At 53.1% G+C, this 64,099-nt stretch overlaps 1 protein-coding gene across 1 annotated transcript; it reads right to left on the bottom strand.

The window, feature by feature from the left end:
- Positions 1-3,853: 3,853 nt before the first annotated feature.
- espl1 (extra spindle pole bodies like 1, separase) lies at positions 3,854-63,014 on the bottom strand (the record flags this gene model as incomplete). The annotated part of the gene is made up of 27 exons (XM_067976849.1): positions 3,854-4,229; positions 4,572-4,736; positions 4,836-4,919; positions 10,005-10,120; positions 10,299-10,403; positions 14,232-14,411; positions 14,510-14,665; positions 14,859-14,981; positions 15,587-15,714; positions 21,379-21,572; positions 22,370-22,583; positions 22,788-22,949; positions 34,535-35,941; positions 36,142-36,251; positions 36,511-36,667; positions 37,239-37,367; positions 38,422-38,593; positions 39,032-39,151; positions 41,124-41,258; positions 49,795-49,934; positions 50,152-50,302; positions 50,404-50,548; positions 51,968-52,210; positions 53,716-53,909; positions 54,281-54,417; positions 55,280-55,400; positions 62,913-63,014. Coding segments are annotated over 27 exons (5,292 nt in total), but the record flags the coding sequence as incomplete, so codon positions are not given.
- Positions 63,015-64,099: the final 1,085 nt, after the last annotated feature.

The following is a 64,099-nucleotide window of genomic DNA, read 5'->3' as shown; positions in this document are numbered from 1 at the left end:
TCCTGGCGGAGGGCCCGGGAACTGCGGGGGAATGGGGGTAAATCCCCGGGAACTGGGGAATGGGGGTAAATCCCCGGGAACTGGGGAATGGGGGTAAATCCTCGGGAATAGGGGGAGGGGAATGGGGGTAAATCCCCGGGAACTGGGGGGGGAATGGGGGTAAATCCCCGGGAACTGGGGGGGGGAATGGGGGTAAATCCCCAGGAACTGCAGCCCAGGGGGACGGGGAAAATCCCAGGAACCGCAGCCCGGGGGGAGGGGGAATGGGGGTAAATCCCCGGGAACTGCAGCCCGGGGTGGGGGGGAATGGGGGTAAATCCCCGGAAAGTGTAGCCCGCGGGGGGGAATGGGGGTAAATCCCTGGGAACTGCAGCCTGGGGGGGAATGGGGGTAAATCCCTGGGAACTGTAGCCCGCCGGGTGGCGGAATGGGGTAAATCCCCAGGAACTGCAGCCCAGGGGGACGGGGGAAAATCCCCAGGAACCGCAGCCCGGGGGGAGGGGAATGGGGGTAAATCCCGGGAACTGCAGCCCGGGGGAGGGGGAATGGGGGTAAATCCCCGAAACTGTAGCCCACGGAGGGGGGAATGGGGGTAAATCCCCGGGAACTGTAGCCCACGGAGGGGGGAATGGGGGTAAATCCCCGGGAACTGCAGCCTGGGGGGGGGGGAATGGGGTAAATCCCGGGAACTGTAGCTCACGGAGGGGGGAATGGGGGTAAATCCCCGGGAACTCGGGTAAGACCGACTTCAATGGGATGAGACAGAGACTGTCCGCACTAAACTGGGCAAATCTGTTAATGGGTAAAAGGACTGATGATCAGTGGGAAATGTTTAAAGAAACATTTAACATGATACAGAATCGGTTTATACCCGAGGGGCAAGAACTCTACTTGCCAAAAAAAGCAGCCATGGACAACTAAAGAGGTGAGGGACAGTGTAAGACAGAAGGAAAGGGCATACAAAAAGGCAAAAAATGGCACAGATCCTGGCGAATGGGAAAGATACAAAGATCAACAAAGGGTCACAAAACAGATAGTAAGAGCTACAAAAAGAGAGTATGAAAAGAAACTCGCAAGGGATATCAAAACCAATACGAAGAACTTTTATAGTTATATTAGGAAAAAGAGGGTGGTCAGGAGCAGTGTTGGCCCCTTAAAAACTGAAAGTGGGGATATTGTCATTGACAATGGGGAAATGGCGGACATGTTGAACAATTACTTTGCGTCAGTATTTACAGTAGAAAAAGAGGATAGCATGCCGGAAATCCCAAGAAAACTAATATTGAATCGGGGACAGGGACTCGATAAAATTAACATAAGTAAAGCAACAGTAATGAAGAAAATAATAGCACCAAAGAGTGACAAATCCCAGGACCAGATGGTTTCCATCCCAGGGTTTCAAAGGAAGTAGGTGAGCACATTGCAGATGCCCTAACTATAATCTTTCAAAGTTCTCTAGATTCAGGAACTGTCTCTCTAGATTGGAAAATTGCACATGTCACTCCGTTTTTTAAGAAAGGAGAGAGAGGGAAACCAGGGAATTATAGACCAGTTAGCCTAACATCTGTTGTGGGGAAAATGCTGGAGTCTATAATTAAGGATAGGGTGACTGAACACCTCGAGAATTTTCGGTTAATCAGAGAGAGCCAGCATGGATTTGTGAAAGGTAGGTCGTGCCTGACAAACCTGATTGAATTTTTTGAAGAGGTGACTAAAGTAGTGGACAGGGAATGTCAATGGATGTTATTTATATGGACTTCCAGAAGGCATTTGATAAGGTCCCACATAAGAGACTGTTAGCTAAGTTAGAAGCCCATGGAATCGAGGGAAAAGTACGGACTTGGTTAGGAAGTTGGCTGAGCGAAAGGCGACAGAGAGTAGGGATAATGGGTAGGTACTCACATTGGCAGGATGTGACTAGTGGAGTCCCGCAGGATCTGTCTTGGGGCCTCAATTATTCACAATATTTATTAACGACTTAGATGAAGGCAAAGAAAGTCTCATATCTAAGTTTGCCGATGACACAAAGATTGGTGGCATTGTAAGCAGTGTAGATGAAAACATAAAATTACAAAGCGATATTGATAGATTAGGTGAATGGGCAAAACTGTGGCAAATGGAATTCAATGTAGACAAATGTGAGGTCACCCACTTTGGACCAAAAAAGGACAGAACAGGGTACTTTCTAAATGGTAAAAAGTTAAAAACAGTGGATGTCCAAAGGGACCGAGGGGTTCAGGTACATAGATCATTGAAGTGTCATGAACAGGTGCAGAAAATAATCAATAAGGCTAATGGAATGCTGGCCTTTATATCGAGAGGACTGGAGTACAAGGGGGCAGAAGTTATGCTGCAGCTATACAAAACCCTGGTTAGACCGCACCTGGAGTACTGTGAGCAGTTCTGGGCACCGCACCTTCGGAAGGACATATCGGCCTTGGAGGGAGTGCAGCGTAGGTTTACTAGAATGATACCCGGACTTCAAGGGTTAAGTTACGAGGAGAGATTACACAAATTGGGGTTGTATTCTCTGGAGTTTCGAAGGTTAAGGGGTGATCTGATTGAAGTTTATAAGATATTAAGGGGAACGGATAGGGTGGATAGAGAGAAACTATTTCCGTTGGTTGGGGATTCTAGGAGTAGGGGGCACAGTCTAAAAATTAGAGCCAGACCTTTCAGGAGTGAGATTAGAAAACATTTCTACACACAAAGGGTGGTAGAAGTTTGGAACTCTCTTCCACAAACGGCAATTGATACTAGCTCAATTGCTAAATTTAAATCTGAGATAGATAGCTTTTTGGCAACCAAAGGTATTAAGGGATATGGGCCAAAGGCAGGTATATGGAGTTAGATCACAGATCAGCCATGATCTTATCAAATGGCGGAGCAGGCACGAGGGGCTGAATGGCCTCCTCCTGTTCCTAACTGCAGCCTGGGGGGATGGGGGTAAATCCCCGGGAACTGCACTCGGGGGAGGAAAATGGGGCTAAAACCCCAGCAATTGCTGCACAAGGCAGGGACAGGGGGGAATGGGAGTCGATCCCTGGGTCTGCAACCGAGGGGGAAGGGTATCCCAGGGGGGGCTCACTGTTCCGGGAATGGGGGTAAACCCCTGGGTCTGCAACCGAGGGGGAAGGGTATCCCAGGGGGGGGCTCACTGTTCCGGGAATGGGGGTAAACCCCTGGGTCTGTAACCGAGGGGAAGGGTATCCCGGGGGGGGCTCACTGTTCCGGGAATGGGGGTAAACCCCTGGGTCTGTAACCGAGGGGGAAGGGTATCCCGGGGGGGGGCTCACTGTTCCGGGAATGGGGGTAAACCCCTGGGTCTGGTGACGGGGGTTCACCTGCTGTATGTTTAAAAACTGATTACCAATTGCAACCTGAACCTCACACCATGAATGCAGGTACCGGGACTACAAGAGTCACTATCGATATTATCCAGTCAACACCAATATAATGTTACTCGAGAATCGACATTGATGGTGTCGGTATTCTAGAGAAACTATTCCCTCTGTCCGGGGAGTTATAACCTTGAGGGGTTCAGGGGAGATGTCAGGAAGCACTGCCTCACACAGGGAGTGGAAATCGAGAACTCCCCCCCCTCCACAGAAAGCTGAGGGGCTGGGGGTTAATTGGAAATTCCACAGTGGAGTGATGATTGTTGTTGGGCCAGGATAATAAGGGTCACGGAACCCGGACGGGTAAGGTAGAGTTAAGATACAGCTCAGCCACGATCGAATGGAGGGGGGCCCCCCCGAATAGCCCTGCCGCACTCGTGTTACACCAATGGACTCGTGCGGAGATTGGCCCAAGTCTTAAAAAAAAACACACCGTACTCGCCCTGAGGGAAACATTTATTAAAGAGAATCTTTATTTACAGTTTACAAATATCAGACATGGAGAAATATTTAAAACCACGAGTTTAAGAGAACGGTTCCCGTCGCCTGCTCCGAGCGACATCCAGACTCTCGTGCCGCTCGACCAGACCCGACCCGTTCCTGGTGCCAGCCCTCCCCTCCCCTCTCCGTCACTGCAGGGAAACGCTCAGGCCGTAGACCACGGGAGACGCCCCGATCAGGTACTTTAACTTGGGCGCCTGTCGAGCGCGGGAGATGTAGTCGAGGATTGAGGCCTGTGAGCCAGCCTGCAGCCACCCCCTCAGGAGATGCTCCATGTAGCGGTCGATGTCCTTGTCAGTCACGTCCCACAGGTTCCCCAGGAACAGGGGGCTGGGGGAGGAAAGGAGAGGGCAGCGGTTACAAGAGTCACTGACACAGGACCCCCTCCCGGGAGGCGGGGGCGCTCGGACCCCCTCCCATCGTCTGATTAATCCCACTCCCCCCTGCTCTTTTCCCCCCCCCCCAGAGTCCTGCAATTTTTCCTCTTCCAGTGTTTATCCAATTCCCTTTTTGAGAGTTATTATTGAATCTGCTCCCACCGCCCTCAGGCAGTGAATTCCAGATCAGAACTCACTGCGTAAAAAGACAAACATTCTCCCCTCCCCTCGAGACTCTGGCTCTACAGACAAGTGGAGACAGTGTCCCGAGGGGGAGGGTCAGTCGGTCACTCACCAGCCGGCCATCATGTACTTGAGGACGATTCCAGCTCCTTCCAGGTTCCCGCGCAGGGCGAGAGTGGCACTGCTGCACCCGACCAGGAGTGAGGCAGCTCGGCAGTTCAGCTTCTGAATCTCCTGCCCCTCCAGGAAACGGACACCAGCTCCGTGACCCGCGTACCTGCGAGACCCCCGCAGACGGGTTAGAGAGACACAGAAAGAGCGAGACCACCCCCCCCCCACTGCCTGTCCAACCCGAGGTATTAGAGTCACTACTTACACATAGAGGTCCCGGTTACTCAGCACTGAGCGCAGCTTCTCCTCACTGGGCCCACTCCCCACCACTCCTTCCCATCCGTCCTTCCTACAGGTCAAAGAACAAGAGAGTCAGACAGGGAACGGTCAGTGCCTGGGGGGGGGGGCGGGCAGGGGGATTACAGGGAGACACACCAACACAGGAGGGGGGGGGGGGAAGACGGGACAACAGGGGGATTACAGAGAGACACACCAACACAGGGTAACACTGGGGGGAGATTACAGAGAGACACAAACACAGGGTAACACTGGGGGGAGATTACAGAGAGACACACCAACACAGGGTAACACTGGGGGGAGATTACAGAGAGACACACCAACACAGGGTAACACTGGGGGGAGATTACAGAGAGACACAAACACAGGGTAACACTGGGGGGAGATTACAGAGAGACACACCAACACAGGCCAACACTGGGGGGAGATTACAGAGAGACACACCAACACAGGCCAACACTGGGGGGAGATTACAGAGAGACACACCAACACAGGCCAACACTGGGGGGAGATTACAGAGAGACACCAACACAGGGTAACACTGGGGGGAGATTACAGAGAGACACACCAACACAGGCCAACACTGGGGGGAGATTACAGAGAGACACACCAACACAGGCCAACACTGGGGGGAGATTACAGAGAGACACACCAACACAGGCCAACACTGGGGGGAGATTACAGAGAGACACACCAACACAGGCCAACACTGGGGGGAGATTACAGAGAGACACAAACACAGGCCAACACTGGGGGGAGATTACAGAGAGACACACCAACACAGGGTAACACAGGGAGGAGATTACAGAGAGACACACCAACACAGGGTAACACTGGGGGGAGATTACAGAGAGACACACCAACACAGGCCAACACTGGGGGGAGATTACAGAGAGACACACCAACACAGGCCAACACTGGGGGGAGATTACAGAGAGACACACCAACACAGGCCAACACTGGGGGGAGATTACAGAGAGACACACCAACACAGGGTAACACTGGGGGGAGATTACAGAGAGACACACCAACACAGGCCAACACTGGGGGGAGATTACAGGGAGACACACCAACACAGGCCAACACTGGGGGGAGATTACAGAGAGACACACCAACACAGGGTAACACTGGGGGGAGATTACAGAGAGACACACCAACACAGGGTAACACTGGGGGGAGATTACAGAGAGACACACCAACACAGGGTAACACTGGGGGGAGATTACAGAGAGACACACCAACACAGGGTAACACTGGGGGGAGATTACAGAGAGACACACCAACACAGGGTAACACTGGGGGGAGATTACAGAGAGACACACCAACACAGGCCAACACTGGGGGGAGATTACAGAGAGAGACACCAACACAGGGTAACACTGGGGGGAGATTACAGAGAGACACACCAACACAGGCCAACACTGGGGGGAGATTACAGAGAGACACCAACACAGGCCAACACTGGGGGGAGATTACAGAGAGACACACCAACACAGGCCAACACTGGGGGGAGATTACAGAGAGACACACCAACACAGGGTAACACTGGGGGAGATTACAGAGAGACACACCAACACAGGCCAACACTGGGGGGAGATTACAGAGAGACACCAACACAGGCCAACACTGGGGGGAGATTACAGAGAGACACACCAACACAGGCCAACACTGGGGGGAGATTACAGAGAGACACACCAACACAGGGTAACACTGGGGGGAGATTACAGAGAGACACACCAACACAGGGTAACACTGGGGGGAGATTACAGAGAGACACACCAACACAGGCCAACACTGGGGGGAGATTACAGAGAGACACACCAACACAGGGTAACACTGGGGGGAGATTACAGAGACACACACCAACACAGGCCAACACTGGGGGGAGATTACAGAGAGACACCAACACAGGCCAACACTGGGGGGAGATTACAGAGAGACACACCAACACAGGCCAACACTGGGGGGAGATTACAGAGAGACACACCAACACAGGGTAACACTGGGGGGAGATTACAGAGAGACACACCAACACAGGGTAACACTGGGGGGAGATTACAGAGAGACACACCAACACAGGCCAACACTGGGGGGAGATTACAGAGAGACACACCAACACAGGGTAACACTGGGGGAGATTACAGAGAGACACACCAACACAGGCCAACACTGGGGGGAGATTACAGAGAGACACACCAACACAGGGTAACACTGGGGGAAGATTACAGAGAGACACACCAACACAGGCCAACACTGGGGGAAGATTACAGAGAGACACACCAACACAGGCCAACACTGGGGGGAGATTACAGAGAGACACACCAACACAGGCCAACACTGGGGGGAGATTACAGAGAGACACACCAACACAGGCCAACACTGGGGGGGGGGGGGGGGGGAAGACGGGACAACAGGGGGATTACAGGGAGACACACCAACACAGGCCAACACTGGTGGGGGGAGAGATAACAGAGACTTTTAAAAAAGGGAGAGAAAATCAGGGAATTACAGACCGGTTGGCCTAACATCAGTAGTGGGGAAAATGTTAGAGTCTATTCTGAAGGATGTGATAACAGAACACTTGGAGGGCATTAATGGGATTGGACAAAGTCAGCATGGGTTTATGAAAGGGAAATCATGCTTAACAAATCGACTGGAGATTTGCGAGGGTGTAACTAGTAGAATAGATAGGGGAGAACCAGTGGATGTGGTGTATTTGGATTTTCAGAAGGCTTTTGATAAGGTCCCACACAAGAGGTTAGTGTGTAAAATTAAAGCACATGGGATTGGGGGAATATCCTGGCATGGATTGAGAATTGGTTGACAGACAGGAAACAGAGAGTGGGAATAAACGGGTCTTTTTCCGGGTGGCAGGCAGTGACTAGTGGGGTACCGCAGGGATCAGTGCTTGGGCCCCAGCTATTCACAATATATATCAATGATTTGGATGAGGGAACTGAATGTAACATTTCCAAGTTTGCAGACGACACAAAGCTGGGGTGGAATGTGAGCTGTGAGGAGGATGCAAAGAGGCTCCAATGTGATTTAGACAACTTGGGTGAGTGGGCAAGAACATGGCAGATGCAGTATAACGTGGATAAATGTGAGGTTATCCACTTTGGTTGTAAAAACAGAAAGACAGATTATCTGAATGGTGATAGATTGGGAAAAGGGGAGGTGCAACGAGACCTGGGTGTCCTTGTACACCAGTCGCTGAAAGCAAGCATTCAGGTGCAGCAAGCGGTTAGGAAGGTGAATGGTCTGTTGGCCTTCATTGCAAGAGGATTTGAGTACAGGAGCAGGGATGTCTTACTGCAGTTATACAGGGCCTTGGTGAGACCACATCTGGAGTATTGTGTGCAGTTTTGGTCTCCTTATCTGAGGAAGGATGTCCTTGCCACGGAGGGAGTGCAATGAAGGTTTACCAGACTGATTCCTGGGATGGCAGGACTGACGTATGAGGAGAGATTGGGTCGATTAGGCCTATATTCACTGGAGTTTAGAAGAATGAGAGGTGATCTCATCAAAACATATAAAATTCTAACAGGACTAGACAGACTAGATGCAGGGAGGATGTTCCCGATGTCTGGGGAGTCCAGAACCAGGAGTCACAGTCTCAGGATACGGGGTATGCCATTTAGAACCGAGATGAGGAGAAATGTCTTCACTCAGAGGGTGGTGAACCTGTGGAATTCTCTACCACAGAAGGCAGTGGAGGCCAAGTCATTAGATGTATTCAAGAAGGAGATAGATATATTTCTTAATGCTAAAGGGATCAAGGGATATGGGGAAAAAGCCGGAACAGGGTACTGAGTTAGACAATCAGCCATGATCATTTTGAATGGCGGAGTAGGCCCGAAGGGCCGAATGGCCAACTCTTGCTCCTATTTTCTATATTTTCTACGAGACACATCAAGGGCCAACACTGAGGGGGGAATTACAGAGACACAACACAGGCAAACACTACACCTGAGGGGGGTTTAACAGAAACTTAACTGGACCAGTCATATAAATACTGTGGCTACAAGAGCAGGTCAGAGGCTGGGTATTCTGCAGCGAGTGACTCACCTCCTGACTCCCCAAAGCCTTTCCACCATCGACAAGGCACAAGTCAGGAGTGTGATGGAATACTCTCCACTTGCCTGGATGAGTGCAGCTCCAACAACACTCAAGGAGCTCGACACCATCCAGGACAAAGCAGCCCGCTTGATTGGCACCCCATCCACCACCCTAAACATTCACTCCCTTCACCACCGGCACACTGTGGCTGCAGTGTGTACCATCCACAGGATGCACTGCAGCCACTCGCCAAGGCTTCTTCGACAGCACCTCCCAAACCCGCGACCTCTACCACCTAGAAGGACAAGGGCAGCAGGCACATGGGAACAACACCACCTGCACGTTCCCCTCCAAGTCACACACCATCCTGACTTGGAAATATATCGCCGTTCCTTCATCGTCGCTGGGTCAAAATCCTGGAACTCCCTTCCTAACAGCACTGTGGGAGAACCGTCACCACACGGACTGCAGCGGTTCAAGAAGGCGGCTCACCACCACCTTCTCAAGGGGCAATCAGGGATGGGCAATAAATGCCGGCCTCGCCAGCGACGCCCACATCCCGTGAACGAATAAAAAAAACAGGCCAACACTGAGAGGGGGGGGGGTTTACAGAGACACAACACAGGCCAACACTGCAGGGCTGCTACACTCTGAACCCCCACCCTAGATACAGACAGACCAGCCCTGGGATTAACCCTACTCCCCAGCCTAAACTGGTGCCTCAGGAGTGCCAGCCATTCAGCATGTGTAAAACCAGGCCGTTACTTGACCTCCTAGTGTGCTCAGAGTAAAGGATTCATTCGCCCTCCCCTCCCCTCGGAACTAACCTTGACGAGGGTCACCAGCCCCTCACCCAGGAAGTAACAGCCCAGACCGCGCGAGCAGACTGGGCACCGCCCACTCCAGCAGAGGTTGGGGTTCGGAGATGGTGGGGTGTGATATCAGGAGCTGCTGGGCCTTTCTGGGTGTCCCTCTGAATCCACCAAGGGGATCGAGGATTTGCCTCAGTTACACAGACAAGGTCACAGCCCAGGGCTGCCCCACACAACGATTTAACAGCTGGCAGTGGGGCACAAACCTTTGAAACCAGTCCTTGAAAGTCTTCTCCGTGTTGGGGAGGTTTCCCTGAGGGTTTAAGACGTAGAACACGCTGTCAGGATTCACCCCCTCTGTCAGTACTGACTTCAGCTGGTTCTGTAAGGGAAAGAGCACCTGTGGTTACAGATAGCAGGAGAGAACATTCGGTGTAGCGGGAGCAAGTGTTTGAGTCGAGAGGACACCAAATGCAGAGGGAGCTTTAGCAGGTGGAACCCTGCAAGTGAAGGGATGCAGTACCAGACAGCCCAGAGATCCCCAGCCCACCGTCACTCACCTTTCTGGCCACCATGTAGCCGAGGAGGAATCGAAGAGATGGTAATCGGGAGACACGGTGAGCTCGCAGAATGGGCACACTCTCCCAGGGCAGTCTCTGCAGATGCTGCAAACACAACAGGTTAATTCAGAGACAGACAGACTGACTGACCGACCCCTCGGGGACAGGGACAGAAACTGCCTGCAAAAATACCACATCCTCCCAATCCAGAACTGTCACAGGCCCAGTCTCCCTCCAGCACCCAGTTCTCTCCTCCCCAAATACACCCCTCACTATCAGAGGGAACTGGGGGGGGGTTAATACACAGACCGCCCGTCACTATCAGAGGGAACTGGGGGGGGGGGTTAATACACAGACCGCCCGTCACTATCAGTAGGAACTCGGGGGGGGGGTTTAATACACAGACCGCCCGTCTATCAGAGGGAACTGGGGGGGGGGGTTAATACACAGACCGCCCGTCACTATCAGTAGGAACTCGGGGGGGGGGTTTAATACACAGACCGCCCGTCACTATCAGGGGGAACTGGGGGGGGGGTTTAATACACAGACCGCCCGTCACTATCAGGGGGAACTGGGGGGGGGGGGGGGTTAATACACAGACCGCCCGTCACTATCAGGGGGAACTGGGGGGGGGGGTTAATACACAGACCGCCCGTCACTATCAGTAGGAACTCGGGGGGGGGGTTTAATACACAGACCGCCCGTCTATCAGAGGGAACTGGGGGGGGGGGGTTAATACACAGACCGCCCGTCACTATCAGAGGGAACTGGGGGGTTAATACACAGACCGCCCGTCACTATCAGGGGGAACTGGGGGGGGGGGGGGGGGGGGTTAATACACAGACCGCCCGTCACTATCAGGGGGAACTGGGTGGGGGGGGGGGGGGGTTAATACACAGACCGCCCGTCACTATCAGGGGGAACTGGGGGGGGGGGGGGGGGGGGTTAATACACAGACCGCCCGTCACTATCAGGGGGAACTGGGGGGGGGGGGGGGGGGGTTAATACACAGACCGCCCGTCACTATCAGGGGGAACTGGGGGGGGGGGGGGGGGTTAATACACAGACCGCCCGTCACTATCAGGGGGAACTGGGGGGGGGGTTAATACACAGACCGCCCGTCACTATCAGTAGGAACTCGGGGGGGGGGGTTTAATACACAGACCGCCCGTCACTATCAGGGGGAACTGGGGGGGGGGGTTAATACACAGACCGCCCGTCACTATCAGTAGGAACTCGGGGGGGGGGGGTTTAATACACAGACCGCCCGTCACTATCAGGGGGAACTGGGGGGGGGTTTAATACACAGACCGCCCGTCACTATCAGAGGGAACTGGGGGGTTAATACACAGACCGCCCGTCACTATCAGGGGGAACTGGGGGGTTAATACACAGACCGCCCGTCACTATCAGGGGGAACTGGGGGGGGGGGGGGGGGTTAATACACAGACCGCCCGTCACTATCAGGGGGAACTCGGGGGTTAATACACAGACCGCCCGTCACTATCAGGGGGAACTGGGGGGGGGGTTAATACACAGACCGCCCGTCACTATCAGTAGGAACTCGGGGGGGGGGGGTTTAATACACAGACCGCCCGTCACTATCAGGGGGAACTGGGGGGGGGTTTAATACACAGACCGCCCGTCACTATCAGAGGGAACTGGGGGGTTAATACACAGACCGCCCGTCACTATCAGGGGGAACTGGGGGGGGGGGGGGGGGGTTAATACACAGACCGCCCGTCACTATCAGAGGGAACTGGGGGGTTAATACACAGACCGCCCGTCACTATCAGGGGGAACTCGGGGGTTAATACACAGACCGCCCGTCACTATCAGGGGGAACTCGGGGGTTAATACACAGACCGCCCGTCACTATCAGAGGGAACTGGGGGGGGGGGGGGGGGGGGTTAATACACAGACCGCCCGTCACTATCAGGGGGAACTCGGGGGTTAATACACAGACCGCCCGTCACTATCAGGGGGAACTCGGGGGTTAATACACAGACCGCCCGTCACTATCAGGGGGAACTCGGGGGTTAATACACAGACCGCCCGTCACTATCAGTAGGATCTCGGAGGGGGGGGGTTAATACACAGACCGCCCGTCACTATCAGGGGGAACTCGGGGGTTAATACACAGACCGCCCGTCACTATCAGTAGGATCTCGGAGGGGGGGGGTTAATACACAGACCGCCCGTCACTATCAGGGGGAACTCGGGGGTTAATACACAGACCGCCCGTCACTATCAGGGGGAACTCGGGGGTTAATACACAGACCGCCCGTCACTATCAGGGGGAACTCGGGGGTTAATACACAGACCGCCCGTCACTATCAGGGGGAACTCGGGGGTTAATACACAGACCGCCCGTCACTACACATACTTGATGTTCAGGTACGGACAGGCGGAGTGCAGATGCAGCGAAAACAGCGACTCCCCTCCCATTCTCCATTCTCTCCTCCCCATCATGGGCACTGACTGCCCGGTCTTGTGGGAGCCCTGCCAGCCTGACATTCACACTGCCCCCCTCCCTGACCCAAAGGCAGGGCAGACTCTGCTCTTCCCCACACCTCTCTCGGGACAGTAACCCACTGATTCACACTGACCCCCCCCTCCCTGACCCAAAGGCAGGGCAGACTCTGCTCTTCCCCACACCTCTCTCGGGACAGTAACCCTCTGATTCACACTGACCCCCCCCTGACCCAAAGGCAGGGCAGACTCTGCTCTTCCCCACACCTCTCTCGGGACAGTAACCCTCTGATTTACACTGACCCCCCTCCCTGACCCAAAGGCAGGGCAGACTCTGCTCTTTCCCACACCTCTCTCGGGACAGTAACCCACTGATTCACACTGCCCCCCTCCCTGACCCAAAGGCAGGGCTCTGCTCTTCCCCACACCTCTCTCGGGACAGTAACCCTCTGATTTACACTGACCCCCCCCTGACCCAAAGGCAGGGCAGACTCTGCTCTTTCCCACACCTCTCTCGGGACAGTAACCCACTGATTCACACTGCCCCCCTCCCTGACCCAAAGGCAGGGCTCTGCTCTTCCCCACACCTCTCTCGGGACAGTAACCCTCTGATTTACACTGACCCCCCTCCCTGACCCAAAGGCAGGGCAGGGCTCTGCTCTTCCCCACACCTCTCTCAGGACAGTAACCCTCTGATTCACACTGCCCCCCTCCCTGACCCAAAGGCAGGGCAGACTCTGCTCTTCCCCACACCTCTCTCGGGACAGTAACCCTCTGATTTACACTGACCCCCCTCCCTGACCCAAAGGCAGGGCAGACTCTGCTCTTTCCCACACCTCTCTCGGGACAGTAACCCACTGATTCACACTGCCCCCCTCCCTGACCCAAAGGCAGGGCAGACTCTGCTCTTCCCCACACCTCTCTCGGGACAGTAACCCTCTGATTCACACTGACCCCCTCCCTGACCCAAAGGCAGGGCAGACTCTGCTCTTCCCCACACCTCTCTCGGGACAGTAACCCTCTGATTTACACTGACCCCCCTCCCTGACCCAAAGGCAGGGCAGACTCTGCTCTTCCCCACACCTCTCTCGGGACAGTAACCCTCTGATTCACACTGCCCCCCTCCCTGACCCAAAGGCAGGGCTCTGCTCTTCCCCACACCTCTCTCGGGACAGTAACCCTCTGATTCACACTGCCCCCCTCCCTGACCCAAAGGCAGGGCTCTGCTCTTCCCCACACCTCTCTCGGGACAGTAACCCTCTGATTCACACTGCCCCCCTCCCTGACCCAAAGGCAGGGCTCTGCTCTTCCCCACACCTCTCTCGGGACAGTAACCCACTGATTCACACTGCCCCCCTCCCTGACCCAAAGGCAGGGCTCTGCTCTTCCCCACACCTCTCTCGGGACAGTAACCCTCTGATTTACAAAGCCTCCTTTCACTTCAGGATTTTTTTTTTTTACCTTGTCCAGTATGAGAACGAGCTGGGAGGACTGGCCGGAGGACGGGCCAGAGAGTGTCTTCAGCCTGTCCACAGCCTCCTGCAAACGGATTCTCACCTCAGCAGCACTCTCCCCACACAATCCTTCAGCAAGAGACTGGATATTCGGCGCAGTCAGGAGCTGCGGGGCTCTTAGAACGGCCTGAAAATGGAAACATTCAGGAGGTGAGAACCAGTCGGAATCCAGCCCGATCCTCCGGGAGGAGACACAAACGTCTGAGGTGAACCCTGGATCCGTACCTGCAACAGCTGCTCATCCACGTTGGTGTAGCCCCTCTCCCCCAGGAATCTGCTGACAGCAGCAGCCTCCACTTTGAGCCGGGGGTCCTCGGAGACGGGCAGGAGGAGCCCCTTCCAGCAGCCCAGGATACCAGTCTCCAGTGATTCCAACAATTCCTGCAGAGCACACGAGGCCAGTGAGACACAGAGCCGAGATCCTGGGGTCGCCGCTGCAGGTCACCCACTCTCCGGGAGGGCCGACTCGCGCCACTGACCAGCCCGCAACAGGAGAATGCACAATGGCCGGCCCCACACTTGCTCCTGGGTCACCCCGATGCCCAGTCCCCCCCACGTTAGTTTACCGCCCTACCTTCATGCGTTGGTCCAGTGACGTCCGCCCGTCCCACCAGGCTTTCAGCTCAGTCACCTTGCTGATTTCTTTCTGCTCTCTGAGAATTGCATCAAACTCTCCCAGCAGTGAGCTCACAGAGACCTGCGACAAAGTGGGAACATTACTGGGTGCAGAGGACAAAATCACACCTTTCAAATAAAGAACCAACTTCATTGATACAGTCACTTTCCCCACCCCAGGAGGCCTCAAACCGCCCCACAGCCAATGAAGCACAGTCACTGTGGTGATGGAGGGAAACAGCAGGCAAGTTGTGCACAGCAAGATCCCACACACAGCAGAGATAACGCCCAGGCAATCTGTTTTACTGATGTTGGTTGGAGGATAAATATTGGCCCCTGGACACCGGGGAGAACTCCCCCTGCTCTTCTTCCAATGGTGCCCATTACGTCCCTCGGCCCCGCCCCTCCTCTCCTCTCCCGCGCGGCGCCCTCCCTCGGCCCCGCCCCTCCTCTCCCTCGGCCCCGCCCCTCCTCTCCCTCGCGGCTGCACTGGGAGTGTCGGCTTGGATTATGGGCTCGAACCAGAACCTGGGGTCAGAGAGTTAGGCACGAGGTCCGACACTGCTGAGTATTTTGGCTCCAGGGATTATGGGTTAATAAAACCAACCACTTGTGCAGCACCAGCTGGTTCCCTGGGGCAGAGACCCCCCCAGGGCAGAGACCCCCCCCCCCCGCCTTCCCACTTACCGATCCCTGTTCCGCAGGTATCTGGACAGTCACCGGAATCTTCCCCTTCTCCAACCTCGACAGCAGCAACAGGTCTCCAGTATCTTTCAGAGACACTCCGGCCAGAGTCAACAAGCAGACGACCACACCTACACAGGACAGGTCATAGACGTTACAACATGGAAACAGGCCCTTCGGCCCAACATGTCCATGTTGCCCAGTTTATACCACTAAGCTAGTCCCAATTGCCTGCACTTGGCCCATATCCCTCTATACCCATCTTACCCATGTAACTGTCCAAATGCTTTTTAAAAGACAAAATTGTACCCGCCTCTACTACTGCCTCTGGCAGCTCGTTCCAGACACTCACCACCCTTTGAGTGAACAAATTGCCCCTCTGGACCCTTTTGTATATCTCCCCTCTCACCTTAAATCTGTGTCCCCTCGTTATAGACTCCCCTACCTTTGGGAAAAGATTTTGACTATCGACCTTATCTATGCCCCTCATTATTTTATAGACTTCGAAAAGATCACCCCTAAACCTCCGACTCTCCAGGGAAAAAAGTCCCAGTCTGTCTAACCTCTCCCTATAAGTCAAACCATCAAGTCCCGGTAGCATCCTAGTAAATCTTTTCTGCACTCTTTCTAGTTTAATAATATCCTTTCTATAATAGGGTGACCAGAACTGTACACAGTATTCCAAGTGTGGCCTCACCAATGCCCTGTACAACTTCAACAAGACATCCCAACTCCTGCATTCAATGTTCCGACCAATGAAACCAAGCATGCTGAATGCCTTCTTCACCACCCTATCCACCTGTGACTCCACTTTCAAGGAGCTATGAACCTGTACTCCTAGATCTCTTTGTTCGAAAACTCTCCCCAACGCCCTACCATTAACGGAGTAGGTCCTGGCCCGATTCGATCTACCAAAATGCATCACATCACATTTATCTAAATTAAACTCCATCTGCCATTCATCGGCCCACTGGCCCAATTTATCAAGATCCCGTTGCAATCCTAGATAACCTTCTTCACTGTCCACAATGCCACCAATCTTGGTGTCATCTGCAAACTTACTAACCATGCCTCCTAAATTCTCATCCAAATCATTAATATAAATAACAAACAACAGCGGACCCAGCACCGATCCCTGAGGCACACCACTGGACACAGGCATCCAGTTTGAAAAACAACCCTCTACAACCACCCTCTGTCTTCTGTCGTCAAGCCAATTTTGTATCCAATTGGCTATCTCACCTTGGATCCCGTGAGATTTAACCTTATGCAACAACCTACCATGCGGTACCTTGTCAAAGGCTTTGCTAAAGTCCATGTAGACCACGTCTACTGCACAGCCCTCATCTATCTTCTTGGTTACCCCTTCAAAAAACTCAATCAAATTCGTGAGACATGATTTTCCTCTCAAAACCATGCTGACTGTTCCTAATCAGTCCCTGCCTCTCCAAATGCCTGTAGATCCTGTCCCTCAGAATACCCTCTAACAACTTACCCACTACAGATGTCAGGCTCACCGGTCTGTAGTTCCCAGGCTTTTCCCTGCCGCCCTTCTTAAACAAAGGCACAACATTTGCTACCCTCCAATCTTCAGGCACCTCACCTGCAGCGGTGGATGATTCAAATATCTCTGCTAGGGGACCCGCAATTTCCTCCCTAACCTCCCATAACGTCCTGGGATACATTTCATCAGGTCCCGGAGATTTATCTACCTTGATGCGCGTTAAGACTTCCAGCACCTCCCTCTCTGTAATATGTACACTCCTCAAGAAATCACTATTTATTTCCCCAAGTTCCCTAACATCCATCTCAACCGTAAATACCGATGTGAAATATTCATTCAGGATCTCACCCATCTCTTGTGGTTCCGCACATAGATGACCTTGTTGATCCTTAAGAGGCCCTACTCTCTCCCTACTTACTCTTTTGCCCTTTATGTATTTGTAGAAGCTCTTTGGATTCTCCTTTGCCTTATCTGCCAAAGCAATCTCATGTCCTCTTTTTGCCCTCCTGATTTCTCTCTTAACTCTATTCCGGCAATCACTATACTCTTCAAGGGATCCACTTGATCCCAGCTGCCTATGCATGTCATATGCCTCCTTCTTCTTTTTGACTAGTGCCTCAATCTCCCGAGTCATCCAAGGTTCCCTACTTCTACCAGCCTTGCCCTTCACTTTATAAGGAATGTGCTTACCCTGAACCCTGCTTAACACACTTTTGAAAGCCTCCCACTTACCAGACGTCCCTTTGCCTGCCAACAGACTCTCCCAATCAACTTCTGAAAGTTCCTGTCTAATACCATCAAAATTGGCCTTTCCCCAATTTAGAATTTTAACTTTTGGGCCAGACCTATCATTCTCCATAGCTATCTTAAAACTAATGGAATTATGATCACTGGTCCCAAAGTGATCTCTCACTAACACTTCTGTCACCTGCCCTTCCTTATTTCCCAAGAGGAGGTCAAGTTTTGCCCCCGCTCGAGTCGGGCCATCCACATACTGAATGAGAAATTCCTCCTGAATACACTCCACAAATTTCTCTCCATCCAAGCCCCTAATGCTATGGCTGTCCCAGTCAATGTTGGGAAAGTTAAAGTCCCCTACTATTACCACCCTATTTTTCTTGCAGCTGTCTGTAATCTCCTTACATATTTGCTCCTCAATTTCCCGTTGACTATTTGGGGGTCTGTAGTACAATCCTATCAAAGTGATCTCTCCCTTCTTATTTTTCAGTTCTACCCATATAGACTCAGTGGGCAAACCCTCGGATATATCCCCTCTCACTACTGCCGTGATGTTCTCCCTAATCAAGAACGCAACTCCCCCTCCTCTCTTACCTCCTGCTCTATCTTTCCTATAGCATCTGTACCCTGGAACATTGAGCTGCCAGTCCTGCCCCAGGTCAGTTAATACAGTATAGTACCACCTATACAGGACAGGTCAGTTAATACAGTATAGTACCACCTACACAGGACAGGTCAGTTAACACAGTATAGTACCACCTACACAGGACAGGTCAGTTAACACAGTATAGTACCACCTACACAGGACAGGACAGTTAACACAGTATAGTACCACCTACACAGGACAGGTCAATTAACACAGTATAGTACCACCTACACAGGACAGGACAGTTAACACAGTATAGTACCACCTGCACAGGACAGGACAGTTAACACAGTATAGTACCACCAGGACAAGACAGGTCAGTTAACACAGTATAGTACCACCTACACAGGACAGGTCAGTTAACACAGTATAGTACCACCTACACAGGACAGTTAACACAGTATAGTACCACCAGGACAGGTCAGTTAATACAGTATAGTACCACCTACACAGGACAGGTCAGTTAACACAGTATAGTACCACCCCTACACAGGACAGGTCAGTTAACACAGTATAGTACCACCTACACAGGACAGGTCAGTTAACACAGTATAGTACCACCCCTACACAGGACAGGACAGTTAACACAGTATAGTACCACCTACACAGGACAGGTCAGTTAACACAGTATAGTACCACCCCTACACAGGACAGGTCAGTTAACACAGTATAGTACCACCAGGACAGGTCAGGTCAGTTAACACAGTATAGTACCACCAGCACAGGACAGGTCAGTTAACACAGTATAGTACCACCAGGACAAGACAGGACAGTTAATACAGTATAGTACCACCAGGACAAGACAGGACAGTTAATACAGTATAGTACCACCTACACAGGACAGGTCAGTTAACACAGTATAGTACCACCAGGACAAGACAGGACAGTTAATACAGTATAGTACCACCAGGACAAGACAGGTCAGTTAATACAGTATAGTACCACCTACACAGGACAGGTCAGTTAACACAGTATAGTACCACCAGGACAAGACAGGTCAGTTAACACAGTATAGTACCACCAGGACAAGACAGGTCAGTTAACACAGTATAGTACCACCAGGACAAGACAGGTCAGTTAACACAGTATAGTACCACCAGGACAGGTCAGTTAACACAGTATAGTACCACCTACACAGGACAGGTCAGTTAACACAGTATAGTACCACCAGGACAAGACAGGACAGTTAACACAGTATAGTACCACCAGGACAAGACAGGTCAGTTAACACAGTATAGTACCACCAGGACAAGACAGGTCAGTTAACACAGTATAGTACCACCAGGACAGGTCAGTTAACACAGTATAGTACCACCTACACAAGACAGGTCAGTTAACACAGTATAGTACCACCTACACAGGACAGGACAGTTAACACAGTATAGTACCACCTACACAGGACAGGACAGTTAATACAGTATAGTACCACCCTTACACAGGACAGGTCAGTTAACACAGTATAGTACCACCTACACAGGACAGGTCAGTTAACACAGTATAGTACCACCAGGACAAGACAGGACAGTTAACACAGTATAGTACCACCTACACAGGACAGGTCAGTTAACACAGTATAGTACCACCAGGACAAGACAGGACAGTTAACACAGTATAGTACCACCAGGACAAGACAGGACAGTTAACACAGTATAGTACCACCTACACAGGACAGGTCAGTTAACACAGTATAGTACCACCAGGACAAGACAGGACAGTTAACACAGTATAGTACCACCTACACAGGACAGGTCAGTTAACACAGTATAGTACCACCTACACAGGACAGGTCAGTTAACACAGTATAGTACCACCTACACAGGACAGGTCAGTTAACACAGTATAGTACCACCTACACAGGACAGGTCAGTTAATACAGTATAGTACCACCTACACAGGACAGGTCAGTTAACACAGTATAGTACCACCTACACAGGACAGGTCAGTTAACACAGTATAGTACCACCTACACAGGACAGGACAGTTAACACAGTATAGTACCACCTACACAGGACAGGTCAGTTAACACAGTATAGTACCACCAGGACAAGACAGGACAGTTAACACAGTATAGTACCACCAGCACAGGACAGGTCAGTTAACACAGTATAGTACCACCTACACAGGACAGGTCAGTTAATACAGTATAGTACCACCTACACAGGACAGGTCAGTTAACACAGTATAGTACCACCTACACAGGACAGGTCAGTTAACACAGTATAGTACCACCTACACAGGACAGGTCAGTTAACACAGTATAGTACCACCAGGACAAGACAGGACAGTTAACACAGTATAGTACCACCAGCACAGGACAGGTCAGTTAACACAGTATAGTACCACCTACACAGGACAGGACAGTTAACACAGTATCGTACCACCTACACAGGACAGGACAGTTAACAGTATAGTACCACCTACACAGGACAGGACAGTTAACACAGTATAGTACCACCTACACAGGACAGTTAATACAGTATAGTACCACCTACACAGGACAGTTAATACAGTATAGTACCACCTACACAGGACAGTTAATACAGTATAGTACCACCTACACAGGACAGTTAATACAGTATAGTACCACCTACACAGGACAGTTAATACAGTATAGTACCACCTACACAGGACAGGATGATACTGGACAGGACTGGAGTTAAACAGTATAACACCACAGGACTGGAGTTAACAAACAGTACAATACCACACAGGGCAGGGCATGCAGTGAAGACCAGTATCTTCCCAACAGCTGATTGTGATGGGAAAACAGGGCCCAAGGTGCAGAACAGGAAATCTCCACCCATCTGTGACGGGTCCCCGCTCCTCCCACCCACCCTCCCGCTGCTTGTCCATTTGTCCTAACCCCTCCCTCCAGCCAAACAAGGGTAGGTGGGTGCTGGCTCCTACCGTCTGGGATTTGCTGCAACTGGTCCTTGAAAGTGTCCCTGTTGTCCTGGGGCCACTTTGCAGGGTCAGCGAGGCTGAATTTAAACACCGAGTCCAGCTCATCGAGGTACTGGGACTGGGGGTCAGTGTCGTCACACAGGGTCAGGCCCTGCAGCCTCTCCGTCACCTCCAGGGCACGTGCCTTCTTATTCTTCCTGCAGGAAACAAAGCAGAAACCTTGCTGGTACCCAACGCCCAGCCCCGCGGCACCCAACACCCCCCCCGTGGTACCCAACACCACGCCCCCCCCCCCCCGCGGCACCCAACACCACGCCCAGCCCCGCGGCACCCAACGCCCCGGTCAGAGCTCGGCCTTGCTTTGTTACCCGATCACAACTGGGGCTGCGGTAACACAGGAACAGGAGTAGGCCATTCAGCCCCTCGTGCCTGCTCCACCATTTGATAAGATCATGGCTGATCTGTGATCTAACTCCATATACCTGCCTTTGGCCCATACCCCTTAATACCTTTGGTTGCCAAAAAGCTATCTATCTCAGATTTAAATTTAGCAATTGAGCTAGTATCAATTGCCGTTTGCGGAAGAGAGTTCCAAACTTCTACCACCCTTTGTGTGTAGAAATGTTTTCTAATCTCACTCCTGAAAGGTCTGGCTCTAATTTTTAGACTGTGCCCCTACTCCTAGAATCCCCAACCAGCGGAAATAGTTTCTCTCTATCCACCCTATCCGTTCCCCTTAATATCTTATAAACTTCGATCAGATCGCCCCTTAACCTTCGAAACTCCAGAGAATACAACCCCAATTTGTGTAATCTCTCCTCGTAACTTAACTCTTGAAGTCCGGGTATCATTCTAGTAAACCCTTAATATCTTATAAACTTATTAAAGGTAAAGAAAAATGCAATGAGTCAGTGAGTCGCAAACCCCTCCCTCAACATATCCTTCTATTTCTTTCTCCCTCGTTTATTTATTTAGGATGAGTTGAAAATCTTACTGGGCCTTTCTGTGAAGATTGTGGATCATTTGGTGCCGTGTGGTGATTGCCATCGACTCGCTCAGGAGGTACGCTGTGGTGTAGGGATCGCGGGGTCCCAGGCACAGGGCCATCAGCTGGCAGGCCTGGGAGTACAAGGTGCTGGGTGGGCAGTGACTGATGGCACAGCAGGCCTGGGACAAACAGCTGTATACAGCATCCAGGGCAGCAACATCTGGAGAGAGAGAAAGAGAGATGAAAATCCACCCACTTTATTTACAATGGGAAACCCCCCAACCACCTTCTCCAGATGATTATCCCAAAGGTTGGGGAATAGAAACAGGGAAACTAGCCCGTTCCCCCCCTCCCACCGCAGGGCCCGTTCCCACCCCCCGTACACCCCACCGGGCCCAGGTCCCCCTCTGACTCAGACACCAACCTGTGGAGGATGCCAACACAATGGGTTGGCGTTGTAGGTGGCAGCGAGACTGAGTGTCTTTCCATTCGACAGGAGGTATCCCACATTCAGGGTGTAGCGATGAGTCGCAGCGTCTCAGAACCTCACACTCAGGGACATCTCTCACCCCCACTGCACTGGAGCCTGTAGGGTTCAGGACAGAGGTGGAGGGAATTAGCAAACAGGAGGCCGGTTCTGACAGGCTCACATTCTGTTCCTCGTCCTCACAGCTTTCACCCTTCCTCAATGTGTTGCCAGTGAGAGATACATTAACCTAACAGCACCATCATCCCACACAGTGAGTGATCGATTAATCTAACACAGCACCATCATCATCCCACACAGTGAGTGATAGATTAATCTAACACAGCACCATCATCATCATCCCACACAGTGAGTGATAGATTAATCTAACACAGCACCATCATCATCATCCCACAGTGAGTGATAGATTAATCTAACACAGCATCATCATCCCACACAGTGAGTGATAGATTAATCTAACACAGCACCATCATCATCCCACACAGTGAGTGATAGATTAATCTAACACAGCACCATCATCATCCCACACAGTGAGTGATAGATTAATCTAACACAGCATCATCATCATCCCACACAGTGAGTGATAGATTAATCTAACACAGCATCATCATCATCCCACACAGTGAGTGATAGATTAATCTAACACAGCACCATCATCATCATCCCACACAGTGAGTGATAGATTAATCTAACACAGCACCATCATCATCATCCCACACAGTGAGTGATAGATTAATCTAACACAGCACCATCATCATCATCCCACACAGTGAGTGATAGATTAATCTAACACAGCACCATCATCATCCCACACAGTGAGTGATAGATTAATCTAACACAGCACCATCATCATCATCATCCCACACAGTGAGTGATAGATTAATCTAACACAGCACCATCATCATCCCACACAGTGAGTGATAGATTAATCTAACACAGCACCATCATCATCCCACACAGTGAGTGATAGATTAATCTAACACAGCACCATCATCATCATCATCCCACACAGTGAGTGATAGATTAATCTAACACAGCACCATCATCATCATCCCACACAGTGAGTGATAGATTAATCTAACACAGCACCATCATCATCATCCCACACAGTGAGTGATAGATTAATCTAACACAGCACCCCCATCATCATCATCCCACACAGTGAGTGATAGATTAATCTAACACAGCACCCCCATCACCATCATCCCACACAGTGAGTGATAGATTAATCTAACACAGCACCATCATCATCATCCCACACAGTGAGTGATAGATTAATCTAACACAGCACCATCATCATCATCCCACACAGTGAGTGATAGATTAATCTAACACAGCACCATCATCATCATCCCACACAGTGAGTGATAGATTAATCTAACACAGCACCATCATCATCCCACACAGTGAGTGATAGATTAATCTAACACAGCACCATCATCATCATCCCACACAGTGAGTGATAGATTAATCTAACACAGCACCATCATCATCCCACACAGTGAGTGATAGATTAATCTAACACAGCACCATCATCATCCCACACAGTGAGTGATAGATTAATCTAACACAGCACCATCATCATCATCCCACACAGTGAGTGATAGATTAATCTAACACAGCACCATCATCATCATCCCACACAGTGAGTGATAGATTAATCTAACACAGCACCATCATCATCATCCCACACAGTGAGTGATAGATTAATCTAACACAGCATCATCATCCCACACAGTGAGTGATAGATTAATCTAACACAGCACCATCATCATCCCACACAGTGAGTGATAGATTAATCTAACACAGCACCATCATCATCCCACACAGTGAGTGATAGATTAATCTAACACAGCATCATCATCATCCCACACAGTGAGTGATAGATTAATCTAACACAGCATCATCATCCCACACAGTGAGTGATAGATTAATCTAACACAGCACCATCATCATCATCCCACACAGTGAGTGATAGATTAATCTAACACAGCACCCCCATCATCATCATCCCACACAGTGAGTGATAGATTAATCTAACACAGCACCATCATCATCATCCCACACAGTGAGTGATAGATTAATCTAACACAGCACCATCATCATCATCCCACACAGTGAGTGATAGATTAATCTAACACAGCACCATCATCCCACACAGTGAGTGATAGATTAATCTAACACAGCACCATCATCATCATCCCACAGTGAGTGATAGATTAATCTAACACAGCACCCCCATCATCATCATCATCCCACACAGTGAGTGATAGATTAATCTAACACAGCACCATCATCATCATCCCACACAGTGAGTGATAGATTAATCTAACACAGCATCATCATCCCACACAGTGAGTGATAGATTAATCTAACACAGCATCATCATCATCCCACACAGTGAGTGATAGATTAATCTAACACAGCACCATCATCATCATCCCACACAGTGAGTGATAGATTAATCTAACACAGCACCATCATCATCATCCCACACAGTGAGTGATAGATTAATCTAACACAGCACCATCATCATCATCCCACACAGTGAGTGATAGATTAATCTAACACAGCACCATCATCATCATCATCCCACACAGTGAGTGATAGATTAATCTAACACAGCACCATCATCATCATCCCACAGTGAGTGATAGATTAATCTAACACAGCACCATCATCATCCCACACAGTGAGTGATAGATTAATCTAACACAGCACCATCATCATCCCACACAGTGAGTGATAGATTAATCTAACACAGCACCATCATCATCCCACACAGTGAGTGATAGATTAATCTAACACAGCACCATCATCATCCCACACAGTGAGTGATAGATTAATCTAACACAGCACCATCATCATCATCATCCCACACAGTGAGTGATAGATTAATCTAACACAGCACCATCATCATCCCACACAGTGAGTGATAGATTAATCTAACACAGCATCATCATCATCCCACACAGTGAGTGATAGATTAATCTAACACAGCATCATCATCATCATCCCACACAGTGAGTGATAGATTAATCTAACACAGCACCATCATCATCATCCCACACAGTGAGTGATAGATTAATCTAACACAGCACCATCATCATCATCATCCCACACAGTGAGTGATAGATTAATCTAACACAGCACCATCATCATCCCACACAGTGAGTGATAGATTAATCTAACACAGCATCATCATCCCACACAGTGAGTGATAGATTAATCGAACACAGCACCATCATCATCATCATCCCACACAGTGAGTGATAGATTAATCTAACACAGCACCATCATCATCCCACACAGTGAGTGATAGATTAATCTAACACAGCATCATCATCCCACACAGTGAGTGATAGATTAATCTAACACAGCACCATCATCATCCCACACAGTGAGTGATAGATTAATCTAACACAGCACCATCATCATCCCACACAGTGAGTGATAGATTAATCTAACACAGCATCATCATCATCCCACACAGTGAGTGATAGATTAATCTAACACAGCACCATCATCATCCCACACAGTGAGTGATAGATTAATCTAACACAGCACCACCATCATCATCCCACACAGTGAGTGATAGATTAATCTAACACAGCACCATCATCATCATCATCCCACACAGTGAGTGATAGATTAATCTAACACAGCACCATCATCATCATCATCCCACACAGTGAGTGATAGATTAATCTAACACAGCACCATCATCATCATCCCACACAGTGAGTGATAGATTAATCTAACACAGCACCCCCATCATCATCCCACACAGTGAGTGATAGATTAATCTAACACAGCATCATCATCCCACACAGTGAGTGATAGATTAATCTAACACAGCACCATCATCATCCCACACAGTGAGTGATAGATTAATCTAACACAGCACCATCATCATCATCCCACACAGTGAGTGATAGATTAATCTAACACAGCACCATCATCATCATCCCACACAGTGAGTGATAGATTAATCTAACACAGCATCATCATCATCATCCCACACAGTGAGTGATAGATTAATCGAACACAGCACCATCATCATCATCCCACACAGTGAGTGATAGATTAATCTAACACAGCATCATCATCATCATCCCACACAGTGAGTGATAGATTAATCTAACACAGCATCATCATCATCATCCCACACAGTGAGTGATAGATTAATCTAACACAGCATCATCATCATCATCCCACACAGTGAGTGATAGATTAATCTAACACAGCATCATCATCATCATCCCACACAGTGAGTGATAGATTAATCTAACACAGCACCATCATCATCATCCCACACAGTGAGTGATAGATTAATCTAACACAGCACCCCCATCATCATCCCACACAGTGAGTGATAGATTAATCTAACACAGCATCATCATCCCACACAGTGAGTGATAGATTAATCTAACACAGCACCATCATCATCCCACACAGTGAGTGATAGATTAATCTAACACAGCACCATCATCATCATCCCACACAGTGAGTGATAGATTAATCTAACACAGCACCATCATCATCATCCCACACAGTGAGTGATAGATTAATCTAACACAGCACCATCATCATCATCCCACACAGTGAGTGATAGATTAATCTAACACAGCACCATCATCATCATCATCCCACACAGTGAGTGATAGATTAATCTAACACAGCATCATCATCATCATCCCACACAGTGAGTGATAGATTAATCTAACACAGCACCACCATCATCATCCCACAGTGAGTGATAGATTAATCTAACACAGCACCCCCATCATCCCACACAGTGAGTGATAGATTAATCTAACACAGCACCATCATCATCATCCCACACAGTGAGTGATAGATTAATCTAACACAGCATCATCATCCCACACAGTGAGTGATAGATTAATCTAACACAGCATCATCATCATCCCACACAGTGAGTGATAGATTAATCTAACACACCATCATCATCATCCCACACAGTGAGTGATAGATTAATCTAACACAGCACCATCATCATCATTCCACACAGTGAGTGATAGATTAATCTAACACAGCACCCCCATCATCATCCCACACAGTGAGTGATAGATTAATCTAACACAGCACCATCATCATCATCCCACACAGTGAGTGATAGATTAATCTAACACAGCACCATCATCATCCCACACAGTGAGTGATAGATTAATCTAACACAGCATCATCATCATCATCCCACACAGTGAGTGATAGATTAATCTAACACAGCATCATCATCATCATCCCACACAGTGAGTGATAGATTAATCTAACACAGCATCATCATCATCATCCCACACAGTGAGTGATAGATTAATCTAACACAGCATCATCATCATCATCATCCCACACAGTGAGTGATAGATTAATCTAACACAGCACCATCATCATCATCATCCCACACAGTGAGTGATAGATTAATCTAACACAGCACCATCATCATCCCACACAGTGAGTGATAGATTAATCTAACACAGCACCATCATCATCATCCCACACAGTGAGTGATAGATTAATCTAACACAGCATCATCATCCCACACAGTGAGTGATAGATTAATCTAACACAGCACCATCATCATCCCACACAGTGAGTGATAGATTAATCTAACACAGCACCATCATCATCATCCCACACAGTGAGTGATAGATTAATCTAACACAGCACCCCCATCATCATCATCCCACACAGTGAGTGATAGATTAATCTAACACAGCATCATCATCATCATCCCACACAGTGAGTGATAGATTAATCTAACACAGCACCCCCATCATCATCATCCCACACAGTGAGTGATAGATTAATCTAACACAGCACCATCATCATCATCCCACACAGTGAGTGATAGATTAATCTAACACAGCACCATCATCATCATCATCCCACACAGTGAGTGATAGATTAATCTAACACAGCATCATCATCATCATCCCACACAGTGAGTGATAGATTAATCTAACACAGCACCCCCATCATCATCATCCCACACAGTGAGTGATAGATTAATCTAACACAGCATCATCATCATCATCCCACACAGTGAGTGATAGATTAATCTAACACAGCACCATCATCATCATCCCACACAGTGAGTGATAGATTAATCTAACACAGCACCATCATCATCATCATCCCACACAGTGAGTGATAGATTAATCTAACACAGCATCATCATCATCATCCCACACAGTGAGTGATAGATTAATCTAACACAGCACCCCCATCATCATCATCCCACACAGTGAGTGATAGATTAATCTAATACAGCACCCCCATCATCATCCCACACAGTGAGTGATAGATTAATCTAACACAGCATCATCATCATCATCCCACACAGTGAGTGATAGATTAATCTAACACAGCACCATCATCATCATCCCACACAGTGAGTGATAGATTAATCTAACACAGCATCATCATCATCATCCCACACAGTGAGTGATAGATTAATCTAACACAGCACCATCATCATCATCATCCCACACAGTGAGTGATAGATTAATCTAACACAGCACCATCATCATCATCATCCCACACAGTGAGTGATAGATTAATCTAACACAGCACCATCATCATCCCACACAGTGAGTGATAGATTAATCTAACACAGCATCATCATCATCATCCCACACAGTGAGTGATAGATTAATCTAACACAGCATCATCATCATCCCACACAGTGAGTGATAGATTAATCTAACACAGCACCATCATCATCATCCCACACAGTGAGTGATAGATTAATCTAACACAGCATCACCATCATCCCACACAGTGAGTGATAGATTAATCTAACACAGCACCATCATCATCATCCCACACAGTGAGTGATAGATTAATCTAACACAGCACCATCATCATCATCATCCCACACAGTGAGTGATAGATTAATCTAACACAGCATCATCATCATCCCACACAGTGAGTGATAGATTAATCTAACACAGCACCATCATCATCCCACACAGTGAGTGATAGATTAATCTAACACAGCACCATCATCATCATCCCACACAGTGAGTGATAGATTAATCTAACACAGCACCCCCATCATCATCCCACACAGTGAGTGATAGATTAATCTAACACAGCATCATCATCATCATCCCACACAGTGAGTGATAGATTAATCTAACACAGCACCATCATCATCATCCCACACAGTGAGTGATAGATTAATCTAACACAGCATCATCATCATCATCCCACACAGTGAGTGATAGATTAATCTAACACAGCACCCCCATCATCATCATCATCCCACACAGTGAGTGATAGATTAATCTAACACAGCACCATCATCATCATCCCACACAGTGAGTGATAGATTAATCTAACACAGCATCATCATCATCATCCCACACAGTGAGTGATAGATTAATCTAACACAGCATCATCATCCCACACAGTGAGTGATAGATTAATCTAACACAGCACCATCATCATCCCACACAGTGAGTGATAGATTAATCTAACACAGCACCATCATCATCCCACACAGTGAGTGATAGATTAATCTAACACAGCACCCCCATCATCATCATCCCACACAGTGAGTGATAGATTAATCTAACACAGCACCATCATCATCATCCCACACAGTGAGTGATAGATTAATCTAACACAGCACCATCATCATCATCCCACACAGTGAGTGATAGATTAATCTAACACAGCACCCCCATCATCATCATCCCACACAGTGAGTGATAGATTAATCTAACACAGCACCATCATCATCATCCCACACAGTGAGTGATAGATTAATCTAACACAGCACCATCATCATCATCCCACACAGTGAGTGATAGATTAATCTAACACAGCACCATCATCCCACACAGTGAGTGATAGATTAATCTAACACAGCACCATCATCATCATCCCACAGTGAGTGATAGATTAATCTAACACAGCACCCCCATCATCATCATCATCCCACACAGTGAGTGATAGATTAATCTAACACAGCACCACCATCATCATCCCACACAGTGAGTGATAGATTAATCTAACACAGCACCATCATCATCATCCCACACAGTGAGTGATAGATTAATCTAACACAGCATCATCATCCCACACAGTGAGTGATAGATTAATCTAACACAGCATCATCATCATCATCCCACACAGTGAGTGATAGATTAATCTAACACAGCACCCCCATCATCATCATCCCACACAGTGAGTGATAGATTAATCTAATACAGCACCCCCATCATCATCCCACACAGTGAGTGATAGATTAATCTAACACAGCATCATCATCATCATCCCACACAGTGAGTGATAGATTAATCTAACACAGCATCATCATCATCATCCCACACAGTGAGTGATAGATTAATCTAACACAGCACCATCATCATCATCCCACACAGTGAGTGATAGATTAATCTAACACAGCACCATCATCATCATCATCCCACACAGTGAGTGATAGATTAATCTAACACAGCATCATCATCATCATCCCACACAGTGAGTGATAGATTAATCTAACACAGCATCATCATCATCATCATCCCACACAGTGAGTGATAGATTAATCTAACACAGCACCCCCATCATCATCATCCCACACAGTGAGTGATAGATTAATCTAACACAGCACCCCCATCATCATCCCACACAGTGAGTGATAGATTAATCTAACACAGCACCCCCATCATCATCATCCCACACAGTGAGTGATAGATTAATCTAACACAGCACCATCATCATCATCATCCCACACAGTGAGTGATAGATTAATCTAACACAGCACCCCCATCATCATCATCCCACACAGTGAGTGATAGATTAATCTAACACAGCACCCCCATCATCATCCCACACAGTGAGTGATAGATTAATCTAACACAGCACCCCCATCATCATCATCCCACACAGTGAGTGATAGATTAATCTAACACAGCACCATCATCATCATCATCCCACACAGTGAGTGATAGATTAATCTAACACAGCACCCCCATCATCATCATCCCACACAGTGAGTGATAGATTAATCTAACACAGCACCATCATCATCCCACACAGTGAGTGATAGATTAATCTAACACAGCACCACCATCATCATCCCACACAGTGAGTGATAGATTAATCTAACACAGCACCATCATCATCATCCCACACAGTGAGTGATAGATTAATCTAACACAGCACCATCATCATCATCATCCCACACAGTGAGTGATAGATTAATCTAACACAGCACCCCCATCATCATCATCCCACACAGTGAGTGATAGATTAATCTAACACAGCACCATCATCATCCCACACAGTGAGTGATAGATTAATCTAACACAGCACCATCATCATCATCATCCCACACAGTGAGTGATAGATTAATCTAACACAGCACCCCCATCATCATCCCACACAGTGAGTGATAGATTAATCTAACACAGCACCATCATCATCATCCCACACAGTGAGTGATAGATTAATCTAACACAGCACCCCCATCATCATCCCACACAGTGAGTGATAGATTAATCTAACACAGCACCATCATCATCATCCCACACAGTGAGTGATAGATTAATCTAACACAGCACCATCATCATCATCCCACACAGTGAGTGATAGATTAATCTAACACAGCATCATCATCATCATCCCACACAGTGAGTGATAGATTAATCTAACACAGCACCATCATCATCATCATCCCACACAGTGAGTGATAGATTAATCTAACACAGCACCATCATCATCCCACACAGTGAGTGATAGATTAATCTAACACAGCACCATCATCATCATCCCACACAGTGAGTGATAGATTAATCTAACACAGCACCATCATCATCATCCCACACAGTGAGTGATAGATTAATCTAACACAGCACCATCATCATCATCCCACACAGTGAGTGATAGATTAATCTAACACAGCACCCCCATCATCATCATCCCACACAGTGAGTGATAGATTAATCTAACACAGCATCATCATCATCATCACACACAGTGAGTGATAGATTAATCTAACACAGCACCCCCATCATCATCCCACACAGTGAGTGATAGATTAATCTAACACAGCACCATCATCATCCCACACAGTGAGTGATAGATTAACTTTCATTGTGTTATTGAACATCCAGAAACTGAAGATATAATTGAAGAGTGGTCAGCGTGGATTTCAGAAGGGACAGTCATGCTTAACCAATCCTCGAATTCTGTGAGGTAACAGAAAGTAGACAAGGGCAATCTAGTGGATGTCGTATATTTGGATTTTTAAAAAGGCCATTGATGAGGTACTGCATTATAGACTCATGACTAAGGTCAGAGCATGAGAGTCAGGGGACAGGTAGCAGAGTGGGCAGCAAACGGGCTGCAAAGCAGAGTAGTGGTTAAAGGTGGGGAATGGTGTCCCACAGGGATCGGTGCTGGGACCACTGCTGTTCACCATTTACATAAACCATTTGGACTCGGGAATCGGGAGTAGAATTTCAAAATTTGCAGATGACCCCAAATTGGGTTTGTATTTAATGCCGAGGAAGAATGCGTCAAAATACAAGAGGATATTAATAAACTCGCAGAACGGGTGTGCAATTGGTAAATGAATTTCAGTATAGATAAGTGAGGTGGTGCATTTTGGTCGGAAGAATAAGGAGGTCACACACTGCTCGGATAATAAGAGTCTAAATTGGGGTCGAGGGGCAGAGGGATCTGGGGGTACAGATACACAAATCACTAAAAGTAACGACACAGGTTAATAAGGACATAAAAAAAAGGCAAATCAAACACTGGGGCTCATTTCTGGAGGGATAGAATTGAAAAGTAGGGAAGTTATGTTAAACTTGTATAGAACCTTGGTTAGACCACACTTGGAGCACTGTGCACAGTTCTGGTCTCCATATACCTTGGTTAGACCACACTTGGAGCACTGTGCACAGTTCTGGTCTCCATATACCTGGGTTAGACCCCTCTGGGAGCACTGTGCACAGTTCTGGTCTCCATATACCTGGGTTAGACCCCTCTGGGAGCACTGTGCACAGTTCTAGTCTCCATATACCTGGGTTAGACCCCTCTGGGAGCACTGTGCACAGTTCTGGTCTCCATATACCTGGGTTAGACCCCTCTTGGAGCACTGGGCACAGTTCTGGTCTATTATAAAAAGGATATAGAGGCACCGGAGAAGGTGCAAACAATACTTACACGGATGATACCAGAACTGAGGGGATATACTTATCAGGAAAGGCTGAACAGGCTGGGGCGTGACCTGATAGGGGTCTTTAAGATTATGTCCACCTTATCAAACCCTTTCATAAAGAAGATGTTGCCACCTGTGGGGGTGGGGAGACCAGAACAAGGAGCCATAAAGATAGTCACTAATAAATCCAATGGGGAATTCAGGAGAAACTTCTTTCCCCAGAGAGCGGTGAGAATGTGGAACTCACTCCCACAGGGAGTGGTTGAGGGGAATAACGGAGATGGGTTTAAGGGGAAGCTGGATAAACACATGAGGGAGAAAGGAATAGAAGGATATGGTGATGGGGGGAGATGGAGTAGGGAGGGAGGAGGCTCGTGTGGAGCATAAACACCAGCACTGACCAGTTGGGCCGAATGGCCTGTTTCTGTGCTGTACATTCTATAGGAATGATCAGTTTCGATGCTCTACCCCTGGTCTCACTCACCCAGTTCGGCGAGTGATTGAGTCTCCTCTTGTTCTGTATCAGAGGCGCAGGAAACCTCGATGCCCAGCTCCAAGCTCTCCTCTTGCTGGAGCCTGCCAGCTCTCGCCTGGTGTTTAACGACTCTCCCCGCCTTCTCCGGCCGCTCAGACCGTGCTCGGAGTTTCCTGGGGCCCTGGGCAGCCGAGCGGGTCTGTCTCCGAGGTTTTGCCGTGCTCTGCCGAGCGGTGCCGCTGCGAGCTGCCCGTCCCCGGTGCCTCCCGGCCACGCCCGCCCGCTCCGAGGTTCCCTCCTCCTCCACGTCGCTGTCGTCAAACTGCTTCTTCAGGCGGGACCGGATCCTCACGGGGACCCTGACCGACGGAAGGGGGCGTTCCGTCCACTCTGACTCCGGCCCTTCCTCCAAAACCTCAAAGGGGCCCTTGGGTCTCTGCACCTTGGAGGGTGCGCGAGGTTTATCTCGAGCCCTGGCCGGCGTGTGAACCATGGGTATCAGCACTTTCTCCGCACCGCCCGCCACCTTCACCTCTTCACCGGCTCCCCTCCTCCGCAGAGCTCGGCCGGAGGAGGAGGAGGAGGGTCCTTTAACCCTTCGCGCTCCGCTCTCAGCGGCCGTGCCTGGGCTGGGCTCCTCCCCTCGGGGGGTGGAGCTGAGCCCCGGCCGCCAGCCCCAGACGGAGGAGAAAACGTCCGCCACCCCACAGTGGCGTCTAGCCACCAGCTGGCAGATGATGGCCGCAGCCTTGGTGAGGAGCAGGGCTGCTCGAGTGTGTTCCAGGTCCTGCAGCACCGGGGTCTTTGAGGTGAACCAGTCCAAGCCCGTCTCCAGCAGTTTCCAGGTCTGAGCAGGGGGCTCTGATCCCAGGCTCAGCCACGCCGACTGAGAGTAGGTCCTGGCTACGATCCCGGCCAGCGGTCCCACTGCGGCCGACTCCCCGCTCTCTCCACCTTGCCTGCTCTCCCCAAGCGCTCTGAGCACCAGGCACTGCAGCCAGTGGGAGAACCGCGCAGACTGCACTCTGCAGCGCTCTCTGACCGCCCTGAGCATCCGCCTGCTCTCCCCCAGCCTCCCGGCCGCCCCCTCCAGCTCACTGTGGACCAGCCCCCACTTCAGGCAGGTGGCAGACAGAGGCAGGTCAGAGCAGACGGGACAGGGGCACCCTGCGGGGTGAGACAGGAGGGCCGGCCGCCCCCTCAGCTTCGGTTTCAGGACAGGGGAGGCAGCCTGGGCCCAGGGGCCTCCGCCAGCGCTCACGGTGTCGAGGGGAGAGAGCTGCCGCACTCTCAGGAAGTCAGGGGGCTCCTCCCTCTGCTCGCTATCCTCCGCTGCCTCATGGCTCCGTTCCCCCGCACGGCCCTTCTTCAGCTTAATCCTGCCTCCGCCTTTCGCCGGCGTCTCGCAGCCAAAGTCTGCAACGGGAGAGGGAACATCTCGTTACTAGTTATTCAGCGACCGCCCTCTCACCCACCCCCTCCTGAAGGTGCCAACTCCCCTCTACCCGACGGGGGACGGGTTTCACAGGCACTGACTGCTCTCTGGTGCCTCACACACTGATCCTGGACAGGAGTCTTTTCCCCCACCCCCCCGAGCCCCCTGCCCCCGGACTGACCTGCACAGGACTCCAGCAGCAGCAGCACCTGCTGTAGATCCAGATTACAGGCGCCAGGGTCGCCCCTCTGCAGCTCCAGCTCAGCATTGGCGACCAGGAACTCTGCACACCTGAAACACAGAAGGAAGCGGGGATAAAAAGCGGGAGGCAGAGACTTTATCACGGTGCAGTCGAGATCGCGATCAATCTCCCTTGGCTGAGCGAGTCGGGCTCTCCGCTCTGAATCAGAGAGTCGTGGGTTCAAGCCCAGGAAGGGGGCGGGGAGGGGTGAAAAGAGAGTCCGTTAGATCAAGAGATGGGAGGGAGGGGGGGGGACGCAGGTCCCGAGGGAGCATTTAGTATGTTTGCAAAGTTCAAAGAGCAACTTACGGTCGGACGCAGTGCAGCTTTGCAGTCAGTCGGAGCGTCTCGAGACAGAACATTTTGGCCTCCTGCACGCTGCCAATGGCACTGAGCAGGGACACGAGTCTCCGGGAGCAGGTCAGGAGATTGGCCAGAACCATCCACTTCTGGAACAGATTGTCCCCTAAAACGAGAGGGAGGGAGAGATCAGTCCCGGCCCACCCAACACAGCAATCTTGGCTGGTGCCAAGCCCATTTCAAATTCTGCAGCTGGTTAGACGAGTCAGAGGAAGGACAGTAGTCCACGGAGTGTACAGTGCAGATTCACAGGGACGGGGCACGATAGTGGGACAATTTCCACTGGAGCAGAGAGGGCGAAGAGGAGATTTATCAGATGCTTTTAAAAATGAAGAGTTTCGATAAGAATGAGAAGGGAAGGATTATTTCCTCCAGTGAGGGAGTCCGTGATGAGAGGTCATCAATTTAACATCGCAAAGAGAGTGAGGAGAACAGTCAGGAGATGTTTCTTCACACAGGATTCCTCGAGCAAAGAATGCTTTGAACAGTGGTTGGGGCAGACAGCAGTACAGCTTTTACAGGAAAACTGGATAAATATAGGGCTATGGGGAGAGAGCAGGGCAGTGGGAATAGTCAGAGTTCAGTTCCAAATAGACCAGGTGGGGTGTGATATTGAAGGGTCACAGTATCTGTTCTATATAGACTGGGTGGGATGTGATATTGAAGGGTCACAGTACCTGGGTTCAGAGGACAGTTCAGTTCAGGGTTGCTTTTCCCAAATGTCAGCACTCCTGAGCACAGCAGCATCACAATCCCACACAGCACCTTGTGGGAATCAGTCAGGGCCGATTCCGGGGACTTCCAACCTACAGAGAGAGAGAGAAAAAGGAGGGCGTTTGAGCCTTCGCATGAACCGGGGCTCGTGAGGACTGCGGGGAGCGGTTACCGACCCTGTGATGGAGAGGGACTGTGAGGACAGTGGGAGAGGGGCTGCAGTTCCCGACCCTGTGATGGAGAGGGGCTGTGAGGACAGTGGGAGAGGGGCTGCAGTTACCGACCCTGTGATGGAGAGGGACTGTGAGGACAGTGGGAGAGGGGCTGCAGTTACCGACCCTGTGATGGAGAGGGACTGTGAGGACAGTGGGAGAGGGGCTGCAGTTACCGACCCTGTGATGGAGAGGGGCTGAGAGGACAGTGGGAGAGGGGCTGCAGTTACCGACCCTGTGATGGAGAGGGGCTGTGAGGACAGTGGGAGAGGGGCTGCAGTTACCGACCCTGTGATGGAGAGGGACTGTGAGGACAGTGGGAGAGGGGCTGCAGTTACCGACCCTGTGATGGAGAGGGACTGAGGACAGTGGGAGAGGGGCTGCAGTTACCGACCCTGTGATGGAGAGGGGCTGTGAGGACAGTGGGAGAGGGGCTGCAGTTACCGACCCTGTGATGGAGAGGGACTGTGAGGACAGTGGGAGAGGGGCTGCAGTTACCGACCCTGTGATGGAGAGGGGCTGAGAGGACAGTGGGAGAGGGGCTGCAGTTACCGACCCTGTGATGGAGAGGGGCTGTGAGGACAGTGGGAGAGGGGCTGCAGTTACCGACCCTGTGATGGAGAGGGACTGTGAGGACAGTGGGAGAGGGGCTGCAGTTACCGACCCTGTGATGGAGAGGGGCTGAGAGGACAGTGGGAGAGGGGCTGCAGTTCCCGACCCTGTGATGGAGAGGGGCTGTGAGGACAGTGGGAGAGGGGCTGCAGTTACCGACCCTGTGATGGAGAGGGGCTGTGAGGACAGTGGGAGAGGGGCTGCAGTTACCGACCCTGTGATGGAGAGGGGCTGTGAGGACAGTGGGAGAGGGGCTGCAGTTACCGACCCTGTGATGGAGAGGGGCTGTGAGGACAGTGGGAGAGGGGCTGCAGTTACCTACCCTGGTCTTGGAGCTGGTGACGGAGATGGGCTGGCAGGACAGCGGGAGACAGGCTCAGATAGGAGGCCACCAGCTGCTGGACCTTGGCTTTCAGCAGGTACCATACCTTGGAAGATTTCTGGAGTGAAGGGCACTGGAGAACCTCGAGGAGGAGGGCCAGACCCTCCGGAACCTGCAGCCAAAAGGGTAGAAGCAGAACAGTTATTTACAGGGAGTGTTAGATTGGATGAACAGTCGTCCCCAGACCCCAGGTATTGGCTCTGACACGGACAGGGGCAGCACCCAGATATCACACAGGGAGCTCCTACATAGCAAGAGGGTAGCGCACTGCAGGACGTGTCCCACTCCCCTCCAGCTATTCACCTGCAGCAGTCTGCTCTAATCACATTCCCCTGCATCCCTTTATATTCTCACTTTTCAAATCCCTTTTGAAATGATGTTACGGTTCGAGCCCCATAGGGTAATGGTGTTCCTGTTCTGATAATCTCTCAGCCTGGGCCTGAGTTACAGTGGAGTCAGTGCTCCAGGGGAGGTGGGGAGAACTGAGAGCCCACTCCTGCTTCCTCTGTACACCGACCAGGGCCGAGACCCCCCCCATCCACTCACGTACCTGGTGGCGGGTACACATCAGCTGGCTGCGCAGGGTTGAACTGGTCATCTTCAACAGCAGGTAATCACTCTTACCAGAGTCAGTTGCCTTCAGGATCAGCTCAGCCTCATCCAGGCAGGCCTGGGGATTGAGGAAAGAGGGTCAGGACAGAGAGAGACAGGGTCAGAGACAGAGCCCCCACAGTATATACACACAGTCAGAGACAGAGCCCCCACAGTATACACACAGTCAGAGACAGAGCCCCCACAGTATACACACAGTCAGAGACAGAGCCCCCACAGTATATACACACAGTCAGAGACAGAGCCCCCACAGTATACACACAGTCAGAGACAGAGCCCCCACAGTATACACACAGTCAGAGACAGAGCCCCCACAGTATACACACAGTCAGAGACAGAGCCCCCACAGTATACACACAGTCAGAGACAGAGCCCCCACAGTATACACACAGTCAGAGACAGAGCCCCCACAGTATATACACACAGTCAGAGACAGAGCCCCCACAGTATATACACACAGTCAGAGACAGAGCCCCCACAGTATATACACACAGTCAGAGACAGAGCCCCCACAGTATATACACACAGTCAGAGACAGAGCCCCCACAGTATATACACACAGTCAGAGACAGAGCCCCCACAGTATATACACACAGTCAGAGACAGAGCCCCCACAGTATATACACACAGTCAGAGACAGAGCCCCCACAGTATATACACACAGTCAGAGACAGAGCCCCCACAGTATAGACACACAGTCAGAGACAGAGCCCCCACAGTATATACACACAGTCAGAGACAGAGCCCCCACAGTATATACACACAGTCAGAGACAGAGCCCCCACAGTATATACACACAGTCAGAGACAGAGCCCCCACAGTATATACACACAGTCAGAGACAGAGCCCCCACAGTATACACACAGTCAGAGACAGAGCCCCCACAGTATATACACAGTCAGAGACAGAGCCCCCACAGTATATACACACAGTCAGAGACAGAGCCCCCACAGTATATACACACAGTCAGAGACAGAGCCCCCACAGTATAGACACAGTCAGAGACAGAGCCCCCACAGTATAGACACACAGTCAGAGACAGAGCCCCCACAGTATAGACACACACAGTCAGAGACAGAGCCCCCACAGTATACACACACACAGTCAGAGACAGAGCCCCCACAGTATACACACACACAGTCAGAGACAGAGCCCCCACAGTATACACACACACAGTCAGAGACAGAGCCCCCACAGTATATACACAGTCAGAGACAGAGCCCCCACAGTATACACGCACAGTCAGAGACAGAGCCCCCACAGTATATACACAGTCAGAGACAGAGCCCCCACAGTATACACGCACAGTCAGAGACAGAGCCCCCACAGTATAGACACACAGTCAGAGACAGAGCCCCCACAGTATAGACACACAGTCAGAGACAGAGCCCCCACAGTATATACACACAGTCAGAGACAGAGCCCCCACAGTATATACACACAGTCAGAGACAGAGCCCCCACAGTATATACACACAGTCAGAGACAGAGCCCCCACAGTATACACACACACAGTCAGAGACAGAGCCCCCACAGTATATACACACAGTCAGAGACAGAGCCCCCACAGTATAGACACACAGTCAGAGACAGAGCCCCCACAGTATAGACACACAGTCAGAGACAGAGCCCCCACAGTATAGACACACAGTCAGAGACAGAGCCCCCACAGTATATACACACAGTCAGAGACAGAGCCCCCACAGTATATACACACAGTCAGAGACAGAGCCCCCACAGTATACACACAGTCAGAGACAGAGCCCCCACAGTATATACACACAGTCAGAGACAGAGCCCCCACAGTATATACACACAGTCAGAGACAGAGCCCCCACAGTATATACACACAGTCAGAGACAGAGCCCCCACAGTATATACACACAGTCAGAGACAGAGCCCCCACAGTACACACGGAGACAGGGTCAGAGACAGAGCCCCCACAGTATAGACACACAGTCAGAGACAGAGCCCCCACAGTACACAGCGAGGGAGCGAGACCCCACATCCCAGTATCCGCCCCCCTCCTACCTGCACGGGGCCTGGATAGTCCAGTTGCAGCAGCATTTCTGCGAGCTGGAGCAGCACGTGTACCACAGACAGAGAGTCAGTCGCCGTATCCAGTAACCGCAGGCTCAGGCTGTAGCTTTCAATCACCTGGAATGGCTGCAAGAGACACAGAATGTGAGGGACACCCACACAGGGACCCAAGGACCCCCACCCCGACTCTTCCCATTGAAGAGCCCCCCCCCTCCACAAGGCTCGATGTACAGTCCTCGCCTCTGAAAAGACCCCCACCCTCAATGAACAAGTTTAATGTGATCACTGCCACCATAGGGTGCTCAAAGGTCAGGTACCAGGAGCGTGGGGAGCAACACTAATCCCATCCCCTCTTTCCCCGCCCCTCCCCCCTCGACCACCACCCCCTCGCCCCTCCCCACCCACCCCTGTAGTGTGAGGAGTGACACTATTCCCCCCACCCCCTGTAGTGTGAGGAGTGACACTATTCCCCCCACCCCCTGTAGTGTAAGGAGTGACACTATTCCCCCCACCCCCTGTAGTGTGAGGAGTGACACTATTCCCCCCACCCCCTGTAGTGTGAGGAGTGACACTATTCCCCCCACCCCCTGTAGTGTGAGGAGTGACACTATTCCCCCCCACCCCCTGTAGTGTGAGGAGTGACACTATTCCCCCTCCCCCTGTAGTGTGAGGAGTGACACTATTCCCCCCACCCCCTGTAGTGTGAGGAGTGACACTATTCCCCCCACCCCCTGTAGTGTGAGGAGTGACACTATTCCCCCCACCCCCTGTAGTGTGAGGAGTGACACTATTCCCCCCACCCCCTGTAGTGTGAGGAGTGACACTATTCCCCCCACCCCCTGTAGTGTGAGGAGTGACACTATTCCCCCTCCCCCTGTAGTGTGAGGAGTGACACTATTCCCCCTCCCCCTGTAGTGTGAGGAGTGACACTATTCCCCCCCACCCCCTGTAGTGTGAGGAGTGACACTATTCCCCCCCACCCCCTGTAGTGTGAGGAGTGACACTATTCCCCCCCACCCCCTGTAGTGTGAGGAGTGACACTATTCCCCCCCACCCCCTGTAGTGTGAGGAGTGACACTATTCCCCCCCACCCCCTGTAGTGTGAGGAGTGACACTATTCCCCCTCACCCCCTGTAGTGTGAGGAGTGACACTATTCCCCCCCACCCCCTGTAGTGTGAGGAGTGACACTATTCCCCCCCACCCCCTGTAGTGTGAGGAGTGACACTATTCCCCCCCACCCCTGTAGTGTGAGGAGTGACACTATTCCCCCCCACCCCCTGTAGTGTGAGGAGTGACACTATTCCCCCCCACCCCCCTGTAGTGAGGAGTGACACTATTCCCCCCCACCCCCTGTAGTGAGGAGTGACACTATTCCCCCCTCCCCCTGTAGTGAGGAGTGACACTATTCCCCCCCTCCCCCTGTAGTGTGAGGAGTGACACTATTCCCCCCCACCCCCTGTAGTGTGAGGAGTGACACTATTTCCCCCCCCCACCCCCTGTAGTGTGAGGAGTGACACTATTCCCCCCACCCCCTGTAGTGTGAGGAGTGACACTATTCCCCCCACCCCCTGTAGTGTGAGGAGTGACACTATTCCCCCCACCCCCTGTAGTGTGAGGAGTGACACTATTCCCCCCCTCCCCTGTAGTGTGAGGAGTGACACTATTCCCCCCTCACCCCCTGTAGTGTGAGGAGTGACACTATTCCCCCTCCCCCTGTAGTGTAAGGAGTGACACTATTTCTCCCCCTCCCCCTGTAGTGTGAGGAGTGACACTATTTCTCCCCCTGTAGTGTGAGGAGTGACACTATTTCTCCCCCTCCCCCTGTAGTGTGAGGAGTGACACTATTCCCCCCTCCCTTGTAGTGTGAGGAGTGACACTATTCCCCCTCCCTTGTAGTGTGAGGAGTGACACTATTCCCCCTCCCCCTGTAGTGTAAGGAGTGACACTATTTCTCCCCCACCCCCTGTAGTGTGAGGAGTGACACTATTTCTCCCCCTCCCCTGTAGTGTGAGGAGTGACACTATTCCCCCTCCCCCTGTAGTGTAAGGAGTGACACTATTTCTCCCCCTCCCCCTGTAGTGTGAGGAGTGACACTATTTCTCCCCCTGTAGTGTGAGGAGTGACACTATCCCCCCCCCCCACCCCCTGTAGTGTGAGGAGTGACACTATTCCCCCCCACCCCCTGTAGTGTGAGGAGTGACACTATTCCCCCCACCCCCTGTAGTGTGAGGAGTGACACTATTCCCCCCTCCCCCTGTAGTGTGAGGAGTGACACTATTTCCCCCCCTCCCCCCGTAGTGTGAGGAGTGACACTATTCCCCCTCACCCCCTGTAGTGAGGAGTGACACTATTCCCCCCCACCCCCTGTAGTGTGAGGAGTGACACTATTCCCCCCACCCCCTGTAGTGTGAGGAGTGACACTATTTCCCCCCCTCCCCCCGTAGTGTGAGGAGTGACACTATTCCCCCTCACCCCCTGTAGTGAGGAGTGACACTATTCCCCCCCACCCCCTGTAGTGTGAGGAGTGACACTATTCCCCCCTCCCCCTGTAGTGTGAGGAGTGACACTATTCCCCCCTCCCCCTGTAGTGTGAGGAGTGACACTATTCCCCCTCACCCCCTGTAGTGTGAGGAGTGACACTATTCCCCCCCACCCCCTGTAGTGTGAGGAGTGACACTATTCCCCCCTCCCCCTGTAGTGTGAGGAGCGACACTATTCCCCCCTCCCCCTGTAGTGTGAGGAGTGACACTATTCCCCCCTCCCCCTGTAGTGTGAGGAGTGACACTATTCCCCCCCTCCCCCTGTTGTGAGGAGTGACACTATTCCCCCCTCCCCCTGTAGTGTGAGGAGTGACACTATTCCCCCCTCCCCCTGTAGTGTGAGGAGTGACACTATTCCCCCCTCCCCTGTAGTGTGAGGAGTGACACTATTCCCCCACTCCCCCTCCCTTGTAGTGTGAGGAGTGACACTATTCCCCCTCCCTTGTAGTGTGAGGAGTGACACTATTCCCCCTCCCCCTGTAGTGTAAGGAGTGACACTATTTCTCCCCCTCCCCCTGTAGTGTGAGGAGTGACACTATTCCCCCCCACCCCCTGTAGTGTGAGGAGTGACACTATTCCCCCCCCACCCCCTGTAGTGTGAGGAGTGACACTATTCCCCCCCACCCCCTGTAGTGTGAGGAGTGACACTATTCCCCCCCACCCCCTGTAGTGTGAGGAGTGACACTATTCCCCCTCACCCCCTGTAGTGTGAGGAGTGACACTATTCCCCCCCACCCCCTGTAGTGTGAGGAGTGACACTATTCCCCCCACCCCCTGTAGTGTGAGGAGTGACACTATTCCCCCCCACCCCTGTAGTGTGAGGAGTGACACTATTCCCCCCCACCCCCTGTAGTGTGAGGAGTGACACTATTCCCCCTCACCCCCTGTAGTGAGGAGTGACACTATTCCCCCCCACCCCCTGTAGTGTGAGGAGTGACACTATTCCCCCCCACCCCCTGTAGTGTGAGGAGTGACACTATTCCCCCTTACCCCCTGTAGTGAGGAGTGACACTATTCCCCCCACCCCCTGTAGTGTGAGGAGTGACACTATTCCCCCCCACCCCCTGTAGTGAGGAGTGACACTATTCCCCCCCACCCCCTGTAGTGAGGAGTGACACTATTCCCCCCTCCCCCTGTAGTGAGGAGTGACACTATTCCCCCCTCCCCCTGTAGTGTGGAGTGACAATATTCCCCCCTCCCCCTGTAGTGTGAGGAGTGACACTATTCCCCCCCACCCCCTGTAGTGTGAGGAGTGACACTATTTCCCCCCCCCACCCCCTGTAGTGTGAGGAGTGACACTATTCCCCCCACCCCCTGTAGTGTGAGGAGTGACACTATTCCCCCCACCCCCTGTAGTGTGAGGAGTGACACTATTCCCCCCACCCCCTGTAGTGTGAGGAGTGACACTATTCCCCCCACCCCCTGTAGTGTGAGGAGTGACACTATTCCCCCCACCCCCTGTAGTGTAAGGAGTGACACTATTTCTCCCCCTCCCCCTGTAGTGTGAGGAGTGACACTATTCCCCCCCTCCCCCTCCCTTGTAGTGTGAGGAGTGACACTATTCCCCCCTCCCTTGTAGTGTGAGGAGTGACACTATTCCCCCCTCCCTTGTAGTGTGAGGAGTGACACTATTCCCCCCTCCCCTGTAGTGTGAGGAGTGACACTATTCCCCCCTCCCCTGTAGTGTGAGGAGTGACACTATTCCCCCCCTCCCCCTCCCTTGTAGTGTGAGGAGTGACACTATTCCCCCTCCCTTGTAGTGTGAGGAGTGACACTATTCCCCCTCCCCCTGTAGTGTAAGGAGTGACACTATTTCTCCCCCTCCCCCTGTAGTGTGAGGAGTGACACTATTCCCCCCCACCCCCTGTAGTGTGAGGAGTGACACTATTCCCCCCCCACCCCCTGTAGTGTGAGGAGTGACACTATTCCCCCCCACCCCCTGTAGTGTGAGGAGTGACACTATTCCCCCCCCCCTGTAGTGTGAGGAGTGACACTATTCCCCCTCACCCCCTGTAGTGTGAGGAGTGACACTATTCCCCCCCACCCCCTGTAGTGTGAGGAGTGACACTATTCCCCCCACCCCCTGTAGTGTGAGGAGTGACACTATTCCCCCCCACCCCCTGTAGTGTGAGGAGTGACACTATTCCCCCTCACCCCCTGTAGTGAGGAGTGACACTATTCCCCCCCACCCCCTGTAGTGTGAGGAGTGACACTATTCCCCCTTACCCCCTGTAGTGAGGAGTGACACTATTCCCCCCACCCCCTGTAGTGTGAGGAGTGACACTATTCCCCCCCACCCCCTGTAGTGAGGAGTGACACTATTCCCCCCTCCCCCTGTAGTGAGGAGTGACACTATTCCCCCCTCCCCCTGTAGTGTGAGGAGTGACACTATTCCCCCCCACCCCCTGTAGTGTGAGGAGTGACACTATTTCCCCCCCCCACCCCCTGTAGTGTGAGGAGTGACACTATTCCCCCCACCCCCTGTAGTGTGAGGAGTGACACTATTCCCCCCACCCCCTGTAGTGTGAGGAGTGACACTATTCCCCCCACCCCCTGTAGTGTGAGGAGTGACACTATTCCCCCCACCCCCTGTAGTGTGAGGAGTGACACTATTCCCCCCCTCCCCTGTAGTGTGAGGAGTGACACTATTCCCCCTCCCCCTGTAGTGTAAGGAGTGACACTATTTCTCCCCCTCCCCCTGTAGTGTGAGGAGTGACACTATTTCTCCCCCTCCCCCTGTAGTGTGAGGAGTGACACTATTCCCCCCTCCCCCCGTAGTGTGAGGAGTGACACTATTCCCCCCCTCCCCCTCCCTTGTAGTGTGAGGAGTGACACTATTCCCCCCTCCCCTGTAGTGTGAGGAGTGACACTATTCCCCCCCTCCCCCTCCCTTGTAGTGTAAGGAGTGACACTATTTCTCCCCCTCCCCCTGTAGTGTGAGGAGTGACACTATTTCTCCCCCTCCCCCTGTAGTGTGAGGAGTGACACTATTCCCCCCTCCCCCCGTAGTGTGAGGAGTGACACTATTCCCCCCCTCCCCCTCCCTTGTAGTGTGAGGAGTGACACTATTCCCCCCTCCCCTGTAGTGTGAGGAGTGACACTATTCCCCCCCTCCCCCTCCCTTGTAGTGTGAGGAATGACACTATTCCCCCTCCCTTGTAGTGTGAGGAGTGACACTATTCCCCCTCCCCCTGTCGTGTAAGGAGTGACACTATTTCTCCCCCTCCCCCTGTAGTGTGAGGAGTGACACTATTTCTCCCCCTCCCCCTGTAGTGTGAGGAGTGACACTATTCCCCCCCTCCCCCTCCCTTGTCGTGTGAGGAGTGACACTATTCCCCCTCCCTTGTAGTGTGAGGAGTGACACTATTCCCCCTCCCCCTGTAGTGTAAGGAGTGACACTATTTCTCCCCCTCCCCCTGTAGTGTGAGGAGTGACACTATTTCTCCCCCTCCCCCTGTAGTGTGAGGAGTGACACTATTTCTCCCCCTCCCCCTGTAGTGTGAGGAGTGACACTATTCCCCCCCCTCCCCCTGTAGTGTGAGGAGTGACACTATTCCCCCCCACCCCCTGTAGTGTGAGGAGTGACACTATTCCCCCTCACCCCCTGTAGTGTGAGGAGTGACACTATTTCCCCCCCTCCCCCCGTAGTGTGAGGAGTGACACTATTCCCCCCACCCCCTGTAGTGTGAGGAGTGACACTATTCCACCCCCACCCCCTGTAGTGTGAGGAGTGACACTATTCCACCCCCACCCCCTGTAGTGTGAGGAGTGACACTATTCCCCCCCACCCCCTGTAGTGTGAGGAGTGACACTATTCCCCCCCACCCCCTGTAGTGTGAGGAGTGACACTATTCCCCCCACCCCCTGTAGTGTGAGGAGTGACACTATTTCCCCCCCTCCCCCCGTAGTGTGAGGAGTGACACTATTCCCCCCCACCCCCTGTAGTGTGAGGAGTGACACTATTCCCCCTCACCCCCTGTAGTGTGAGGAGTGACACTATTCCCCCTCACCCCCTGTAGTGAGGAGTGACACTATTCCCCCCCACCCCCTGTAGTGTGAGGAGTGACACTATTCCCCCCTCCCCCTGTAGTGTGAGGAGTGACACTATTCCCCCCTCCCCCTGTAGTGTGAGGAGTGACACTATTCCCCCTCACCCCCTGTAGTGTGAGGAGTGACACTATTCCCCCCCCACCCCCTGTAGTGTGAGGAGTGACACTATTCCCCCTCACCCCCTGTAGTGTGAGGAGTGACACTATTCCCCCCTCCCCCTGTAGTGTGAGGAGCGACACTATTCCCCCCTCCCCCTGTAGTGTGAGGAGTGACACTATTCCCCCCCTCCCCCTGTTGTGAGGAGTGACACTATTCCCCCCTCCCCTGTAGTGTGAGGAGTGACACTATTCCCCCCTCCCCTGTAGTGTGAGGAGTGACACTATTCCCCCTCCCTTGTAGTGTGAGGAGTGACACTATTCCCCCTCCCCCTGTAGTGTAAGGAGTGACACTATTTCTCCCCCTCCCCCTGTAGTGTGAGGAGTGACACTATTTCTCCCCCTCCCCCTGTAGTGTGAGGAGTGACACTATTCCCCCTCCCCCTGTAGTGTGAGGAGTGACACTATTCCCCCCACCCCCTGTAGTGTGAGGAGTGACACTATTCCCCCCCACCCCCTGTAGTGTGAGGAGTGACACTATTCCCCCTCACCCCCTGTAGTGTGAGGAGTGACACTATTTCCCCCCCTCCCCCCGTAGTGTGAGGAGTGACACTATTCCCCCCACCCCCTGTAGTGTGAGGAGTGACACTATTCCCCCCCCCACCCCCTGTTGTGTGAGGAGTGACACTATTCCCCCCCCCACCCCCTGTAGTGTGAGGAGTGACACTATTCCCCCCCACCCCCTGTAGTGTGAGGAGTGACACTATTCCCCCCTCACCCCCTGTAGTGTGAGGAGTGACACTATTCCCCCCCACCCCCTGTAGTGTGAGGAGTGACACTATTCCCCCCACCCCTGTAGTGTGAGGAGTGACACTATTTCCCCCCCTCCCCCCGTAGTGTGAGGAGTGACACTATTCCCCCTCACCCCCTGTAGTGAGGAGTGACACTATTCCCCCCCACCCCCTGTAGTGTGAGGAGTGACACTATTCCCCCCCACCCCCTGTAGTGTGAGGAGTGACACTATTCCCCCCCACCCCCTGTAGTGTGAGGAGTGACACTATTCCCCCCTCACCCCCTGTAGTGTGAGGAGTGACACTATTCCCCCTCACCCCCTGTAGTGTGAGGAGCGACACTATTCCCCCCTCCCCCTGTCGTGTGAGGAGCGACACTATTCCCCCCTCCCCCTGTAGTGTGAGGAGTGACACTATTCCCCCCCTCCCCCTGTTGTGAGGAGTGACACTATTCCCCCTCACCCCCTGTAGTGTGAGGAGTGACACTATTCCCCCTCACCCCCTGTAGTGTGAGGAGTGACACTATTCCCCCCTCCCCCTGTTGTGAGGAGTGACACTATTCCCCCTCACCCCCTGTAGTGTGAGGAGTGACACTATTCCCCCCTCACCCCCTGTAGTGTGAGGAGTGACACTATTCCCCCCTCCCCCTGTAGTGTGAGGAGTGACACTATTCCCCCTCACCCCCTGTTGTGAGGAGTGACACTATTCCCCCTCACCCCCTGCAGTGAGGAGTGACACTATTCCCCCTCACCCCCTGTAGTGTGAGGAGTGACACTATTCCCCCCTCCCCCTGTAGTGTGAGGAGTGACACTATTCCCCCTCACCCCCTGTAGTGTGAGGAGTGACACTATTCCCCCCCACCCCCTGTAGTGTGAGGAGTGACACTATTCCCCCTCCCCCTGTAGTGTGAGGAGTGACACTATTCCCCCCCACCCCCTGTAGTGTGAGGAGTGACACTATTCCCCCTCCCCCTGTAGTGTGAGGAGTGACACTATTCCCCCCCACCCCCTGTAGTGTGAGGAGTGACACTATTCCCCCTCACCCCCTGTAGTGTGAGGAGTGACACTATTCCCCCCCACCCCCTGTAGTGTGAGGAGTGACACTATTCCCCCTCACCCCCTGTAGTGTGAGGAGTGACACTATTCCCCCTCTCTCCCTCCCCACTGTTCGAGGGGTGATAATTACCTTGTCCATCAGCCTGTAGAGAGCAGCCATGAGATGCAGGGCGTGGACCGTTTGTTCGGAGCTCCGCAGTCTGGGAGCGGGTGTCTCGGAGAGAATGCTCTTCCACAGGGACAGGGCCGCGTCCAGAGGCCTGCACCGCTCTGAAACACAAACAGTCCCAGCTCAAACACACACACACACACACACACACACACACACTGTACAGAAACACAGGTCAGCGCGTCCCATTCACCCCCTCTCCAGAGCTGAACTGGGCTTGTCCAGAGCGACTGGGCCATATCCCGGGGTGGTGGGGGAAGACACGGACTGATCACAACACTGAACCACCCCCCCGAACACGGTGAGGCGCGGACTCACTGGTCTCAGCCGTCAGGTTGAAGTTGATACAGTCGTACACGGAGAGGGCGCCCTGCTGTCTGTCCTCGTAATCCAGGTCATTGGTCTCTCCGTCCTCCATCTCCAGCACGCTGCTCGCCACCCTCCTCGCTCTCCGACACCCCTCGATACTCTGCCGGCAGCAAGACACGGGCGTCAGGTCACAGCCAACCATCAAAACACCCCCTCCTCCTCTCCACCACAAGATGGGGCAAAAAGGCAGACAAGCCTCACCTTCTGAATGTTGGATTCCAGATTGCAGACGTAAAGCCAGAGAGAGGCGTGGGCCCGATCGTCTTGCAGCTGGTCCCTGGTATCGGGGGTCTCCGGCAGTGAGCCCAGTACAGACAGAGCTTCCTCCACACAGTCCAGTGCTGAGCTATGGGGAGAAGATCAAAAGGTCAGTCAGTGTGGGGCCTGTACCAAGTGAGCTGATCCCACCCGGTGTGAGACTGAGTCCCTCACAGAGCAGTACAGTCCCAGGCTCCCTCCCAGGCCGGTGCAGAGTGAGCTGACCCCACCCAGTGTGAGACCGAGCCCCTCACAGAGCAGGACAGTCCCAGGCTCCCTCCCAGGCCGGTGCAGAGTGAGCTGACCCCACCCAGTGTGAGACCGAGCCCCTCACAGAGCAGGACAGTCCCAGGCTCCCTCCCAGGCCGGTGCAGAGTGAGCTGACCCCACCCAGTGTGAGACCGAGCCCCTCACAGAGCAGGACAGTCCCAGGCTCCCTCCCAGGCCTGTGCAGAGTGAGCTGATCCCACCCAGTGTGAGACTGAGTCCCTCACAGAGCAGGACAGTCCCAGGCTCCCTCCCAGGCCTGTGCAGAGTGAGCTGATCCCACCCAGTGTGAGACTGAGTCCCTCAGAGCAGGACAGTCCCAGGCTCCCTCCTAGGCCTGTGCAGAGTGAGCTGACCCCACCCAGTGTGAGACTGAGTCCCTCACAGAGCAGGACAGTCCCAGGCTCCCTCCCAGGCCTGTGCAGAGTGAGCTGACCCCACCCAGTGTGAGACTGAGTCCCTCACAGAGCAGGACAGTCCCAGGCTCCCTCCCAGGCCTGTGCAGAGTGAGCTGACCCCACCCAGTGTGAGACTGAGTCCCTCACAGAGCAGGACAGTCCCAGGCTCCCTCCCAGGCCTGTGCAGAGTGAGCTGATCCCACCCAGTGTGAGACTGAGTCCCTCACAGAGCAGGACAGTCCCAGGCTCCCTCCTAGGCCTGTGCAGAGTGAGCTGACCCCACCCAGTGTGAGACCGAGCCCCTCACAGAGCAGGACCGTCCCAGGCTCCCTCCCAGGCCTGTGCAGAGTGAGCTGACCCCACCCGGTGTGAAACTGAGTCCCTCACAGAGCAGGACAGTCCCAGGCTCCCTCCCAGGCCTGTGCAGAGTGAGCTGACCCCACCCAGTGTGAGACTGAGTCCCTCACAGAGCAGGACAGTCCCAGGCTCCCTCCTAGGCCTGTGCAGAGTGAGCTGATCCCACCCAGTGTGAGACTGAGTCCCTCACAGAGCAGGACAGTCCCAGGCTCCCTCCTAGGCCGGTGCAGAGTGAGCTGATCCCACCCAGTGTGAGACTGAGTCCCTCACAGAGCAGGACAGTCCCAGGCTCCCTCCCAGGCCTGTGCAGAGTGAGCTGACCCCACCCAGTGTGAGACCGAGCCCCTCACAGAGCAGGACAGTCCCAGGCTCCCTCCCCGATCCCAGGCGGAGTGGGTGGGACGTTGACAATCACCCTCAGTGTTCTTGGATTAGGATTGGATTGACGAGGCCTCGCGCTCCAGTGCCCCCCACCCCCACCTTACCATTCCGCGTGCTGGCTGAAGTCACGGTAACACAGGACCTGGGCCAGCTCAACCAGCTGCACCGCCCGCACCTGCTCCGTCCCACTCCCCTCCTCACACAGCTTCATCAGGTCACAGATGACGTTGAACCTCTCCTGCGCGGTGTCTGTCCGCAGGCGTTTGTAGGCCCTCAGCTCCTCAGCTAGCAGCCCCGCCAGGGCACTGGGCTCCAGGTCCCAGGGCTGGAGGGAGTCTTTCAGTGTCCTGTCGGCACCAAGAGAGAGAATTTATTAACATGATAAGAGGCTGATGTTACAAGGACAGATTGCACACATGAGTGTAGAAGATTAAGGGGTGTTCTAATCGAGGGGTTTAAGACGATTAACAGATTTGATAGGGTCGATAGAGAGAAACTATTTCCTCTGGTGGGGGGAGTCCAGAACAAGGTTGGGGGCCGAACCTTAAAATTAGAGCTCGGCCGTTCAGGGGTGATGTCGGGAAGCACTTCTTCACACAAAGGGGAGTGGGAATCTGGAACTTTTCCCCCAAAACACCGTTGAGGCTGGGGGTCAGTTGAAGGTGATGGGAGTATTGAGCTTGAAGGACTTAAAGGAAAGTCCAGAGAGCCACAGACAGTACATTGACAACAACCACCATTTTATACAGAGCCTTTAACGCAGTAAAACATCCCCATGGAGCATAAATCAGGAAAAAAAAAAGACACCGAGCCACATAAGGTGATATTAGGACAGGTAGCCAAAAGATGTAGGTTTTAACGAGCATCTTAAAAAGGAGCAGCGCGAGGTTTAGGGAGAGAATTCCAGTGCTTCGGGCCTAGGCAGCTGAAGGCACGGCCGCCGATGGCGGTGTGATAAAAAAAAATCAAGGGATGCGCAAGAGGCAAGAATTGGAGGAGCGCAGAGATCTTGGAGAGTTGTGGAGGCTACAGAGATAGGGAAGGGCAAGGCTGTGGAGGGATTTGAAAACAGGGATGAGAATTTTTAAAATCGAGGCGATGCCGGACTGGGAGTCAGTGTGGGTCAGCGAGCACAGTGGGGTGATGGGTGAACTGGACTCGGTGCGAGTTAGGATACGGGCAGCAGAGTTTTGGATGAGGTGGAGTTTACAGAGGGTGGAAGATGGGAGGCCGGCCAGGAGGGCACTGGGATCGTCGGGTCTGGAGGGGACAGAGGCACGGACGATGGTTACAGCAGCAGATGAGCTGAGGCAGGGGTGGAGACGGGCGATGTTATGGAGGTGGGGGTGGGCGGTCTTGGTGATGGAGAGGATATGGGGTCGGAAGCTCATCTCAGGGTCAAATAGGACAGAGGTTGGTTCAGCCTCAAACAGCAGTCAGGGAGAGGGATAGAATTGGTGGTGAGCAAACGGAGTTTGCAGCAGGGACCGAAGACAATGGCTTCAGTCTTCCCAATATTTAGTTGGAGGGGAAGAACAACAAGATCAGGAAAGAAACATTCCTTCTCTACCCCCCTCTCCCCCACTGCATTATGACTAGGAGTGCGGTGTGAGGGGAACGTTTCACAGTGTGAGGGGGAACTGACTGGGGCCGGGGGTGAGGGACCAGGGAGGAGACAGCTCCATTTAATACACCAACCTCTGCCCTAGTGACCAGTGGAAACACAGACCGGACCCCGGACCGAAACACGCCCCACAATGATCAAGAGCGAGGGGGATTGTGCGTGCGTGCGACATCGTCCTGCCCCCATCCCTGGCAGAGAAAGCAGCTCTCACTGTAGGAATATTTGTACCTGAGCTGCAGGTCCTCATTCCCGCTCTTGACAGCGTCTGCTTTAATACAGACCCACAGGGCGATGGGCTCAGTCGCCTGCTCCATCCACTGATCGCCCAGGGCCATGAGCCACATGGCCACCGACTCCATGGCCAGCTCGAGGTTCCCGGCCTTCCGACAGCACTCCACGAGCAGCTTGAAATACTTGGGCACCTGTGGGGAGACATCACTCAGTGAAAACCACAGAAGATCAGGGGGAGGAGCAGCCCCAATGTGTGTGTGTGTGTGTGTGTGTGTGTGTGTGTGTGTGTGTGTGTGTGACCAGACACCCTGTAACAGTGAGCAATGCTGATCACATTGGGCGGGGGGCTGGAGCTGGAGAGAGCGACCTGTCTGGCAAAACCTGCCAACTAGGTGAAGGGAAGGAGCACCAGGCAGCATATATTGGGGGGGGAAAACGGAGTCACATCACTGAGTACCCAATTTAGCAGCAACACCCCCAATATTCCACTTTAATATACACTTCATTTAAACCAGGCCAACACAGAGGTTATACAATCTTCCCCAAGAGCCAAAAACCTTACCCTCTCCAGAGGAAGGGGGGAGCGTGCAAACAGGTTCGGAGGCTGCACTTCTCCACGCAGCATCATGGCAACATCAGCAGCCCCAGAAAACAGCCTGTGGCTATAGAATCCATACGCCAAGTTATAGACACGCAGAGCTGGAGGGGGGAGAAGAGAGCACAGGTTATAGACACGCAGAGCTGGAGGGGGGAGAAGAGAGCACAGGTTATCGACACGCAGAGCTGGAAGGGGGTGAAGAGGGCACAGGTTATAGACACGCAGAGCTGGAGGGGGGTGAAGAGGGCACAGGTTATCGACACGCAGAGCTGGAAGGGGGTGAAGAGGGCACAGGTTATCGACACGCAGAGCTGGAAGGGGGTGAAGAGGGCACAGGTTATAGACACGCAGAGCTGGAGGGGGGTGAAGAGGGCACAGGTTATCGACACGCAGAGCTGGAAGGGGGTGAAGAGGGCACAGGTTATCGACACGCAGAGCTGGAGGGGGGGTGAAGAGGGCACAGGTTATAGACACGCAGAGCTGGAGGGGGGGGTGAAGAGGGCACAGGTTATCGACACGCAGAGCTGGAGGGGGGTGAAGAGGGCACAGGTTATAGACACGCAGAGCTGGAGGGGGGTGAAGAGGGCACAGGTTATCGACATGTGGGGGTGGGGGGCAAACACCACAGGAATGGGTGGATACTGTTCACATGAAGTGAAGCTTTAAGATGTTTCTGATACAGGATAAGCAGCAGGATGAAATGGGAGTCTGATCCCACTTTCCCAGTTTGGAGCCAGGTCTAGTTCAGCGTTGGTCCTGGGCATGTCTGGCTTTTCCTGCACGACCACCTCCAGCGTGACAGAAACCGTGCGGTGGATCGGAGGTGGGGAGCTGCTTGCCCAGTGATGGGAACAGCCAGTTGGAGCAGACTGCCAGTAAAAGGCACTGGTTTAGGAGAGGTGGGATCAGTACAGGGCTTCACGACACAGCAGGCACCTTCACCGCTCAGGGTCCAACCATCACCTGTAGCCCCGACGAATTCCAGCAGTCCCTGACCAGTCAGACCCTCTTCCACCTCCACCATCTTCTCCACGATCCTCTTACACGGTGACAGCAGACGTTCACCCCGAATGGAGTCCTTACCCTGGGAGAGAGAGAGAGACACTGCAGGAGTCAGGGGGAGAGAGAGAGAGAGAGAGAGAGAGAGAGACACTGCAGGAGTCAGGGGGAGAGAGAGAGAGAGAGAGAGAGAGAGACACTGCAGGAGTCAGGGGGAGAGAGAGAGAGAGAGAGAGAGAGACACTGCAGGAGTCAGGGGGAGAGAGAGAGAGAGAGAGAGAGAGAGAGAGACACTGCAGGAGTCAGGGGGAGAGAGAGAGAGAGAGAGAGAGAGAGAGAGAGACACTGCAGGAGTCAGGGGGAGAGAGAGAGAGAGAGAGAGAGACACTGCAGGAGTCAGGGGAGAGAGAGAGAGAGAGAGAGAGACACTGCAGGAGTCAGGGGGAGAGAGAGAGAGAGAGAGAGAGACACTGCAGGAGTCAGGGGGAGAGAGAGAGAGAGAGAGAGAGACACTGCAGGAGTCAGGGGGAGAGAGAGAGAGACACTGCAGGAGTCAGGGAGAGAGAGAGAGAGAGAGAGAGAGACACTGCAGGAGTCAGGGGGAGAGAGAGAGAGAGAGAGAGAGACACTGCAGGAGTCAGGGGGAGAGAGAGAGAGAGAGAGAGAGACACTGCAGGAGTCAGGGAGAGAGAGAGAGAGAGAGAGAGAGACACTGCAGGAGTCAGGGGAGAGAGAGAGAGAGAGAGAGAGACACTGCAGGAGTCAGGGGGAGAGAGAGAGAGAGAGAGAGACACTGCAGGAGTCAGGGGGAGAGAGAGAGAGAGAGAGAGAGAGAGACACTGCAGGAGTCAGGGGGAGAGAGAGAGAGAGAGAGAGAGAGAGACACTGCAGGAGTCAGGGGGAGAGAGAGAGAGAGAGAGAGACACTGCAGGAGTCAGGGGAGAGAGAGAGAGAGAGAGAGAGACACTGCAGGAGTCAGGGGGAGAGAGAGAGAGAGACACTGCAGGAGTCAGGGGGAGAGAGAGAGAGAGAGAGAGAGAGACACTGCAGGAGTCAGGGGGGGAGAGAGAGAGAGAGAGAGAGAGAGACACTGCAGGAGTCAGGGGGGGAGAGAGAGAGAGAGAGAGAGAGAGAGAGACACTGCAGGAGTCAGGGGGAGAGAGAGAGAGAGAGAGAGAGAGACACTGCAGGAGTCAGGGGGAGAGAGAGAGAGAGAGAGAGAGAGAGAGACACTGCAGGAGTCAGGGGGAGAGAGAGAGAGAGAGAGAGAGAGACACTGCAGGAGTCAGGGGGAGAGAGAGAGAGAGAGAGAGAGACACTGCAGGAGTCAGGGGGAGAGAGAGAGAGAGAGAGAGAGAGACACTGCAGGAGTCAGGGAGAGAGAGAGAGAGAGAGAGAGAGACACTGCAGGAGTCAGGGGGAGAGAGAGAGAGAGAGAGAGACACTGCAGGAGTCAGGGGGAGAGAGAGAGAGAGAGAGACACTGCAGGAGTCAGGGGGAGAGAGAGAGAGAGAGACACTGCAGGAGTCAGGGGGAGAGAGAGAGAGAGAGAGACACTGCAGGAGTCAGGGGGAGAGAGAGAGAGAGAGAGAGAGAGAGAGAGACACTGCAGGAGTCAGGGGGAGAGAGAGAGAGAGAGAGAGAGAGACACTGCAGGAGTCAGGGGGAGAGAGAGAGAGAGATACTGCAGGAGTCAGGGGAGAGAGAGAGAGAGAGAGAGAGAGAGAGACACACTGCAGGAGTCAGGGGGAGAGAGAGAGAGAGACACTGCAGGAGTCAGGGGGAGAGAGAGAGAGAGAGAGAGAGAGACACTGCAGGAGTCAGGGGGAGAGAGAGAGAGAGAGAGAGAGAGAGATACTGCAGGAGTCAGGGGGAGAGAGAGAGAGAGAGAGAGACACTGCAGGAGTCAGGGGGAGAGAGAGAGAGAGAGAGAGAGAGACACTGCAGGAGTCAGGGGGAGAGAGAGAGAGAGAGAGAGACACTGCAGGAGTCAGGGGGAGAGAGAGAGAGAGAGAGACACTGCAGGAGTCAGGGGGAGAGAGAGAGAGAGAGACACTGCAGGAGTCAGGGGGAGAGAGAGAGAGAGAGAGACACTGCAGGAGTCAGGGGGAGAGAGAGAGAGAGAGAGACACTGCAGGAGTCAGGGGGAGAGAGAGAGAGAGAGAGAGAGAGAGACACTGCAGGAGTCAGGGGGGGAGAGAGAGAGAGAGAGAGACACTGCAGGAGTCAGGGGGAGAGAGAGAGAGAGAGAGAGAGAGAGACACTGCAGGAGTCAGGGGGAGAGAGAGAGAGAGAGAGAGAGACACACTGCAGGAGTCAGGGGAGAGAGAGAGAGACTGCAGGAGTCAGGGGGAGAGAGAGAGAGAGACACTGCAGGAGTCAGGGGGAGAGAGAGAGAGAGACACTGCAGGAGTCAGGGGAAGAGAGAGAGAGAGACACTGCAGGAGTCAGGGGGAGAGAGAGAGAGAGACACTGCAGGAGTCAGGGGGAGAGAGAGAGAGAGAGACACTGCAGGAGTCAGGGGGAGAGAGAGAGAGAGACACTGCAGGAGTCAGGGGGAGAGAGAGAGAGACACTGCAGGAGTCAGGGGGAGAGAGAGAGACACTGCAGGAGTCAGGGGAGAGAGAGAGAGACACTGCAGGAGTCAGGGGGAGAGAGAGAGAGACACTGCAGGAGTCAGGGGGAGAGAGAGAGAGAGACACTGCAGGAGTCAGGGGGAGAGAGAGAGAGAGACACTGCAGGAGTCAGGGGGAGAGAGAGAGACACTGCAGGAGTCAGGGGGAGAGAGAGAGAGACACTGCAGGAGTCAGGGGAGAGAGAGAGAGACACTGCAGGAGTCAGGGGGAGAGAGAGAGAGACACTGCAGGAGTCAGGGGGAGAGAGAGAGACACTGAAGGAGTCAGGGGGAGAGAGAGAGAGACACTGAAGGAGTCAGGGGGAGAGAGAGAGAGACACTGCAGGAGTCAGGGGGAGAGAGAGAGAGACACTGCAGGAGTCAGGGGGAGAGAGAGAGACACTGCAGGAGTCAGGGGGAGAGAGAGAGACACTGCAGGAGTCAGGGGGAGAGAGAGAGACACTGCAGGAGTCAGGGGGAGAGAGAGAGAGAGACACTGCAGGAGTCAGGGGGAGAGAGAGAGAGAGACACTGCAGGAGTCAGGGGGAGAGAGAGAGAGAGACACTGCAGGAGTCAGGGGGAGAGAGAGAGAGAGACACTGCAGGAGTCAGGGGGAGAGAGAGAGAGAGACACTGCAGGAGTCAGGGGGAGAGAGAGAGAGACACTGCAGGAGTCAGGGGAGAGAGAGAGACACTGCAGGAGTCAGGGGGAGAGAGAGAGACACTGCAGGAGTCAGGGGGAGAGAGAGAGAGAGACACTGCAGGAGTCAGGGGGAGAGAGAGAGAGAGAGAGAGAGACACTGCAGGAGTCAGGGGAGAGAGAGAGAGAGAGAGAGACACTGCAGGAGTCAGGGGGGAGAGAGAGACACTGCAGGAGTCAGGGGGAGAGAGAGAGACACTGCAGGAGTCAGGGGGAGAGAGAGAGACACTGCAGGAGTCAGGGGGAGAGAGAGAGAGAGACACTGCAGGAGTCAGGGGGAGAGAGAGAGAGACACTGCAGGAGTCAGGGGGAGAGAGAGAGAGAGAGACACTGCAGGAGTCAGGGGGAGAGAGAGAGAGACACTGCAGGAGTCAGGGGGAGAGAGAGAGAGAGAGACACTGCAGGAGTCAGGGGGAGAGAGAGAGAGACACTGCAGGAGTCAGGGGGAGAGAGAGAGAGACACTGCAGGAGTCAGGGGGAGAGAGAGAGAGACACTGCAGGAGTCAGGGGGAGAGAGAGAGAGAGAGAGAGAGAGACACTGCAGGAGTCAGGGGGGGAGAGAGAGACACTGCAGGAGTCAGGGGGGAGAGAGAGAGAGAGAGACACTGCAGGAGTCAGGGGGGGAGAGAGAGACACTGCAGGAGTCAGGGGGAGAGAGAGAGAGACACTGCAGGAGTCAGGGGGAGAGAGAGAGACACTGCAGGAGTCAGGGGGGAGAGAGAGAGACACTGCAGGAGTCAGGGGGAGAGAGAAAGAGAGACACTGCAGGAGTCAGGGGGAGAGAGAGAGACACTGCAGGAGTCAGGGGGAGAGAGAGAGACACTGCAGGAGTCAGGGGGAGAGAGAGAGACACTGCAGGAGTCAGGGGGGGAGAGAGAGACACTGCAGAAGTCAGGGGGGGAGAGAGAGACACTGCAGGAGTCAGGGGGAGAGAGAGAGAGACACTGCAGGAGTCAGGGGGAGAGAGAGAGAGAGAGACACTGCAGGAGTCAGGGGGAGAGAGAGAGAGACACTGCAGGAGTCAGGGGGAGAGAGAGAGAGAGAGACACTGCAGGAGTCAGGGGGAGAGAGAGAGAGACACTGCAGGAGTCAGGGGGAGAGAGAGAGAGACACTGCAGGAGTCAGGGGGGGAGAGAGAGACACTGCAGGAGTCAGGGGGGGAGAGAGAGAGAGAGAGACACTGCAGGAGTCAGGGGGGGAGAGAGAGACACTGCAGGAGTCAGGGGGAGAGAGAGAGAGACACTGCAGGAGTCAGGGGGAGAGAGAGAGACACTGCAGGAGTCAGGGGGGAGAGAGAGAGACACTGCAGGAGTCAGGGGGAGAGAGAAAGAGAGACACTGCAGGAGTCAGGGGGAGAGAGAGAGACACTGCAGGAGTCAGGGGGAGAGAGAGAGACACTGCAGGAGTCAGGGGGAGAGAGAGAGACACTGCAGGAGTCAGGGGGGGAGAGAGAGACACTGCAGAAGTCAGGGGGGGAGAGAGAGACACTGCAGGAGTCAGGGGGAGAGAGAGAGAGACACTGCAGGAGTCAGGGGGAGAGAGAGAGACACTGCAGGAGTCAGGGGGAGAGAGAGAGACACTGCAGGAGTCAGGGGGAGAGAGAGAGACACTGCAGGAGTCAGGGGGAGAGAGAGAGACACTGCAGGAGTCAGGGGGGGAGAGAGAGAGACACTGCAGGAGTCAGGGGAGAGAGAGAGAGAGACACTGCAGGAGTCAGGGGGAGAGAGAGAGAGACACTGCAGGAGTCAGGGGGAGAGAGAGAGAGAGACTGCAGGAGTCAGGGGGAGAGAGAGAGAGAGAGACACTGCAGGAGTCAGGGGGAGAGAGAGAGAGAGAGACACTGCAGGAGTCAGGGGGAGAGAGAGAGAGAGACACTGCAGGAGTCAGGGGGAGAGAGAGAGAGACACTGCAGGAGTCAGGGGGAGAGAGAGAGAGAGACACTGCAGGAGTCAGGGGGAGAGAGAGAGACACTGCAGGAGTCAGGGGGAGAGAGAGAGACACTGCAGGAGTCAGGGGGAGAGAGAGAGACACTGCAGGAGTCAGGGGGAGAGAGAGAGAGACACTGCAGGAGTCAGGGGGAGAGAGAGAGAGACACTGCAGGAGTCAGGGGGAGAGAGAGAGACACTGCAGGAGTCAGGGGGAGAGAGAGAGAGACACTGCAGGAGTCAGGGGGAGAGAGAGAGAGACACTGCAGGAGTCAGGGGGAGAGAGAGAGAGACACTGCAGGAGTCAGGGGGAGAGAGAGAGAGACACTGCAGGAGTCAGGGGAGAGAGAGAGAGACACTGCAGGAGTCAGGGGGAGAGAGAGAGAGAGAGACACTGCAGGAGTCAGGGGGAGAGAGAGAGAGAGACACTGCAGGAGTCAGGGGGAGAGAGAGAGACACTGCAGGAGTCAGGGGGAGAGAGAGAGAGACACTGCAGGAGTCAGGGGGAGAGAGAGAGAGACACTGCAGGAGTCAGGGGGAGAGAGAGAGAGACACTGCAGGAGTCAGGGGGAGAGAGAGAGAGACACTGCAGGAGTCAGGGGGAGAGAGAGAGAGACACTGCAGGAGTCAGGGGGAGAGAGAGAGAGACACTGCAGGAGTCAGGGGGAGAGAGAGAGAGACACTGCAGGAGTCAGGAGGAGAGAGACAGACACTGCAGGAGTCAGGAGGAGAGAGACAGACACTGCAGGAGTCAGGGGGAGAGAGAGAGAGAGACACTGCAGGAGTCAGGGGGAGAGAGAGAGACACTGCAGGAGTCAGGGGGAGAGAGAGAGAGACACTGCAGGAGTCAGGGGGAGAGAGAGAGAGACACTGCAGGAGTCAGGGGGAGAGAGAGAGAGACACTGCAGGAGTCAGGGGGAGAGAGAGAGAGACACTGCAGGAGTCAGGGGGAGAGAGAGAGAGACACTGCAGGAGTCAGGGGGAGAGAGAGAGAGACACTGCAGGAGTCAGGGGGAGAGAGAGAGAGACACTGCAGGAGTCAGGGGAGAGAGAGAGACACTGCAGGAGTCAGGGGGAGAGAGAGAGAGACACTGCAGGAGTCAGGGGGAGAGAGAGAGAGAGACACTGCAGGAGTCAGGGGGAGAGAGAGAGAGAGAGAGAGAGACACTGCAGGAGTCAGGGGGGGAGAGAGAGACACTGCAGGAGTCAGGGGGGGAGAGAGAGACACTGCAGGAGTCAGGGGGAGAGAGAGAGAGACACTGCAGGAGTCAGGGGAGAGAGAGACACTGCAGGAGTCAGGGGGAGAGAGAGAGAGAGAGAGACACTGCAGGAGTCAGGGGGAGAGAGAGAGAGAGAGAGAGACACTGCAGGAGTCAGGGGGAGAGAGAGAGAGAGACACTGCAGGAGTCAGGGGGAGAGAGAGAGAGAGAGACACTGCAGGAGTCAGGGGGAGAGAGAGAGACACTGCAGGAGTCAGGGGGAGAGAGAGAGACACTGCAGGAGTCAGGGGGAGAGAGAGAGAGACACTGCAGGAGTCAGGGGGGAGAGAGAGACACTGCAGGAGTCAGGGGGGGAGAGAGAAACACTGCAGGAGTCAGGGGGAGAGAGAGACACTGCAGGAGTCAGGGGGAGAGAGAGAGACACTGCAGGAGTCAGGGGGGGAGAGAGAGAGACACTGCAGGAGTCAGGGGGGGGAGAGAGAGAGACACTGCAGGAGTCAGGGGGGGGGAGAGAGAGAGACACTGCAGGAGTCAGGGGGAGAGAGAGAGAGACACTGCAGGAGTCAGGGGGGGGGAGAGAGAGAGACACTGCAGGAGTCAGGGGGGGGAGAGAGAGAGACACTGCAGGAGTCAGGGGGAGAGAGAGAGAGACACTGCAGGAGTCAGGGGAGAGAGAGAGAGACACTGCAGGAGTCAGGGGGGGAGAGAGAGACACTGCAGGAGTCAGGGGGGGAGAGAGAGAGACACTGCAGGAGTCAGGGGGAGGGAGAGAGAGACACTGCAGGAGTCAGGGGGGGAGAGAGAGAGACACTGCAGGAGTCAGGGGGGGGAAGAGAGAGAGACACTGCAGGAGTCAGGGGGGGAGAGAGAGAGACACTGCAGGAGTCAGGGGGAGAGAGAGAGAGAGACACTGCAGGAGTCAGGGGGGGAGAGAGAGAGACACTGCAGGAGTCAGGGGGGGAGAGAGAGACACTGCAGGAGTCAGGGGGGGAGAGAGAGACACTGCAGGAGTCAGGGGGGGAGAGAGAGAGACACTGCAGGAGTCAGGGGGGGAGAGAGAGAGACACTGCAGGAGTCAGGGGGAGTGGGGGGGGGGGGGGGGAAAGCAGGGGGTGGGAGTGGGGTGGGTGCGCCCATACCTGAGTCTCCAGCAGGAAATCGTAGACTCCACTGGTGAACATCTCCAGATTCTGATAGCACTGTTTGAGGATAAAAGCCTGCTCCGGAGTGCCCGATACCTCCTAAAGGAGACAATATACAGCCAGTGATTGGACTCAGCACTGAGCCACACTCAGTTACTACAGGACACCACCTCCAATCCTATTATCAGCCCACCCGATTGGCAGCACCGTTCCCACCCTCACTCGAATCACCTCGTGCCCCCGGCTCAGAGATAACAGGAGCCTCACCCGAGAGACAGATGGTAATCCTGCTCAGCTTAATATTAAAGCAGGGAAACGGCACAGAATCTCCAGGACAGTGCGGATACTGCGGGGCTCAGGTACACAACCGTGCAGGAAAGGCCTCGGCCCGTGCAGAGTGAGATCAAGACACACACGCAGCAGGAGGGGTCCAGTTAGCTGTTCCCAGCCGACATCGACCATGTCTGGGTCTGTTGGAGATTAATTGATGAGCAATCGATTGTTATGATTAGTCAACAGCTCCATTATCGTCGTATCAGGGACCACCGGGTCGGTAGGTGGTGAACAAGACGGGCCTCGGGGTCTCTCATTCAGTGATTTCCACGTCCCTATAAATGTAGGGGTCAATACTCAGCCTATCACCCCCTCCACTCAGTGTATAGTGGGAGGGGCAGGCGTTTCCCTTCTCCCCATTCTTCTCTTTAGTACTGAACCTCCCCACCAACAGGGCGGGCCCCCCCCTCAGTACTGACCCCCTCCCCTCCACAGGGCAGGCCGCCCTCAGTACTGACCCCCCTCTCCCCTCCACAGGGCAGCCCCCCCTCAGTATTGACCCCCTCCCCTCCACAGGGCAGCACCCTCAGTACTGACCCCCCTCTCCCCTCCACAGGGCAGCCCCCCCTCAGTACTGTACACCCACCTCAGCAGGGCAGCCCCCCCCCCTCAGTACTGTACACCCACCTCGGCAGGGCGGCCCCCCCCCCCCTCAGTACTGTACACCCACCCCTCAATACTGGACCCCGCCCCTGCGCCCCCAGTACTGGAGGAGGAGTGTCAGCCTGGGTTGTGACCGTGACTCGGGAGTGGTCAGTGCGGAGTGTAACACCGACTGAGCCACGGCTGTGACAGATGCTCCACCCCCTCTGTCAGTGCACCAATGCCCTCCCTCCCTCCCGGTACTGATA

The sequence above is a fragment of the Heptranchias perlo genome, unplaced genomic scaffold, assembly GCF_035084215.1.
Source record: "Heptranchias perlo isolate sHepPer1 unplaced genomic scaffold, sHepPer1.hap1 HAP1_SCAFFOLD_1030, whole genome shotgun sequence".
NCBI classification, from domain to species: domain Eukaryota; kingdom Metazoa; phylum Chordata; class Chondrichthyes; order Hexanchiformes; family Hexanchidae; genus Heptranchias; species Heptranchias perlo.
This window is presented reverse-complemented; position numbering and strand designations above follow the sequence as displayed.